The sequence below is a fragment of the Oratosquilla oratoria genome, chromosome 40 (assembly GCF_046742065.1).
Source record: "Oratosquilla oratoria isolate Oo_2021 chromosome 40, ASM4674206v1, whole genome shotgun sequence".
In the NCBI taxonomy this organism is placed as follows: Eukaryota; Metazoa; Arthropoda; class Malacostraca; order Stomatopoda; family Squillidae; genus Oratosquilla; species Oratosquilla oratoria.
This window is the reverse complement of record NC_134816.1, coordinates 43647698-43707697: the sequence shown is the minus strand read 5'-3', so window position 1 is coordinate 43707697 and position 60000 is coordinate 43647698. Positions and strand designations below refer to the sequence as shown.

The window sequence follows — 60000 nt, the reverse complement described above, 5'->3', positions numbered from 1 at the left end:
CATCGTCATCAACAACATCGTCATCAACAACATCGTCATCAACAACAACGTCATCAACAACAACGTCATCAACATCGTCATCAACAACAACATCGTCATCAACAACAACATCGTCATCAACAACATCAGCAACATCGTCATCAGCGACAACATCGTCATCAGCGACAACATCGTCATCAGCGACAACATCGTCATCAGCGACAACATCGTCATCAGCAACAACATCGTCATCAGCAACAACATCGTCATCAACAACAACATCGTCATCAACAACAACATCGTCATCAACAACAACATCGTCATCAACAACAACATCGTCATCAACAACATCGTCATCAACATCATCGTCATCAACAACAACATCGTCATCAACAACAACATCAACAACATCGTCATCAGCAACAACAACATCGTCATCAACAACAACATCGTCATCAACAACATCGTCATCAACAACATCGTCATCAACAACATCGTCATCAACAACAACATCGTCATCAACAACAACATCGTCATCAACAACAACATCGTCATCAACAACAACATCGTCATCAACAACAACATCGTCATCAACAACAACATCGTCATCAACAACAACATCGTCATCAACAACATCGTCATCAGCGACAACATCGTCATCAGCGACAACATCGTCATCAGCAACAACATCGTCATCAACAACAACATCGTCATCAACAACAACATCGTCATCAACAACAACATCGTCATCAACAACAACATCGTCATCAACAACAACATCGTCATCAACAACAACATCGTCATCAACAACAACATCGTCATCAACAACAACATCGTCATCAACAACAACATCGTCATCAACAACAACATCGTCATCAACAACATCATCAACAACAACATCGTCATCAACAACAAATCGTCATCAACAACAAATTGTCATCAACAACAACATCGTCAACAACAATATCGTCATCAACAACAATATTGTCATCAATATCGTCATCAATATCATCAACATCAACAACAACATCGTCATCAACAACATCGTCATCAACAACAACATCGTCATCAACATCATCAACAACATCGTCATCAACGTCATCAACAACAACATCGTCATCAACAACATCGTCATCAACAACAACATCGTCATCAACAACATCGTCATCAACAACAACATCGTCATCAACAACAACATCGTCATCATCAACAACAACATCATCAACAACATCGTCATCAACAACAACAACATCGTCATCAACAACAACATCGTCATCAACAACATCGTCATCAACAACATCGTCATCAACAACATCGTCATCAACAACAACATCGTCATCAACAACATCGTCATCAACAACATCGTCATCAACAACAACATCGTCATCAACATCATCAACAACATCGTCATCAACATCATCAACAACATCGTCATCAACAACAACATCGTCATCAACAACAACATCGTCATCAACAACATCGTCATCAACAACAACATCGTCATCAACAACAACATCGTCATCAACAACAACATCGTCATCAACAACAACATCGTCATCAACAACAACATCGTCATCATCAACAACAACATCGTCATCATCAACAACATCGTCATCAACAACATCGTCATCAACAACATCGTCATCAACATCGTCATCAACAACAACATCATCAACAACATCGTCATCAACAACATCGTCAACAACAACATCGTCATCAACAACATCGTCAACAACAACATCGTCAACAACAACATCGTCATCAACAACAACAACATCGTCATCAACAACAACATCGTCAACAACATCGTCATCAACAACATCGTCATCAACAACAACATCGTCATCAACAACAACAACATCGTCATCAACAACAACATCGTCATCAACAACAACATCGTCATCAACAACAACATCGTCATCAACAACAACATCGTCATCAACAACAACATCGTCATCAACAACAACATCGTCATCAACAACAACATCGTCATCAACAACAACATCGTCATCAACAACAACAACATCGTCATCAACAACAACATCGTCATCAACAACAACAACATCGTCATCAACAACAACAACATCGTCATCAACAACAACAACATCGTCATCAACAACAACAACATCGTCATCAACAACAACAACATCGTCATCAACAACAACAACATCGTCATCAACAACAACATCGTCATCAACAACAACAACATCGTCATCAACAACATCGTCATCAACAACATCGTCATCAACAACATCGTCATCAACAACATCGTCATCAACAACAACAACATCGTCATCAACAACAACAACAACGTCATCAACAACAACAACGTCATCAACAACAACGTCATCAACAACAACAACGTCATCAACAACGTCATCAACAACAACAACGTCATCAACAACAACAACATCGTCATCAACAACAACAACATCGTCATCAACAACAACATCGTCATCAACAACATCGTCATCAACAACAACATCGTCATCAACAACATCGTCATCAACAACAACATCGTCATCAACAACAATATCGTCATCAACAACAACATCGTCATCAACAACAACATCGTCATCAACAACAACATCGTCAACATCAACACCGTCATCATCATCATCATCAACAACAACATTAACATTAAAAACATCAACAACAGGAATGATTAACAATGATACTCCAACGCCAGCTCCCCCCCCCTCCAGCACCAACACCAAAGACGTCGCAATCGCCGTCACCAACGCTAGAGACGACGTCAACGCCAGTAATGACGTTTAGTAACAACAACAACAATAAGGACAAGAAAGCTCCCCAAGTGGATTGCACGTTTGCCGCAAGGAATGGCAATTAATGACTTGGATGCGCAATTATGTGTTTAAGTTTATCCTGGAAACTAACACGCACATACCAACGCGCGCACGCGCGTACACACACACACACACACACACACACACACACACACACACACACACACACACACACACACCATGCACACGCGCGCGCACACACCATGCACACACGCACACACACAACATGCACACACGCGCGCACACATCATGCACGCACGCACACACACACCATGCACACACACACCATGCACACACACACAACATGCACTCACACACAACATGCACTCACACACAACATGCACTCACACACACATGCACACACAACATGCGCGCACACACACACACATACGCACACACACATACATACACATACACAACATGCACACACACACCAGCACACGGCAACACAACCATACGAGCATAACAACAACACGGATGACGTTGCAAAATAATAACTGTCGATGTGACTGAAGGTGGAGGAAGTGGACGATGATTAATGGGAAAAATGTTCAAGATTTAACGTTTCGATCACCAGGGTCTTAATCCTTATTAACACCATCACGATTCACGTCAAATGCTGCGATTTCGTAAACCTGCAGGACGACTTTGCTGAGAGTAGTCCAGACTTCTAAGTCTACAATCAAATAATGTGTCTAATATTCGTATTTTAGATTTAACTTCCCTTAGTTCGTCGTTCAGCTTCTCAACCTATGACGCAAAGTTGATTTGACATTTGGAAAGTCGAAAGATTGAAAAAAAAAAAACTAAACGAAGTCGTGTTTACTCGAATTCGTTGGAGTCGTGATAGTGTGACCGGAGTTTGAGTCGTGATAGTGTGACCGGGGATTAGATTACAATTGAGCTTTGTGATCAATTATCTGTGGGCGGAAAAGTTGAAGCATTAAAATTCTTCAATTAATCTTCGTCTATTTCCTCCCCCTTCTGTCTCATTTGCCATTATATATTTCCTTCAATTGTCGATATATTTTGACACTTGTATTGCCAATACCTCAATTATTGACTGTCATAACGTCTCTTAGGCTTTCAATATCAAGTAATAATTGCCTGGACGTCACAGGGCAGGACTCGCAGTAATGGATTTAAATTGGTCAAATTTAGATTTAAGAAGGAAATGGGCAAGAAATAGTTTACTATTAGGGTGGTCAACGAATGGAATAGACTTAGTAACCATGTAGTGAGCGCTGAAACTATCGGTTGTTTTGATAAAAGGTTAGATAACTTTATGGATGGGGATAACAGGTGGTAATGGACATGGAACTACCTAGTGTAGGCCTTATGGTCTCTTGCAATCTCATTCTTATGTTCTTATGGTCTCCGAGCTTCATCAGAAGCGGTTAATACAGATGAAATTACTTTAACGTTGTTCATGATTGTTTACGTTTGTGTCTGATTGTCCTGAGTCATCTCGAGGTCGTTTGGTGGGAATGTTTCCGGAGGTGAAGGTACAGTCACACCAAACTTACGGCCTGTTTCAGACCACCGGCGGCGATCAGGCTGATGCGTGCAGCTGTTCCTCTGTTTATTGTAAAGAGAACTCAAGACAAAGCAATTGGACTGAATCTCCACGTCATGAAGATGGACAGGAAATAGACACTTGGCGCTAACCATGAGGAAAACAAAAGTGCCACCCTTCAAGGTGATGCTCGGAAACAGGCTCGTAAGCTTGGTGTGACTCGGGATTAAATGCTGCTGCAGCAGCTGCACCAGAGGTAGCAGCAGCAGCTCCGGCAGCTGCGTCAGGTGACTAGAGGGCAAGCTAGGTCGATGGCCTTGTGGCGCAAAGCGAGACGGGAGAGATTCTTGTCGAGTATCGGTGTCGCTCGTAAGACCAGGCTTTGAATACATTAAAACACGTACACATATACACATACACACACACATACACACACGCACATACACACACGCACATACACACACACACGTATATACACACACGTATATACACACACGTACACACACGTACACACACACGTACACACACACACGTACATAGACACACAAACTCATACACATAACATACATAACATATACATTACATACCCATAACATGCACATATACAAACACATACACATTACATAACATACACGGACATAAACACACACACATGCACATATATATATATATAATATAATATATATAATATATATATATATATATATACACGTACATTCATGGCGACGATAGTGTGCATTGATGTCACTGATACGAACAGGAGTAGCACACTACACACGCGCGCGCGCGCACACACACACACGACGAAACTTTTTTTTTTTTTTTATACGAAAAAACTTGGTATATACTTGTATTATCAGAAAAAAGAAAGACTTCTACGTTTTTACTGAGTTGGACAAGCAATATTTCATGTCGACGATAAAGTCTCCCTTCTTCTTTTGTTTGAAGATGCACCACAGGTCGTAAAATGTTCCCAAGGAAGAAGAAGAAAAAAAAAAAAACGCGCTACTAACGTGCATACCATGTGAATACTCTGTGCTCTAACTTGAGTTTATATTATTTGTTTATTCATTTATTCATTCGTTTAATTGTTTATCTATTTACCCGAAGTGTCTTTCCCCTTCGAAGTAACCGGGAATTCCTAAGAAGTTGACCAAGAAGGATCACAAATCAAAATTGCTAAACGCGTTTGATTGTTATAAATTTTCAACACCTTTCTAGGTTTCGTATCCTGAATGAACATTGTTCATGTTCAAGCAGATCTGTAAGGTTGATTTATTTTTGCCTTTCGAAGCCTTCTGATCCAGGAACCTGAAGAATTTTTTTCTGAGTTTTGCTCCTGTGGGGGAATTCAACGAACTGGGGGGGGACCTACAGAACACTTCCAGAGGATTGTGGGGACCTACAGAACACTTCCAGAGGATTGGGGGAGGGTCTTACAGAACACTTCCAGAGGATTGGAGGAGGGTCTTACAAAACACTTTTGAGGGGTTGGGTGGGTCCTACAGAACACTTCCTGGGGTTTGTGGGTGGGGAGACGTCCAACAAAACACTTCTGGTGGTTGGGGGACCTATAAAACATTTCTGGGGACTTGTGGAGGATTACAGAATGCTTCTTGGGGTTGGGGGAACTACAGAACAATTCTGGGGGAATGTGGTGAACCTACAGAACACTGGGAAGATGTGGGGTGATTCTACAGAACGCTTTTGTGAGAATCTACAGAACACATCGGGGGGGGGGTTATGGGAAGAACCAACAGAACACTTTGGGAGGTTATGGGGAAGAATTTACAGAACATTTGGGGATGGGAGGGGGGGGGCATACAAAACACTTTAGTCAGGTTGTGAGGAACCCACAGAACACATGCGTGAGATGTTGCGAAAAAAGACCTTACAGAAACGTTCCCGTGAGGCGTTCTGGAAGAAGACCTCCGGATGGGACGGACGAGGAACTTACCTCCACTGACGACGGTGGCAGCTGCAAGAATGACTCTGGGTACGGGCAAGCCCGTCTTAGTGTCGGGCCGGCGTGTCAGCGGGACTGGCCGGGCCAACCCACCTGCCCGACGGGTCCCAACGGCGAGCCCTGAGGCACTCCAATAGTCGGAAGCTGAGGTACCTGGGCGGAAGGGTAGGAAGGGGGAGAACGAGTAGAGGGATGTTGTCAGGGGAACAGGGGGTGGGTGTGAGGGAGGGGGAGATCAAGTAGGAGGATGTGGGAGGAAAGTGGGGGGGAGATCAAGTAGGATAATGGGGGTGGAACGGAGCGGTGACGGAGATCGAGTAGGAGGGTACTGTCAGGGGAACAAGGGGTGGGGGGATATCGAGTAGGAGGATGTGGGGGGACCATGGGGGTGGGGGGGGGAGATGGGGTAGGACGTTGCTAGGGCACGTAGGGGGGAGGGGGAAGGTGTGTGTTTCCTCAAGAATTCCCTAAACTCGTCAGATCCTGGAAACTGACCACTTCTTCTTCTTCTTGTACTTAAGGATAAAACTATATTTTCCTCAATAATTCTCTAGAATCCATACGTAAGTCCTTGAAAATATGACCTCTGTTGTTATTGTTGTTGTAGTTGCTGCTGCTGTGGTCGCTTTCTAGATGATCTTAACGGTATCTAGAATCTCCTTAACCAGTCCCACTTACCCCTAATCTAGGTTTGGTCCTCTGGACTCGCTGTAGGTGTGTCGTTCTTAGAAAGCACCTCGCAGGTGTTCCAGGTTGCAAATAAGAAATGGCAGGTGGTCAAACCTTGTTTCGGTATAGATCATTATTGTTATTATTACTGAAACTCGTAATTATTTTTCACCATAAGATTTGCCTTTCATCATGAACGTGCCATATCAGTCATATTACTGAAACTCGTAATTATTTTTCACCATAAGATTCGCCTATCACCATGAACGTGCCATATCAGTCATACTTCATGAACGTGCCGTATCTGCCATTCTTAATGGACGTGCCATGATATCTGCCGTTCTTAATGAACGTGCCATATCTGCTGTTGTTCACGAATGTGCCATGAAATTATCTGCCGTACTTCATGAATGTGCTATATATGCCGTTTTTCATGAAAGTGCCATATATGCAGTTTTATATGAACGTGCCATATCTGCCGTTCTTCATTAACATGCCATGATATCTGCCGTTCTTCATGAACGTGCCATATATGCCGTTCACCATGAACAAGCCATATCTGCCGTTCTTCATGACTGTGCCATACGTGCCGTTCTTAACATGCCATACGTGCCGTTCTTAATGAACGTGCCATATCTGCCGTTCTTAATGAACGTGCCATATCTGCCGTTCTTAATGAACGTGCCATATCTGCCGTTCTTAATGAACGTGCCATATCTGCCGTTCTTAATGAACGTGCCATATCTGCCGTTCTTAATGAACGTGCTATATGTGCCGTTCTTAATGAACGTGCCATATCTGCCGTCCTTCATGAACGTGCCATGATATCTGCCGTCCTTCATGAACGTGCCATGATATCTGCCGTCCTTCATGAACGTGCCATGATATCTGCCGTTCTTCATGAACGTGCCATGATATCTGCCGTTCTTTATGAACGTGCCATGATATCTGCCGTTCTTTATGAACATGCCATGATATTTGCCGTTCTTCATGAACATGCCATATATGCCGTTCTCCATGAACAAGCCATATCTGCCATTCTTCATGAACGAGCCATATCTGCCGTTCTTCATGACCGTGCCATATCTGCCGTTCTTCATGACCGTGCCATACGTGCCGTTCTTCATGACCGTGCCATACGTGCCGTTCTTAATGAACGTGCCATACGTGCCGTTCTTAATTAACGTGCCATACGTGCCGTTCTTAACGTGCCATACGTGCCGTTCTTAACGTGCCATACGTGCCGTTCTTAATGAATGTGCCGTTCTTAACGAACGTGCCATATCTGCCATTCTTCATGAACGTGCCATATCTGCCGTTCTTCATGAACGTGCTATATCTGCCGTTCTTCATGAATGTGCCATATCTACCATTCTTCATAAACTTGCCATATCATTCTTCATGAACGTGGCATATCTACCATTCATGAACGTGCCATATCTACCATTCTTCATGAACGTGCCATAACAACCATTCTTCATGAACATGCCATATGTGCCGTTCGTAATGAACGTGCCATATGTGCCGTTCGTAATGAACGTGCCATATGTGCCGTTCGTAATGAACGTGCCATATGTGCCGTTCTTAATGAACGTGCCATATGTGCCGTTCTTAATGAACGTGCCATATGTGCCGTTCTTAATGAACGTGCCATATCTGTCATCCTTAATGAACGTGCCATATCTGCCGTTTTTAATGAACGTGCCGTATGTGCCGTTCTTAATGAACGTGCCGTATGTGCCGGCCTTCATTAACGTGTCATAATATATGCCGTTCTTCATTAACGTGCCATGATATCTGCCGTTCTTCATGAACGTGCCATGATATCTGCCGTTCTTCATGAACGTGGCATATCTGCCTTTCTTAATGAACGTGCCATGTGTGCAGTTCTTAATGAACGTACCATATCTGCCGTTCTTCATGAACGTGCCATATCTACCATTCTTCATGAACGTACCATATCTGCCATTCTTAATGGACGTGCTGTTTTTCATAAACGTGCCATATCTGTCGTTCTTAATGAATATGCCATATGTGCCGTTCTTCTTGAACGTGTCATATATATAGTTTTTCATGAACGTGCCATGATATGCCGTTCTTCATGAACGTGCCATATATATCGTTCTTCATGAACATGCCATATCTGCCGTTCTTGAACATGCCATGATATATACCGTTCTTCATGAACGTGCCATGAAGTCTGTCGCTCATCATGAACGTGCCACAAGATCTGTTGTTCATGATGAACGCGCCACAAGGTCCTCATGAACGTGCCATGATATCTGCCGTTCATACTGAACGTGCCTCAGTCATGAACGTTCCATGATACTTGCCGTTCACCATGAATGTGCCACAATGTCATCATGAACGTGCCATGATATCTGCCATTCACCATGAACATGCCACGAGATGTGCCGTTCATCAAGAACGTGTCATAAAACTTGCTGTTCATCAAGAACGTGCCATGATACTTGGTGTTCATCATCAACGTGCTATAGTATTTGCAGTTCATCAAGAAAGTGCCATGATATTTGCCGTTCTTCAAGAACGTGCCATGATATTTGCCATTCTTCAAGAACGTACAATCCTGCCGTTCAACAAGAACGTATCACGAGATCTGCCGTTCTTCATGAACGTGCCAGGAGGCCACGATTAGCTGGTAGCTGCATTGTAACATGTTATAAATTATCTTCCACTATATCCCGATTATCATTAAATTAAGTTAAATATTCCATTTATTTTTTCATTCATCGATTCGTTTATTTATTCATTTGTTTATACATTTCTTTGTTTATTTATTAAGTTATTTATTTATTCATTTGTTTGTTTTTATATTTTGGTCAGTGAAATTAGTGACCCTCTGCAGATTCAAAATACTTTAAGCTGTCCAAATTTCTAAAATTACTTCTGTTTAATAATTTCCCAAAATATACGTGTAATTATCTATTTCCCCTCTAATAGCGTTGTTGTACAACAGAAACATGACATCTCCACCGTAACAACATTTCTGAAATGTTGAAAAAATACGAGTAATAATGATATATAATCATAGCTCACCATTAGTACTGTATTCAAAAATTGCGCGAAATGGTGCTGCCATCTGTTAGCAATTTTATAATCAAGGTATGCTTTCCATCTCGACGTTTCGCTTGAAAAAACCGTTTGGAAGCTGTTAGAATTAGAAGTTTAAGATAAAAATACATTAGAATTATTAATCTAGTTTCCTTTGAGAGGTTATGACGTTTATTTAATGCCACAGTATTAGAAATAATGCATAAATGTTGAAACACTCGAAAAGTAGTTTTCTATGAAGCAAGTTCAAGATAGAAAATTTAATTTGTAAAGGAAGAGAAGAAGCGAGCATTCACAGATTGGTTACAAAAGAGGACGGGGGAGTCATATGAGACGTACAAAGAAAAGAAAAGAGAAGTAAAGCAAAAGGTAAAGGAGGCAAAGAGGAGAGCAGATGTGAAATGGGGTAGGAGTATGACAGAAAATTTTGAAAGTAATAAAAAGATGTTTTGGAAAGAAATAAAGAGAGGAAGAGGAGGCGAATCAAGTAGAGAAGAAAAGGTGAAAGGTACAGATGGAGAGATGATAATGGAAGAGATGGCAGTAAGGGGAAGATGGGCAGAATATTTTAGGGAGTTGCTAAATGTGAAGGAGGATAGGGAGGGAAAGATAGCTGCAGTGGGAAATGCGAAGAAAATGAGAGTGATGAGTGAGGAGAATGGAGGAGAAATAAGGAAGGATGAGGTGAAGGCAGTTGTAAAGATGATGAAAGCAGGTAAGGCACCTGGTCTGGATGGATGCCATGCAGAATGTCTGAAAAAGGGAGGTTCAGTGATGGTGGACTGGTTGGTGAGGTTATTTAATGTTTGCTGGAGAGAGGGTAGAGTACCGGAGGACTGGAGAAGTGCCTGTATAGTTCCTCTTTACAAGGGAAAAGGGGACAAGTGTGAATGTAGTAGTTTCAGAGGGATTAGCCTGTTAAGTGTAGTAGGGAAGGCTTATGGGAGGATCTTAATTGAGAGGATTAGGAGAGGAACAGAAGGAGTAATTGGTGAGGAACAGTGTGGATTTAGGACAGGTAGAGGTTGTGTAGATCAGATCTTTGTGGTAAGACAGATATGTGAGAAAGCTATAGGAAAGGGGAAGGATGTTTTTTGGGCTTTTATGGATCTGGAAAAGGCTTATGATAGGGTAGACAGAAAGGCACTGTGGGAGGTTATGCAGATTTATGGGATAGGAGGTAAGCTTCTGGGAGCTGTCAAGAGTTTTTATGAGAGTAGTAGAGCTTGTGTCAGGATTAGAAATGGAGAGAGTGAGTGGTTTGAAGTAAAGGTGGGACTTCGTCAAGGATGCGTTATGTCGCCCTGGCTGTTCAACTTATACATGGATGGGGTGGTGCGAGAGGTGAATGCTAGGGTAGCGGGTCAGGGATTGGAGATGGTTAAAGAAAATGGAGAAAAGTGGGAGGTGAGCCAGCTGTTGTTTGCGGACGACACTGCGCTTGTGGCAGGGTCAGAGGAGGGATTGAGGAAGCTGGTGGCAGAGTTTGGGAGAGTATGTGATAGAAGAAAGCTAAAGATAAATGTAGGTAAAAGTAAGGTGATGAGATGTACAAGGGGTGAAAGTGGCAGTAGACTGGAAGTGAACATTAAGGGAGAGCGACTGGAGGAAGTGGATAGTTTTAGATACTTGGGTGCAAATGTAGCAGGAAAAGGTGGAGTAAAGGTGGAGGTAGATTGTAGATTGAGAGAAGCGAGTAAATGCCTTGGTGGATTAAAGAGTGTAATGAGGAATAGACATTTGGGAATGGATGCGAAGAGGAGACTGTATGAAGGAGTGATTGTGCCAACAGCACTGTATGGGGCAGAAACGTGGAACATAAGAGAAGAAGAGAGAAGTAGTTTGAATGTGTTTGAGATGAGGTGTCTGAGAAGTATGGTGGGGGTTACTAGGCTGGATAGAGTGAGAAATGAGGAGGTGAGGAGGAGAACGGGTGAAAAAGGATTTGGGAGATAGGGTTGATGAAAGAATATTAGGATGGTTTGGACACATGGAAAGAATGAGTGAAGAAAGACTAGTAAAAGAGGTATGGAAGGCAGATGTGGAGGGAGTGAACATGAGGGGACGTCCTAGGATGAGGTGGATGGATGGGGTGAAGGGGGCTTTGGGGAAGAGGGGAATGTCTGTTGAGGAAGGAAGGGAGAGGACGGAAGACAGAGGTGAGTGGAGAATGGTTGTATATGGATGATGTTGTGATTGCATGAGGAGGAATGGGCAGGGGGGTGGGGGGTAGGGTAGTATGTGTGAGTAAATTTTGACGCAGCCCGAAGGGATTTCTCCCCGTCCTCTCCTTATATGCAAGGGGGGACGGAGAGGGGGGGTCGCCAATTAAATGAAGCGGCCTTGCTGTGGATGTGCTGTGTCTTGCGACACTGCTTCTGACCCAGGGCGGTGGGCAGGGTGCAGGGATGACCCGTCATCCAGGAGGTGCTCAGATGAGAGGGAGGGTGGGAGGGGTGTGGAGTGTATGTAGGGATGAAATGGGTGGGAGTGTTTTTATGCCTTTCCCTTTTTGGCTACCTCCCTTGTAAGGGGGAAAAAGCCTTGGTATATGTATGTATGTATGTATGTATGACTTTAAAATATTAAACCTGTCTCCTTTCATTTCTATTTACTGTGCTGATTTGCTATATAGTAGTTGTCCTTTCAATCTTTCATCTTCCTTTTTCTTTGTCTTCCTCGTCCCCCTCTCCTTCCTCTTCCCCCTCTCCTTCCTCTTCCCCCTCTCCTTCCTCTTCCCCCTCTCCTTCCTCTTCCCCCTCTCCTTCCTCTTCCCCCTCTCCTTCCTCTTCCCCCTCTCCTTCCTCTTCCCCCTCTCCTTCCTCTTCCCCCTCTCCTTCCTCTTCCCCCTCCTCCCCCTCTTCCCCCTCTTCCCCCCTCTTCCCCCTCTTCCCCCTCTCCTTCCTCTTCCCCCTCCTCCCCCTCTTCCTCCCCTCCTCCCCCCTTCCTCCTCTCCCCCTCTTCCCCCTCTTCCCCCCTCCTTCCTCTTCCCCCTCCTCCCCCCTCTCCCCCCTCTTCCCCCTCTCCTTCCTCTTCCCCACCCTCCACCTCTTCCCCCTCCTCCCCCCTCTTCCCCCTCTCCTTCCTCTTCCCCTCCTCCCCCCTCTTCCCCTCCTCCCCCTCCTCCCCCTCTCCCTCTCCTCCCCCTCTCCCTCTCCTCCCCCTCTCCCTCTCCTCCCCCTCTCCCTCTCCTCCCCCTCTCCCTCTCCTCCCCCTCTCCTCCCCCTCTCCCTCTCCTCCCCCTCTCCCTCTCCTCCCCTCTCCCTCTCCTCCCCCTCTCCCTCTCCTCCCCTCTCCCTCTCCTCCCCCTCTCCCTCTCCTCCCCCTCTCCCTCTCCTCCCCCTCTCCCTCTCCCTCTCCTCTCCCCCTCCCCCCCTCTCCTCCCCCTCTCCCTCTCCCTCTCCCCCCCCTCTCCCTCTCCTCCCCCTCTCCCTCTCCTCCCCCTCTCCCTCTCCTCCCCCTCTCCCTCTCCTCCCACTCTCCCTCTCCTCCCCCTCCCCCTCTCCTCTCCCTCTCCTCCCCCTCTCCCTCTCCTCCTCCTCTCCCTCTCCTCCCCTCTCCCTCTTCCTCTCCTCCCCCTCCCCTCTCCTCCTCTCTCCCTCTTCCTCTCCTCCCCCTCCCCTCTCCTCCTCCTCTCCCTCTCCTCCCCTCTCCCTCTCCTCCCCTCTCCCTCTTCCTCTTCCTCTCCTCCCCTCCCGCTCTTACCCCTCCTCTTCCTCCTCCCCTCCTCTACCATTACTGCTACTACTCTTTCTCCTACTCCTACTCTTACACCACTTCCTCTTCTTCCTCCTCTTCCTACACCTCCTCCTCCTCTTCCTACACCTCCTCCTATACCTTATTCCACCGCCTTCTACACCCTCCTCCTCCGCCTCCGCCTCCTACACCTTCCTCCTCCTCCTCCTCCTACTCCTACTCCTCCACCTCCTCTTCCTCCTACTACTCATCTCCCTCCTCCTACCACTACCACTACTACTACAACTCTTTCGTCACCTCCTCCCCCTCCTTCTTCTCCTCTTCCCCTCCTTCTTCTCCTCTTCCCCTCCTCCTTCTCCTCTTCCCCTCCTCCTTCTCTTCTTCCCCTCCTCCTTCTCCTCTTCCCCTCCTCCTTCTCTTCTTCCCCTCCTCCTTCTCCTCTTCCCCTCCTCCTTCTCCTCTTCCCCTCCTCCTTCTCCTCTTCCCCTCCTCCTTCACCTCCTCTTTCTCTTTTCATCCTCCTCTCTTTTCCTCCTCTTCTTCCCCTCCTCCCCTCCTCCTCCTTTTCCCCTCCTCCCCTCCTCCTCGTTTTCCCCTCCTCCCCTCCTCGTTTTCCCCTCCTCCGCTCCTCCTCCTTTTCCCCTCCTCCTCCACTTCCCCTCCTCCTTCACCTCCTCCTCCTCCTCCTCCTTTTCCCTTCCTCCTCCTCCACCTCCTCCTCCTCCTCCTTTCCTCCTCCTTTACCTCCTCCTTCGCCTCCTCTTCCCCTCCTCCTCCTTTACCTCCTTTTCCCCTTCTCTTCCCCTTCTCTTCCCCTCCTCCTTCACCTCCTCATTCTCCTTCTCCTTTTCTTCTCCTCTCTCCCTCCTCCTCTTCCTCCTCACCCTCCTCTCCTCCTTACCCCTCCTTCTCCTCCCACTCTTCCTCCTCCCCTCCCCTCCTCTTCCTCCAGGAAACTGGAAGCAGAGTGAAGCGGAAGGGCTTCAACGCGGCTTCTCGTTTCCAGACAGTCGGTGTGTCTGCGTCTGTGTCTGTCTGTTTCCGATTGTCTGCGTCTGTGTCCGTCTGTGTTTCCGATTGTCTGCGTCTGTGTTTCCGATTGTCTGCGTCTGTGTCCGTCTGTGTTTCTGATTTTGTCCGTCTGTGTTTCCGATTGTCTGTGTCTATGTCTCAGTGTTTTAGAATGTCTGCGTCTGTGTCCGTCTGTGTTTCCGATTGTTTGTGTCTGTGTTTCCGATTGTGTCTCTGTCCGTCTGTTTCCGATCATCTGTGCCTGTCCGTCTGTGTTTCCGATCGTCTGCGTTTGTGTCCGTCTGTGTTTCCGATTGTCTGTGTCTGTCTCTCTCTGTTTTAGAATGTCTGTGTGTCAGTCTGTGTTTCCGATTATCTGTCTGTTTTAGAATGTCTGCGTCTGTGTCCGTCTGTATTTCCGATTGTCTGTGTCCCTCTGTGTTTCTGATTGTCTGTGTCCGTCTGTGTTTCCGATCGTCTGTGTCTGTGTCCGTCTGTGTTTCCGATTGTCTGTGTCTGTATCTCTGTGTTTTAGTGTCTGTGTTTCCGATTGCCTGTGTCTGTGTCTGTGTTTTAGAATGTCTGCGTCTGTGTCTGTTTCCGATTGTCTGTGTCCGTCTGTGTTTCCGATTGTCTGTGTCTGTCTGTGTTCCCAGCCACTGTGTTGGAGTTTCGGGTTTTTCCATTAGATAGCACTAGAAGAGGTTGGGGGGGGGGGAGTTTGAGACCTGGATGCTGTTCTGTGACTTCGATACGATATACCAGGAACTCGAGGACATTCTCTCTCTCTCTCTCTCTCTCTCTCTCTCTCTCTCTCTCTCTCTCTCTCTCTCTCTCTCTCTCTCTCTCTCTCTCCTTTTATTTATTTATTTATTTATTTATTTTTTCTTCTTTACCTTCCTCTTTTTCTTCTTTTCCTTCCTATTTTTCTTCTTTTACTTCCTCTTTTTCTTTTCTTTCCACTTTTTCTTCTCTTTCCTCTTTTAATTTTCTTTCCTCTTTTTCTTCTTTTCCTTCCTCTTTTTTCTTTCCCTTCCTCTTTTTTCTTTTTCTTCGTTTCCTTCCTCTTTTTCTTCTTTTCCGTCCTCTTTTTCTTCCTCTTTTTCTTCGCATTTTTCTCCTTTTTCTTCTCTTAATCTTCCTTCTTATTCCTCCTCCTTATTCCTCCTCTTCTTATTCCTCCTCCTCCTACTCCTACTTCTTCCTCCTCCGCTTCCTCCTCCTCTTCCTCCTCCTCGTAGGAGGACCGCCTACCGCCGGAGGCGCCGAGACGAGGGTCGGGAACAAGGCTGGTGTCCGGTCTTAGGGGTCGGCAGACTCTCCCGCAGGCGCCGAAGGAGGACCTAACCATCCGGCCGAAGAACTTCTTCCAGAGCCTTCCTTCCTTCGTTCGACTCTTGAAGGCTCTTCCTGTCTGGAACGCAGAACCCCCCGGGCGGAGTCCGGTCTTGGGGGTCGGCAGACTCTCCCGCAGGCGCCGAAGGAGGACCTAACCATCCGGCCGAAGAACTTCTTCGAGAGCCTTCCTTCCTTCGTTCGACTCTTGAAGGCTCTTCCTGTCTGGGACGCAGAACCCCCCGGGCGGAGTTCTCCAAGTCCCGTTCCTGTTATTGATCTTGTTCTTCTTGTTCTTCTTTGGTCGTGTTCTTGATCTGTTCTTCTTGTTCTTTGGTCGTGATCTTGTTCTGTTATTATTCTTGATCTTTTTGTTCTTGTTTTTGGTCGTGTTCTTGACCTGTTATTGTTCTTTTTCTTGTTTTTGGTCGTGTTCTTGTTCCGTTATTGTTCTTCTTGTTCTTGTTTTTGGTCGTGTTCTTGTTTTATTGTTCTTGATTTTGGTAGTGTTCTTGTTCCGTTATTGTTATTGTTCTTGTTCTTGTTCTTGTAGAGACATCGCGATGTAAACAATCTAGGAACTTTGTTGAATTCCCTACGGACCAGAGCCACCCATTTTTTCTGTTATGATTAGAGACTAACGCCTTCGGCGCGATATTCCCCCCCAAGGATAGAAACGTTGTGGGTTCGAATCCCGCACTCCTCATCTATACGTCTTAGAAGGTGAGGAGCCTACGCCAGGAGACGCTGAGTAGTTGCTGCGGCCGAAGCCGTCAACTTTGCCCTTATCAAGGTAAAACGAATACTATAAAGTACGTTGCGCACCCCCCCTCCCCGCGCACCTCCACCGTGACGTCATAGGAAATCCAAAAGGGGGAGAGAGTGAGAGGTGAAAGAAAATGTGAACTTTAAAGTAAACTTTAAAATTACACTGATGTTCACATAATACTGAAATTACTCAGTATCACTTTCTTATCCTCAAATTAACAGTATCTGAGATATGACCGCCAGAAAAGTTATAAAAAAAAATTCCATGCTTTCACATAAGGTGGATTATATTAATATGACGAGTTATTAGATGGGATGACATGTCAGTTTATATGTTGATCAGGTAGATGAGGAAGATATTATACTGTTGATACACACCAACTAGCTGAATATTCGATCATATGGTTTTTATTGTATTACATTTTGGATTTGCGTGGGTTTTCATATCTCCTCAAGCGTGGAGTTTTAACCGGATTCTTTAGTCTGTTTATTTGCAATTGAATAAAAAATTCAGGAAATGTTGCTAATAGATAGTTACTTTCAAAATGACGGGTGCATACATATCCGGATGACCGAGTATTGTGTGTGCCACATAATTCAATCCATTTCTTTCTAAGTTCTTTATGTTTGGGTAGTGAAAAGAAATGTATATTTTTATCACCTTTCAGTCTAACGGCATTGCACTTCTGCACTACACAAACTGTTGGCATTTTTATAGGTTATTTGTCTACCTTGGCTACCCCTTTAATCAGAAGATGGAGCTTCGCTCCACACACTGGTGTGTGAATGACTGACAGCTCTCGACCCGCGGAACCCTGGTCTCGATATTTCCGTTGACGTCATCATCTACCTACGCAGTGGAGAGGTTTTCTGGCTCTCCCTCACCCCCCCCCCTGCTAACTTGGTCCCCATTATGTGTTTTAGGGTACCGCTGGGATAGGAACCGTCCCTGCTGGGAATCGGAGAGGAGTGCGGGATTCGAACCCACGACTAAGCGAATGCGAGACCAGCAAGCTTCCGATGACTCCCCCTTCCCTCTCACCTCCCCCCTCACCTCCCCCTCCCCCCTCACCTCCCCCTCACCTTTCACCTCCCCCCTCACCTCTCACCTCCCCCTCCCTCTCACCTCCCCCTCCCTCTCACCTCCCCCTCCCCCCTCACCTCCCCCATCCCCCTCACCTCCCCCATCCCCCTCACTTCCCTCCCCCTCACCTCCCCCATCCCCCTCACTTCCCTCCCCCTCACCTCCCCCTCCCCCACCTCCCCCTCCCCCCTCACCTCCCCTACCCCCTCACCTTACCCGTCCTCACTCACCTCCCCCTTCGTCCCTCACCTCCCCCTTCCTCCCTCACCTCCCCCTTCCTCCCTCACCTCCCCCTCACCCCTCCCCATCACCTCCCCCTCCCCATCACCTCCCCATCCCCATCACCTCCCCCTCACCTCCCCATCACCTTCTCCCCCTCACCTCCCCCTCCCCCCTCACATCCCCCTCCCCCCTCACATCCCCCTCCCCCCTCACCTCCCCCCTCCCCCCTCCCCCTCCCCCTCCCCTCCCCTCCCCCTCCCCTCCCCCTCCCACCTCACCTCCCCTACATCACCTCCCTCTCCCCCTCACCTCCCCCCTCCCCCCTCCCTCACCTCCTCCTCTCCCTCACATCCCCCTTCCCCTCACCTCCCCCTCTCCCTCACATCCCCCTCTCCCTCACCTCCCCCTCCCCCTCACCTCCCCTTCCCTCCTCACCTCCCCTTCCCCCCCTCATCTCCCCTTCCCCCCTCATCTCCCCTTCCCCCCTCATCTCCCCTTCCCCCCTCATCTCCCCTTCCCTCCTCACCTTCCCCTTCCCTCCTCACCTTCCCCTTCCCCCCTCCCCCCTTACCTCCCCCCTTACCTCCCCCCTCCCCTTCACTTCCCCCTACTCTCTCCCCCCTTCCTCCCTGACCTCCCTGACCTCCCCCAACCACTTCCCCACCCCTACCCTCCCTTTCAATCCCTCTCCTCCCCACCCCTCCCCTCCCCCTCACCTCCATCTCCCCTTCACCTCTTTGATTGTATCCTTATTTTCTATAGTGTCAACCTTCATTTTTCTATTCATTATTTTCATTCTTTAAATTCTATATTTTGCATAATATGATACTATAGTTTTCTATATTATTATTTTTTATTTTGATTATAATATGAGGTATTAAGTTACTTTAAACCTTTTTACTGTAGAGTTGCTTGTGTTTAAAGTATATAAATAGTTTATATAATTATTTAACAAACTGCTATATATATATATATATATATATATATATATATGTTTAAGTATCGCCCCGGTAACCGTGTATTTGATGAGCTTGTTTAGCAAGATCAAATGTCACGTTAATGTGGCGTGACGTCAGGAATTGAGGGTGTGACGTCGTGACGTCTGGTCGATGGGAGGGTGTGACGTCGTGACGTCTGGTCGATGGGAGAGTGTGATGTCATGACGTCTGGTCGATGGGAGGGTGTGACGTCGTGACGTCAGGTCGGTGGGAGGGCGACGTCGTGACAGGTCGATGTGAGGGTGTGACGTCGTGACAGGTCGATGTGAGGGTGTGACGTGACGTCAGGTCGATGCGAGGATGTGACGTGATGTCACATCGATGCGAAGGTGTGACGTGACGTCAGGTCGATGCGATGGTGTGACTTCGTGACGTCATGTGAGGGTGTGACGTCGTGACGTCATGTGAGGGTGTGACGTCGTGACATCATGTGAGGGTGTGACGTCGTGACGTCATGTGAGGGTGTGACGTCATCACACGTGCTTGCGTTGCAATGCCGGATTCAAACAGGGAAACCTTTTAACCTTGACTGCAATTGCCTTCTCCGGGAATTCTTGCTTCGTCTTTTAATTTGTTTGTTTAGTGTTTTGTGTTTGTTCCTATTATATTAATTTTATATTTAATATTAATCTTATATTTCATCTATTTTTTTCCATTTTTGTCTTGTTTTCCAATTGTTGCCTTTTTGTTGCTGCGTTATTTATTTTCTTTGCGTGTACTACGCATCTCAGCGTGTATGTACGTGTGTGTACACATTGATGTGTGTACGTACATGTGCGTTTGCACTTGCGACCCGAGTCTCGCTGTCATGATGGTAATTTTGTTTGTGTGTGTGTGTACGAAGGGCAGAGAGGAGAGAGAGAGAATGGCAGAGAGAGAGAGACAGAGAGGAAAGAGAGGGGGGCAGAGAGGAGAGAGAGGGGGGGCCGAGAGGAGAGAGAGGGGGCCGAGAGGAGAGAGAGGGGGCCGAGAGGAGAGAGAGGGGGCAGAGAGGAGAGAGAGGGGACAGAGAGGAGAGAGAGGGGGCAGAGAGGAGCAGAGAGGAGAGAGAGGGGGCAGAGAGGAGCAGAGAGGAGAGAGGAAATAGAAGGGGCAAAGAGGAGAGAGAGAGAGGGGGGGCAGAGAGGAGAGAAGAGAGAGAGGGGGGCAGAGAGGAGAGAAGAGAGAGAGAGAGAGGGGGGCAGAGAGGAGAGAGAGGGTGGGCAGAGAGGAGAGAGGGAGGGTGGGCAGAGAGGAGAGAGAGAGGGTGGGCAGAGAGGAGAGAGAGGGGGTAGAGAGGAGAGAGAGGGAGAGGAGCAGAGAGAGAGTGGGGGAGGCAGAGAGGAGAGAGGGAGGGTGGGCAGAGAGGAGAGAGGGAGGGTGGGCAGAGAGGAGAGAGGGAGGGTGGGCAGAGAGGAGAGAGAGAGGGTGGGCAGAGAGGAGAGAGAGGGGTTAGAGAGGAGAGAGAGAGAGGGAGAGGGAGAGGAGCAGAGAGAGAGGGAGAGGGAGAGGAGCAGAGAGAGAGTGGGGGAGGCAGAGAGGAGAGAGAGAGGGGGCAGAGAGGAGAGAGAGACAGACATAGAGGAGAGAAAGAATGAGAGAGGTTGATCACTCGGTACTGGATAGACAGGAGGTCCTGCATTGAACTAACATAACCACGTCACAGTTTGTGAGTATTGGAACGGACATGTAACTACCTAGTGTAGGCCTTGTGGTCTCTTGCAGTCTCCCCCATTTTTATGTTTTTATGGTCTTAGGGACACAAGGTGCACTCGCCTCTCCTCCTCCTCATCCTCCTCCTCCTCCTCCTCCCTCTCACCCTCCTCCTCCTCCCTCTCACCCTCCTCCTCCTCCCTCTCACCCTCCTCCAACCCCACCCCCTCACCCTCCTCCACCCCCACCCCCTCACCCACCTTGGCCGAGGAAACGTTTTAATGCATCTTAATATGATTTTTTTTTTAATCTCTAAAGTTGCCCAAATATTTCTGCCTATTTCTCTGCTATATTGTTTTACTCGTAGTTCTTTCGTGGAGCTTATGGTGCCATTTTTGTATTTTTCCTGTTTTTGTGAAATCACAAATATATTTTTTTGTCTCAATGCCCTACGTGTTGCGAACATTTTAGTAGTATTAGCAAATCTATAATAATGTTTGTGTGTCGTATATGTACTGATTGGTATTACTAGTGACTGTCTCTGGTCCCATTAACCCCTACGTATGTTGTCTGTATAACTTAGTGTAGAAAATCAGTCAAACGAGGACCACAATGGAAATAAGCTTACATGCTTTATAGTGTTATCCTCGGCATTTGTAATTGTTATTTCGGACAATCAATAGTTTCACCCAACCAACGATTTTGATATTTGGCTTATGTGTTTCTTGTGGTGAAATGTTGTGATATGAACGATGGTGTACATCATTTCCGTCGCAAATGCGCTAGCCGACCACACTCAGGACCTTAAAGATGATTTTTTTTTTTTTTTTTTTTCATTTTAGACCTGTTTTGCAACGCGCATTACTCGATTTATTAGTGCTCCCAACCCAAAAACCCCGATTTCCCACAAGTCCCCCCCCCCGAGATCGTTGTGGCGATGTACGCATAAGTGCATAACTTCAATAATTAATTACTTGAAAAGTACGCATTTGCGACGGAAATGATGTACACCATCATTCATATCACAACATTTCTCACCAGAAACACATAAGCCACATATCAAAATCGTTGAATGAGTGAGACTATAAATTGACCGTTATTTCTGTTATTTTCATTATCTGCACTTCATGTATAATGGTTCAGTGCCAAATAAAATTAGTAGTAGTAGTAGCAGTAGTAGTAGTAGTAGTAGTACTAGTAGTAGTTGTATCATTATTATAATTATTATTACTATAAGAAAATTAGTAATACCCGCTAACAACCAAGGAATGTTTGAATTTTTTTATCCAAGTTCGTAAGATTGTGTGGAATTATAATCCACATGAACATTTTAGTTTAGAAATGAAACTCCTAGTAATATAATTTGCCTTTATTTTCAAACAACACACCTCGAAAATAAATGAAAATGGCCGATGAATTTAAAAAAAATGAATGAAAATTATCGTGCATCCATTTCCCAAAATGGTGTCATGGAAATGGCATGAATCCATGCCACAAGTGAACAAGAAGAGAACTGGAAGGAATGGTATGGGATGCTGAATTATACGAACACCAAACATTACCCAGAAATGCATAACAAACACGTCAATAAACACCTATCCACATCATGTAATATTATATAGTCGTCCCTTACTCTTTTGTTTTCTTTGACGGTGGTGTCTTTTAACGTTTTCTTCTTTTGAGTCCCGTCGTGTTTTGAGAGGGAACGTGGTGAAATCACGCTACTTGTCATGATTGGTTTTTATTCCTTTATACGTTTTCTTCGCGTTTTTTCTTTGCTCGGAATAGACCCCAAGACAGATGTCCTTCCTCACATCGACGGAGCTGTGTGGGACAATAAAATATTAAGAAAATAATTACATTTATGGGCAAAAGAGAGGAATGTCTGTAGAGGAAGGACGGGAGAGGACAGAATATAGGGGTGAATGGAGAAGGGTTGTGTATAGATGAGGCTGTGATGCATGAGGGGGAGTGGGTGGGGGATGGGGGATGAGGAAGTATGTATGAGGAAAAATTTGACGCAGCCCGAAGGGATTTCTCCCCGTCTTCTCCTTTCCTGCATGAGGGGACGGAGAGGTGGGATCGCCAAATATATGAAGCGGCCTTGCTGTGGATGTGCTGTGTCTTGCGACACTGCTTCAGACCCAGGGCAGTGGACAGGATGCAGGGATGTCCCGTCATTCAGGAGGTGCCAAGATAGGAGGGAGGGAGGAGGGTGGAGGGGAGTGGAATATATGGGAAATGAAATGGGTGGGAGTGATTTCTATGCCTTTTTCTTTTTGGCTACACCCTGTGTAAGGGGGAAAAAGCCTTTGGTATATATATGTATGTATGGGCAATTTAGTAAGGTGAATGAAAAATTATGGCGATAATAAAATAATAACATTAAGAGATGAAGAACAAACGAAAAGATAAACCAATCGATCGATCAATTTTGGCTTTGGGAAAATGAAATTGAAATTTGAATTAATGTTAGCAAGTAAAATTGTTATCAAGTTAATAAGATCTATAAATAAAATTGATTTGCTGCGAGGTAAAGCATGCATAGAGAGATTTGATCTTATAGCTATTGCTGAACCCTGGATCAATATGGCTGATAGACATTTCCTTCCGGAAATCGAGGTAGAAGGATACAGTTTTTTTTTCCTCTCGATGATAGGGTTACCAGGAATTGGGGAGTAGGACTTTTCATTAAAAAGATACAATAAATTGTATTTCCAACAATTCGATTAAGGAAGAGGATAAAAGATAGTATGGAATCTATTTGGGTGGAGATTATAGGTAACAATAAGAAACTTGTTACTGGCGTCCTATATAGACCACCTAACCTCAGCATTGAGCAGACTGATTCCCTGATTCATAAAATTCGCAGGACGTCCCGGTACAAAAATGTAATCATGGGAGATTTTAATTGTAGAAACATTGACTGGGAATCTTTAGTTGATCGGGAAGCGCAGATTTTCTTGGATGTGGAGCAGGATAATTTCCTAAAACATATGATTACCGATCTTACGAGCGGAGAGAAAACTCTGGACTTACTTTATCTAATAATAAGCACCTAACGAGAAATATAAAAGTGGGAGATAACCTAGGCTCTAGCGGTCGTCAAGAAATGATTTAATATTTGGAAAGAATTAAATAGTACGAACAATGTTCTAATACCGGACTTAAGGAGAACCAATATTGATAAGATGAGAAAGTATTTAAGACGTTTGGTCACTTACGAGACCGACCCAGGATGTTGTGACGGGGTCAAATACAAGGTCAGCCGGGACGTCATTAGCGCAGTCGGGTGTCGGGTCACGGAGGGTAAGACGTGTACCTTAGGTCAGGTCATGTACAAGCGTGAGGTCAACAGCCCGGTCAGCGATTTGGATGAAATGTACAGTAACCTAACAGCTTTAACTCCAAATGCACAAAATATATTCCCCTCAAGTTTAATACGGAAGACTAGTAATATTCCCAAATGGATGACGTATAGGCTGAAATGTGAGATCGGAATGAAAAGAGGACTTTACGTAAGACTTAAAAACGAGGAACACCTTAGATCCAAATATAACGATATGGCAAGACTGGTTAAAAAGACACGCACAACGAAACGTAACTATGAAATTAAGGTTGCCAGACAAGCGATATCCAACCCAAACGGCTTCTTTCATCTCTACAAAACAAAAAAATAGGGACCCCCTACTGGAACCAGGACAAGAATATGGAGGGTCCATAGCCATTTGTTAAAACGACACATTTCTGTACAAGGTGAGTGGTCCCAAAAATAGAAAGTCTCGCATCGCATTGTCCCGGCAGAAGATAAGATAATTATGATTGTGACCTAGCAAAGCGTTTCTCAGCATTTTCTTATTGATTTAGTTCTTGTTGATGGGAGTGGAACGTGGGTACGTGTTTTTTTTTATTTTGTTACCTATTTTAGAAGGGGATCTTCATGGTGTGTGTGTGTATGTATGTGTATATACATATATATATATATATATATAGATATATAAGTTGCGCCCAACTTGTATCTCTCTTCATGGCACAGTCGGTTAAGTCACTATCACTTGTCACGTGCTAGCGCAGGTTCGAGTCCTTGGCTGTACCACGTTTCAATTTCTGCATATATATATATATATATATATATATATATAATATGTAGAGACATTGACATCGACCCAAAGTAACACTCCCCTGAAGAAGCTATTGTAAGCGAAACCGGTCAGGAATAAACTCAATATTCAGATAAAGACCCGTGTTTCCCCCTCCACCTTTCCCCTATTATATGTATATATATATATATATATAATATATATATATATATATATATATATATATATATATAATTAAAAAGATTCTGGGGAAAATGATGAGCCTCACGATTCTCCAAAATTCGTGAAAAGTGGTGGACGGGAAGGGTGACTGGGGTGAGAAATGTCGAGAACGACTATCCTCGAGGTGTCCCGCTTGCGATTTTTTTTTTTTTTTCACGAGACTTGCGGATCCCAATATGAACTCATTTGCATACAGCCAATCAGAACGCACCTGACTCTCATACGTCAGGCATCATACTGCGGGGTCTGGTTGGGTGATGAATAGGGGGAAGAGGGGAAGCGGTCATAGCAGAAATTTAAAACGATTTTTCATGTGCAGAATTATCATATCATTCCCTTTTAGTACTAACTACCTACGTAATTATGGATAAATGGTTTTTAGTCACTTGGAGAGCGTCCTTTGGATTGTTTATATAGTAGCGTCACCTTGTTACCATGCTCGGGCGTGAAAGTTTGGGTTGTACACGTACGTGTACAAACGAAATAAATGGAGCGCTGGTTTTTCGACCGTAGCAGACGCTGTGGTTAGAAGATTTCAAATCTTTTTGTACCAAAATTCATCATTCATCAGGCGCTAAATTTTGTATATTCTGAATTTTCTGAAAAAGAACCAACAAAAAAATCCCCTTCAGTAATTCCAGTTAACTTCTATGCATTACGTCAATACATTACGCCAGGTACGTCGTGCATGACGTAATGTATTAGCGCAGTACATTTAGATCAACTGGAATTACTGAAGGAAATTTCTTATTGATTTCTTTACGGGAAAGTCAGAATATACAAAACTTAGCGCCTGATGAATGATGAATTTTGGTACAAAAAGATTTGAAATCGTCTAACCATAGCGTCTGCTACAGTCGCAAAACCAGCGCTCTATTTATTACGGCACAGCCTTTAGGCCTAGCTTGTCCTACACAGCCTTTAGGCCTAGCTAGGACTACACAGCCTTTAGGCCTAGCTAGGACTACACAGCCTTTAGGCCTAGACAGGCCTACACAGCCTTTAGGCCTAGACAGGCCTACACAGCCTTTAGGCCTAGCTTGTCCTACACAGCCTTTAGGCCTAGACAGGCCTACACAGCCTTTAGGCCTAGACAGGCCTACACAGCCTTTAGGCCTAGCTTGTCCTACACAGCCTTTAGGCCTAGACAGGTCTACACAGCCTTTAGGCCTAGACAGCCTTTAGGCCTAGATAGGCCTACACAGCCTTTAGGCCTAGCTTGGCCTACACAGCCTTTAGGCCTAGCTTGGCCTACACAGCCTTTAGGCCTAGTTTGGCCTACACAGCCTTTAGGCCTAGCTTGGCCTACACAGCCTTTAGGCCTAGCTTGGCCTACACAGCCTTTAGGCCTAGTTTGGCCTACACAGCCTTTAGGCCTAGCTTGGCCTACACAGCCTTTAGGCCTAGTTTGGCCTACACAGCCTTTAGGCCTAGTTTGGCCTACACAGCCTTTAGGCCTAGTTTGGCCTACACAGCCTTTAGGCCTAGTTTGGCCTACACAGCCTTTAGGCCTAGTTTGGCCTACACAGCCTTTAGGCCTAGTTTGGCCTACACAGCCTTTAGGCCTAGCTAGGCCTACACAGCCTTTAGGCCTAGCTAGGCCTACACAGCCTTTAGGCCTAGCTAGGCCTACACAGCCTTTAGGCCTAGCTAGGCCTACACAGCCTTTAGGCCTAGCTAGGCCTACACAGCCTTTAGGCCTAGCTAGGCCTACACAGCCTTTAGGCCTAGCTAGGCCTACACAGCCTTTAGGCCTAGCTAGGCCTACACAGCCTTTAGGCCTAGCTAGGCCTACACAGCCTTTAGGCCTAGCTAGGCCTACCCAGCTAGACAGACAGTAGGCCTACGTTGTATGGGCACAGTTGAGTTAGGTATACATACATGTAGCCCTTTAGTATACCTTTTGACTTGCACAATGCAGTAGCTACAGAGTAGCCCTAAACCCAACCATGTCACATATGGTACACATGTGCACGACACAATGTCGAAAGACAACGTCGAAACGACAGAATGTCGAAATTTCAGGTATCGACGTGATTGTGTACATAAAATCACCGAAAAATGCAAGCCTGTGTTCATGCTCAACAACAATAACTGATATATCCACCAAAAACTTAGTGCTATACCTAATTAACTTTCTTAACTGTACATAAAGTGAATATTCTAATTTCAAAATCAATTTTTGAACTGTATTCATTCGAATACAAAAAGGAGGAAAAAACTAAAGTGAATATTATAATTTCAAAATAATTTCTTGAAGTACATTCATTCGAATACAATACAAAGAAAACATGGCAGAATTCTTCGTTGCTAAAAAGGAGGAAAAAAAAAACTTTCATACGAATGTGTTAAGGAAAAAACATACTGGCGCTGCGAGGACCATGCCTGTTCAGGAAAAGCTGTAAATGTTGATGTGATAGTAATCACAAAAGCTCACAATATACATGGACTAAACCCTGCATGGGTTAAGGTCCAGCAATCGATGTCCAAGATTAAGCGCATCGCCAAAGAAACTTTGGAAGGGACGACGTCGCGAATGATATGCCAAGAACTCTCCAGCCTCCATCTTCCAGAAGAGGTTCGTGGATATCTTCCGGAGGATTCGAGCATCAAAAGGATGATTCAGAGGCAGCGTCGTAAAAACCAGCCGGGCTTACATCGTAGTGCTACAGACCTTACCCTACCTGACCCTGACACCAACACAAAACAAGGGGGGGGGGGCACCCTTGGATTATGGCTGATATCAGTTTTGGCAACAATGATCGGATCATTGTGCTTTGTTCAAACAACCTGAGAAATTGATCAAATTCTTCGGTATGGTACGGTGATGGCACTTTTGACGTCTCCCCGGGATTGTTTGATCAACTCTACACCCTGCATGCACCAATGATGGGGCAAATGCTGCCTCTCCTTTTCGTGTTGACAACCAGGAAAACCAAAGACGCTTATTGTCGTATCTTCTCAGCAATCCAAGAAGCTGCATCACAACGCGGTCTGGATCTCGGAGTCAACGTTTACAGAAGTGACTTTGAACGTGCTGCGATGGAAGCTGCAAAGGATATCCTGTTTGTGCAGAAGGTCGAAGCCTGTTTCTTCTTTCACTTTGCTCAAGCGCACTGGAGAAAGGTAGTGTGGATATGGGTTTGCGTGAAATGTACGTGAACGACAGCGGTTTTGCACAGAGACTTAACAGGAGCTCACAGCTTTGGCTGTGGTCCCCCCCCCCCTTCATCCGACATCTCAAGAGCCTTCCATGATGGGTCGAGTAATTTGGGAAATATCGGTCTTTATTGCCGAGTAAGATTTTCTTTAAAACAATATCCAACTTCAAACAACCTCTTTTAGTCATGATTAGTCAAGTGCCACTAATATAAAAGGCACACATCACCGAATAATCAGTGAAATGCATATTTCGACATTATGTCGCATTCGACCATACGTCGTGTCGACATTTTGACCATTCGGCATTCTGTCTTTCGACGATTTTTTTTTTTCTTTCAAGATTTGTCCAGTTCTTTCCAGTTTCTGGTCAAAATGTTGTTCAGAACCAGTAACAGGGCGATAAGAATGCGAACACAATCGAAAGTTGTTATGCACCGCCATTTTCAAAGTTTTGAATCAAGTCGAGTGAACTTGCGAAGTCAGGTGCGTTCTGATTGGCTGTATGCAAATGAGTTCATAGGGGGGTTCGCAAGTCTCACGATATATCACGCTATTTAGACATTTCTATGTGTTTTACACACTATATTCAGTATGTTGCTTTTGATGCATAGTTAGAAATGGATCTATGCATACATACAAAACGTAGGTAAGTAGAGAAGAGGACGTTTTGTACGTATCGCAAGACAGGCGTGATTCACTAAGAGTGAAGGTGTGAGAGCGTAAAATGTAGAAATATGTTTGGCACGAGCAGCCAACGTGAGTACGAAACGTCCCGAACTTACGTACGTGTACAACCCAAACGTTCACGCCCTAGCAAGCATGGCAACAAGGTGACGCTACTATATAAACAATCCAAAGGACGCTCTCTAAGTGACTAAAAACCATTTATCCATAATTACGTAGGTAGTTGGTCCTAAAGGGGAATTATATGATAATTCTGCACATATTTTTTTTTTCTGCTATGACCGCTTCCCCTCTTCCCCCTATTCATCACCCAACCAGACCCCGCAGTATGATGCCTGACGTATGAGAGTCAGGTGCGTTCTGATTGGCTGTATGCAAATGAGTTCATATTGGGGTCCGCAAGTCTCGTGGGAATAAAAAATTCGCGTCCCGCTTACCTGCGCGTTCCAACTGTTGACCAAATGATTGAAGTCTTGCTCAGAGAACTCTTGGACGAAGGCCGCCCTCGTCGGGAGGAAATACTTAAGGTCCTCCTTGTGGGTCAAGACGAACTGGTCCGTCCGGTCCTCGGCCTCGATGTCCTCGTAGCCCGTCTCCTCCAGCAGGGTCCTCGTGTCTTCCAAGGTCTTCAAGTAGTATCCTGTAGAAGGAAGAGGTGGTGAAACTACTGACGAAGGTTTTCCGAGTTCCAGTTGGTTTTTTTTTTTTTTTTTTTTTTTTTTTTTTTACCTAAATACTAATCGATTTATTTGTTTGTATTTGTTAACTTGGACTTGTTTATTTACTTATTTCATTGCCATTTATCTTTTTATTCTATTAGACTAATTATTCACCCGCCTAAATATTTGTTTATCTATGTTTATTAATTTGTTTATTTGTATATTATTTTTTTACTTCTATGATTGTCGATCAGATTATTCAACTATCTAGTCATTTTCTTGTTTATTTAATAATTTTTATTTATTTTATTTCATTTATATTTATTTGTTGATTTTTTTTATTTTATTCATTTATTTTTATTTTTTATTTATATTTAGTTATTTATTTATTTATTTTTATTCTATTTTTTCATTTATTTATTTATTTTATTTTCTTATTTATTTCATTTATTTATATATATATATATATATATATATATATATATATATATATATATATATATATATATTTTATACGTTGAATTCGACCTTTGTTACACAAATCATTCGATGTAGCCCAGTCACGCCATCTTCTTATCTCTTATCGCTCCCCCCCCACCTCCCCCGTCCCGGGTTCCCCACTGATAAGCAGCTGACGTGGCCCCCCCCCCGTGTCTAGCCACCTCCCACAGGGGTACCACGGGGATTAATAAAATCGCCTGACGCCAGCCAGAATAAAAAGAGGAAATGGGACCAGAGAAGGAAGTGTTGGGGGGGGGATGATGACGTGGGAATGGGATGTGAATAAAATCACCTGGCGCCGGAGGGGGAAAGGATCACTGGGTACGGAAGGGCTAGGCGAGTGAACGGCGTCATAGTAGATTATAGTGATTGAGTAATCGTATTGTTACTGTAATTATTGTTATTGTTGGTTATTTTTATTGTTATTGCTGTTTATATTGTTATTTTCACCGTTTTTATTGTTATCGTTACTATCATTATTATTATTGTAATTTGTTTTGTCTTTATATTTTTATTTATTTTTTAAATTGCTTATTTACGTGTATTTTTAATTATATGCTAAATTGTCTCAAAATAATTTACATATCTCAATGTTTGCTTATTTTTGTTTAAATATAATATTTTATATGTTTATTGTGTTCTTTTTTAATTCATCTATTTGTCTTGTTTTAGATTATTTCTCTATTTCATGTAGATTTGTGAATTCTTATTCTTGTTATTTGTTTTTTGTTCGTTTATTTTGATTTATCTGTTTTCAATTACCTGCTGTTTTTATATTGATGTGTATATACTCGTTTTATTTCATTATCATTATTATTATCATTATTATTATCATCATTATTATTATTATTATTTTTATTATGTGCATATATTTTTGTGCATGTATATTTTATTATTATAATTATTATTATTATTATTATTATGTGCATATATATTTTTTCATTATGTGCATATATATTTTTTCATGTGCATATATATTTTTTCATTGTGCATATATATTTTTTCATTATGTGCATATATATTTTTTCATTATGTGCATATATATTTTTTCATTATGTGCATATATATTTTATTATCATTTTATGCATTCTTAACCTATGATTCGTCCTGTTACTGACCTCTGTCTTTGACGTAGCGAAGGAAGTCTGTCGATGGGGTTTTGTCAGTGGAGCAATAGTCTGAGATGAGGAGCGTTCCGCCAGGTTTGAGCCAACGCTGTCAACAAGACCAGAAGTCTGTACATTTAACAGCCAATTCAACTTGCCAGAGAATAATAATAAATAGACAAATATCTATCAGAATAAAAGAAGGTGAATATGTGTGTGTGTGAGAGAGATTAACCATGGTCTTGGATCACGTGTTGGACTTGTGATCGACAGCTATTTCCCTCTCGGAAGAGAGCTTAGAACTTGCATATGACCGATCTGTGGGTAATGCTGTGACAAACGCACACACATACAAACCCAACTCCCTGCCCACGAGAGTTGGAGTGACGACCCGCAGAGCAGCGATACTGAATTTTTCAGCCCGGGGCGGGATTCGAACCCGGACTGCCGTAGTGGCGGCTGTGATAGCTACCACTGTGTGTGTGTATGTGTGTGTGTGTAATGTATTGTTTATTGGGTATAGCAGTGTGTGTGTGTGTGTAATAATGATATATGGTTGGATATAGGAGCCTGTGTGTGTTTGTGTGCCTGTGTGTGTGTGTGTGTGTGTGCGCGTGTCTGTATGTATGTGTGTATGTGCGCGTGTCTGTGTGTGTGTCTGGGCAACTTACTGAGGCATCTCCCTGACCTTGCCAAAGTCATTTTCTAAAACGGGCGTTGTACTTACGTAGACTTTCTCAAGAAGTTTCTTCTTATCTTTGATATGGAGGATAGTGTCTCGACTGTAGATGACGTCGTAGCTCTCGACCTCGTACTCGACCTGACTGATGTCCGAAATCTCGAACTGGATCTGGAAAGGAGATCAAGTTAATCGAGACGATCTGGGAAGGAGATTAAGTTAATCAGGATTTGTTGTTGGGTTTAGACAATTCGTGTGGAGTTCTCCATCTCGTTGGTGGACCTCCGCTCCACTTCCGAAGACTGGATCTCCACTTCTTCCACTCTTCGTTCCTTCCTTCCCTCTTTCCCTCCTTCCTCTCTTCGTTCTTCCTCCCTTCCTCTCCTCGCCCTTCTCCCTTCCTCTCTTCGTCCTTCCTTCCTTCCTCTCCTCGTCCTTCTCCTTTCCTCTCCTCGTCCTTCCCTCCTTCCTCTCCTCGTCCTTCCCTCCTTCCTCTCGTCCTTCCTTCTTCTCCTTCCTCTCCTCGTTGTAAGAGGCTGGTAGACAAGTGGGTAGAAAGAGGTAGATGACGAGTGTTATATTTTTATAGTTTATGTATTTACATAATACCCGAAGGCTAGAAGGCGAGGAATTGCACAAGCTCGCTCTCCGTTTAATGTTCACAAACAGTCGCCGGGGACCCGATTTCATTGCTGTATAATGTTCATTTTCGTGCTGATATAACAATATGTAAACTATGTCAGTGTGCAGTGAATTCGAGAGCCTCTCTTTACCCTTCCTTCTCCTCTTCCTTCCTATCTCCTCGTCCTTTTTCCTCCCTCTCTCCTCGTCCCTCCCTCCTTGTTCTTCCTTCTTCCTCGTCCCTTCTCTCTTCGTCCTTCCTCTCCTCGTACCTCTTTCCTCTCCTTGTCCTTCCTTCCTCTCCTTGTCCTTCCTTCCTCTCCTTGTCCTTCCTTCCTCTCCTTGTCCTTCCTTCCTCTCCTTGTCCTTCCTTCCTCTCCTTGTCCTTCCTTCCTCTCCTTGTCCTTCCTTCCTCTCCTTGTCCTTCCTTCCTCTCCTTGTCCTTCCTTCTTCTCCTTGTCTTTCCTTCCTTTCTCCTCGTCCTTCCTTCCTCTCTCCTCGTCCTTCCTTCCTTTCTCCTCGTCCTTCCTTCCTTTCTCCTCGTCCTTCCTTCCTTTCTCCTCGTCCTTCCTTCCTTTCTCCTCGTCCTTCCTTCCTTCCTTTCTCCTCGTCTTTCCTTCCTTCCTTTCTCCTCGTCCTTCCTTCCTTTCTCCTCGTCCTTCCTTCCTTTCTCCTCGTCCTTCCTTCCTTTCTCCTCGTCCTTCCTTCCTTTCTCCTCGTCCTTCCTTCCTTTCTCCTCGTCCTTCCTTCCTTTCTCCTCGTCCTTCCTTTCTCCTCGTCTTTCCTTCCTCTCTCCTCGTCCCTCCTTGACCTTTGACCTTCTTTGACCTACCTTGCTCTTGGAGGCCGGCTCCAGCTTGCCCTGACGCTCGATGCAGATTTGGATCATGTTGGTGGAGAGGTCGACCCCGTGGACGTGGACCCCGTAGTGGCGCGCCATGTAGAAGGCGGACCCGCCCGTTCCGCAGCCCACGTCCAGCACCCGCTGCCCCGGCGTCAGCCCCAACGTTGTCAGGAACTCCTGCAGGAGGAAGCCAGTAAAAAAAAAAAAAAAAAAAAATTCTCTCTCTCTCTCTCTCTCTCTCTCTCTCTCTCTCTCTCTCTCTCTCTCTCTCTCTCTCTCTCTCTCTCTCTCTATCTCTCTCTCTCTCTCTCTCTCTATCTCTCTCTCTCTCCCCCCCCCCGACTCTTGGAGCAGATCCCGAAGCTCTCGGGAAGGAATCTGATGTGCTGGATGAAAATCATTTTCCTCCAGCAGATTAAATGACGTCCCCCCAAGTCCTCACTCACCCCCTAGGTACTCACTCACCCCCTAGGTACTCACTCACCCCCTAGGTACTCACTCACCCCCTAGGTACACACTCACCCCCTAGGTACTCACTCACCCCCTCGGTACTCACTCACCCCCTAGGTAGTCACTCACGCCCTTGGTACTCACTCACCCGCTATGTACTCACTCACCCCCTAGGTACTCACTCACTCCCTAGGTACTCACTCACTCACCCCCTAGGTACTCACTCACCCCCTAGGTACTCACTCACCCCCTAGGTACTCCTCACTCACCCCCTAGGTACTCACTCACCCCCTAGGTACTCACTCACCCCCTAGGTACTCACTCACCCCCTAGGTACTCACTCACCCCCTAGGTACTCACTCACTCACCCCCTAGGTACTCACTCACCCCCTAGGTACTCACTCACCCCCTAGGTACACACTCACCCCCTAGGTACTCACTCACCCCCTAGGTACTCACTCACCCCCTAGGTACTCACTCACCCCCTAGGTACTCACTCACTCCCCAGGTCCCCAATCACCCCCCAGGTCCTCACTCACCCCACAGGTCCTCACTCACCCCCAGTCCTCACTCACCCCCAGTCCTCACTCACCCCCAGTCCTCACTCACCCCCAGTCCTCACTCACCCCCAGTCCTCACTCACCCCCAGTCCTCACTCACCCCCAGTCCTCACTCACCCCCAGTCCTCACTCACCCAGATCCTCCCCCTCCAGGTCCTCCTCCTCTGCCCCCCCCCACAAGGTCCTTCTACCCCAGTTATTCACTCACCCAGGTCCTCCCCCAGGTCGTCCCCAAGTCCTCCCCCAGGTCGTCCCCAAGTCCTCCCCCAGGTCGTCCCCAAGTCCTCCCCCAGGTCATCTTCCCCCAGGCCCTCACTCAGGTCGTCCTCCCCCAGGTCCTCCTTCAAGTCATCCTCCCCCAGGTCGTCTTCCCCCAGGCCCTCACTCACCCTGGTGGTCCTCTCCCCGCCGGTGGATATCCAGGTGTGTCCGTAGATCTTCTCGTACCGGAAGATGGACCGGAACGTGAATTGTTCCGCGTCCAGGAACCTGGCTAACCCGGAACCGCCGTCCGGACGTTCCTGACACTGGTCTCCGTCATGGACGATCGTCTTCTCGGCCAAGAAGCACATCTGGTTCGGGTTCCCGTGGTACTGGAAAAAGAAGAAGAAGAAGAGAGAGAGGTGAGAGAGAGAGAGAGCGGTGAGAGAGAGAGAGCGGTGAGAGAGAGAGAGAGAGAGAGGGAGGGAGAGAGAGAGAGAGAGAGAGAGAGAGGGAGGTGAGGTAAGGAACGGTGGCTTAGTCCTGAAGAGTGTGGACGAAGGAAGAGGTGAGGAGAAGAGAGGGAGATGAGGAACATATAGATAGGTATAGATATAGATAGATGTATAGTTAGAGATATAGATGGATATAGCTATAGATAGATGTGATATATATATATATATATATATATATATATATATATATATATAATAACCATTTAAATTTGCGAAATCTGGAGGAGGAGGTCAAAGAGGATGAGGAGGTGGTGGTGGTCAAGGATGAGGAAGAGGAGGTGGTCAAGGATGAGGAAGAGGAGGTGGTCAAGGATGAGGAGGAGGTGTACAAGGATGAAGAAGAGGTCAAGGGTGAGATGGTGGTGGTCAAGGAGGAGGTCGAGGATGAGGATGTGGAGGAGGTCGAGGATGAGGTCGAGGAGGAAGAGGATGAGGATGTGGAGGAGGTCAAGGATGAGGATGTGGAGGAGGTCAAGGATGAGGAGGAGGATGTGGAGGAGGTCGAGGATGATGTGGAGGAGGTCGAGGATGATGTGGAGGAGGTCGAGGATGATGTGGAGGAGGTCGAGGATGATGTGGAGGAGGTCGAGGATGATGTGGAGGAGGTCGAGGATGATGTGGAGGAGGTCGAGGAGGAAGAGGAGGTCAAGGATGAGAAGGAGGAGGGGTGACGAGAATAAATCGCACCAACGTTTATGTAAGCCAGGATGCTCTTTCCCCGAAGAAGGTTGAAGGTTGACCTTGTGCCATTGTCAACCTTAACCCCTTCCTCACGTACGGCCTGGAGCATCGTCAGGTACTCGATGGGCGTCCGGTAGAAGGTCGGGTTGGAGCCCTTCTTGATGTTACCTGAAGGAGAAGGAGGAGGAACGTGTGTATTACCTGAAGGAGGAGGAGGAACATGTGTATTATCTGGAGGAGGAGGAGGAAGAACGTGTGTATTACCTGAAGGAGGAGGAAGAACGTGTGTATTACCTGAAGGAGGAGGAGGAACATGTGTATTACCTGAAGGAGGAGGAGGAGGAACATGTGTATTACCTGAAGAAGGAGGAACGTGTGTGTTACCTGAAGGAGGAGGAGAAGGAACGTGTATATTATCTGAAGGAGGAGGAACGTGTATTATCTGAAGGAGAAAGAGGAGGAAGAACGTGTGTATTACCTGAAGGAGGAACATGTGTATTACCTGAAGGAGGAGGAACGTGTGTATTACCTAAAGGAAGAGGAGGAGGAACGTGTGTATTACCTGAAGAAGGAGGAGGAGGAACATATTTATTACCTGAAGGAGGAGGAGGAGGAACATGTGTATTATCTGAAGGAGGAGGAGGAGGAAGAACGTGTGTATTACTTGAAGGAGGAGGAACATGTGTATTACCTGAAGGAGGAGGAGGAGGAGGAACATGTGTATTACCTGAAGGAGGAGGAGGAGGAACATGTGTATTACCTGAAGAAGGAGGAACGTGTGTGTTACCTGAAGGAGGAGGAGGAGGAACGTATTACCTGAAGGAGAAGGAGGAGGAACGTATTACCTGAAGGAGGAGAAACGTGTTTATTACCTGGAGGAGGAACATGAGAATTACCTGAAGGAGGAACGTGTATTACCTGAAGGAGGAGGAGGAGGAACGTGTGTATTACCAGAAGGAGGAACATGTGTACTATCTGAAGGAGGAGGAGGAACGTGTGTTACCTGAAGGGGGAGGAACGTGTATGAAGAATGTAGGACAGGGATTTCGGGGGGTGCAAGGAACTGCTGAGGGGCTGGAGGGAGTGGATGGTGGTGGATGTGGTGGGTTTGGGTTGAGCTGAGCTGGATTGGATTGTGAGGACAATACACTAAAGAATGGAACAGATGATGATGAAGATGACGAAGATGATGATGATAGTATAAGCGTATCCTCTTCAGGAGAGTCCGAATGCTTCCAAGCACCTCCTCCAAGGACCCACCTGAAGGGTGGTAGCAGGACTCTCTGATGAAGAGCTTCCCGGAAGGGGAGAGCCACTGAAGAACGCGAGACAGAAGCTTCTGGACCTCTGAGTCGCTTAGATACATGAGGAGCCAGTTGCTGAAGACCAGGTCGAAGGATCCTGCTGGGAGGTCCAGCCTTTGGGAGGAGGAGGGAGAAAAGGAGAAGTCGTTAGAAAATATTAAAAGTCGTTAAAAACCGTTAAAAGTCGTTAGAAACTGTTAAAGTAGTTGGAAACAGTTAAAAGTAGTTGGAAATCGTTAAAAGTAGTTGGAAACCGCTAAAGTCGTTAGAAACCCTAATTAGTTAGAAACCGTTAAAGTAGTTGGTAACCGTTAAAGTAGAAACTGTTAAATGTCGTTAGAAACAGTTAAAAGTCGTTAGAAACAGTTACAAATAGTTAAAAGTAGCAAGTCGTTATAAATCGTTAAAAATCGTTAGAAGAGTTAAAAAGCGTTGAAAATATTTAGGAATCGTTACAAGTCGTCAGTCGTCTGTAAAGGGAGTCTTCCAAGTCTAGGATCTCTTTTGGAGAGTCTGAGAAAAATATACGACCCCGTTTATGGCAATACTTGGGTTTGTTTATGTTAGACTTGCTTTACGGTAACAACGCAAATTGATGTCATATGGAGATTCTTTAATTAGACCCATTGAAACTAGTGGATAAGAAGGTTCTAAGTACTAGATCTTCCTTGTAGGTTCTTCTAGTGCGGCAGAGGAAAAAGACGATCAAAGATAAAAAAAAAAAAAAAAAACTGGCAACTCTTGGACCCATTTTTGCTCTCCTTGCAGAATCCAGTGTCAGCAACAAGATCTTACTATCAGAAGATTAAAAAGAGATTATAATATTTCCTAGACTACATTAACACAAGGATCCCATTGATTATAAAGATGATAGGGTTCAAGGTTGATCCATCTTATCAGATATGACGCAATGTCTGTGTCCCGCCGTCTGAACACGATCGATGAGTCTGTGATCGATGAGAAATATTAACCATTGTGTCACCGACGAGGGAAAGAAAAACTCGCCAACCACGCAATTATATATTATATATATATATATATATATATATATATATATATATATATATATATATATATATATATATATATATATACACACACTTGCTGATAACAACAAAGAAAACTGGAAAAGCAACTAAAATTCCCAAGCGCTTTCGTGATATTTCACATCATCAGGGGAATATCACGAAAGCGCTTGGGAATTTTAGGTTCTTTCCCGGTTTCCTTTGTGATTATCATCAATTTATTGGATCACGTGGTTTTGTGATCTTTTTTCTCATATACACACTTTAAACCCACTATCGGAGAAATAATATCAGAAGTACAGGAAATCTGTATATTTCGACTACTATCTGTAGTCCTCTTTAGCAGAATGGTTACAAGAAGATAGAGTACAGGTATAGACGAGGTAGTGAGGAGTACAGAAATGGGGACAGGGAAAAGTGGGGTGGGGGGAGGAATCGGGTTACATGCCCTTAATGTGGTTGGGTCAAGGATGGACAATTAGTGGTATTTTGTCCGACCGCTCTTGACATTAATTTATTGACTGCTATCCTCGTAATGCCATCTGGGGGCCACTGACCTTTTAGGTATTGAAGTTAGGAAAATGTTTGATTAAGGAAGATTCCACAATTTTCCGACGAAAGCTACATTGGGATTTGAATATGATGGCGGCATTATCCCAATCCATTCTGTGATCTTCTTGGCTGGTATGAAGGAACACGGCGGAGTTGATTTGTCCATATTTAATGGAGTTTTTGTGTTCCTTTATTCTTGTGGACAAATCCCTACCAGTTTGGCCCCAATAGACGCCATCACAGTCTTTGCGAGGCAATTTATACACCCCAATAAAGGAGGTATGATAGTAATTCTTAACCAGAAAGACGATAAAACCAAAGCCCTAGATATGTTAACAGATAAGGAAACTTATGGAATTCTTACTACAATTCCCCTCAAGAACGCAGCAGTTTAATAAGAAAGCTTCAACAATAGTAGGAGATGAATTATTTGATGATTTAAGTTATTAACCCTCAGTTACCCAACTTCTATGGTCTTCCTAAGTTACATAAAGAGGGCACCTTCTCAGGCCAATCATCTCCAACAGGAATTCAGGCACCAGCAAGGTATCAAAATGGCTCGCAGGGATTTTGTCACCTTTTGTGGCAAGTTTCTCAAACTCTCGTATTAAACACTCGGAAGATTTTTCTGAGCAAAATTAAGGCATGTTATACCTACAAACAGCAAACTACTAAGTCTCGATATAGTTTCCTTATTTACAAATGTTAACACAGAAGGTATCCTAAGATTTTTGGAAACCAAACTGCACCAATATCAATAGAGACTCCAACTTTCAGTTTCAAGAATTACTATTAACTTGACCCGCTTATGTATAAATATTAATGTCTTTTGTGTGTGACCATTGTGACGAATGTGTTTAGGAGGTAAAGGGAACACGGGCTGAGGGAAATACTTTTATTCCTGACTAGTTTCGCCTGAGTGACTTCTGAAGAAGTCACTCAGGCGAAACTAGTCAAGAATAAAAGTATTTCCCTCAGCCCGTGTTCCCTTTACCTCCTACACACTAATGTCTTGACTTTCAATAATTCTTATTTTAGACAAAGATAGGATTGCAGCATGGGTTCTAACCTTTCAACAGTGTTAGCTAATCTATATATGGAATACTTTGTACTTTATTACCCGAGATTAAGCCACCTGACACGTTTTGGTATAGGTAAGTTGATGATATTTTCACACTATGGGATAAGTGGGGCTCTTTTGATGAATTCTTTGTGAAATTAAACAATTTAACAAGGAGTATTGATTTTAAAGAGGAATGGAAAGAAAGAGGCAGGATCCCATTTCTGGATATTTTGGTAGTAAGAGACCCAGACTAATTGTCCTTTTCTGTGTATAGAAAGCCTACCCACACAGGAAATTACCTACATTTTTTTAGCCACCATCCAGATAACATCAAATATAGTGTTGCATCGGGCCTATATCTAAGAGCCCTTAGGATTTATAGTCCACATTTTTTTGGAAAATTAATTTGAATTAATTAGCAAACAACTCTCAAACGTAGGTTATCCGGAATGGTTTTTGAAGGAAGCCCTGCACAAAGCTAAATGTAATTATCCCAACTCAAACAACTCCAGCGAAGAGATCAAATGGACTAACAGTAATATCATATGACCATATAATGAATCTATTAATTCTGTCTCAAAACTACTACCTAACAATCAAATTAGAATTATTTACAATTACCCAAATAGTATTTTCAGAAAGGTAGTAAAAGTACATCGGAGGAATAATGTGGACCAAAACTCCGGGCTATATAAATTGCCTTGCAAAGACTGTGATGATTTGTCCACAAGAATAAAGGAACACAAAAACTCCATTAAATATGGACAAATCAACTCCGCCGTATTCCTTCATGCCAGCCAAAAAGATCACAGAATAGATTGGGATAATGCCGCCATTATATTCAAATCCCAATGTAGCTTTCGTAGAAAAATTACAAAGGATTACAAAGGCGGAGCATGCCGACAGGAGATCTTTTGGTCCATATCTAGGTCGGATGCGAAAAATCATAATAAATGAATAAATAACAAATATAATAATGTAAATAACAAATAAAATACATAAATAAATGCATAGCTATAGTTAAATAATAAACAAACAGGTAAATAGTAAATAATAATAAATTGACATATAACTAATTATAAATGAGAATCAAACAGACAAATGATAACAAAACAAAAACAAACGATATAAAATAAATTATAATCATTACAGCATCTTGCTTAGGTGTTTGTCTAAATGAATCTTCCTTAATCAAACATTTTCCTAACTTCAATACCTCAAAAGGTCAGTGGCACCAGATGGCATTACGAGGATAGCAGTCAATAAATTAATGTCAAGAGCGGTCGGACAAAATACCACTAATTGTCCATCCTTGACCCAACCACATTAAGGGCATGTAACCTCAGTCCCCCCCCCACCCCACTTTTCCCCGTCACCTTTTCTGTACTCACCACCTCGTTTATACCTGTACTCTATCTTCTTGTAACCATTCTGCTGAAGAGGACCACAGATAGTAGTCGAAATATACGGATTTCTTGTACTTCTGATATTATTTCTCTGGCAGTGGGTTTTAATTGCATATTTGCAAATGTACATTAGTTTCCCATATATATATATATATATTTATATAGATATATATGTATATATATGTATATATATATATATATATATATATATAATGTGTGTGTGTATATATATATATATATATATGTGTGTGTGTATATATATATATAATTGTGTGTGTAATTTTCTATGTAATCTTTTTTTATATCTTTGGTTATTTGTTTAGTTTTTATTACATATTTATCTACTTGTTTATTTGCTTGTTTGTTATTTTCTTTGTTCTTTTTGTTATATTCTTTGTTCTTTATAACAACCTGACGATATACATAGAAATAACTAAGCTAGCAAGTTTAGACCAATATTACTCGTTCCATAACCAATCAGCATCGCCAGATTTGTTGCCCCTTTGATGACGTAAACCCGGTATGAAAAGTTTAGACCAATCAGCATCGCCAAATTTGTTACCCCATTGATGACGTAAACCCGGGGAAAATATTAGACCAATCATCATCGCCAGATTTCTTAACCCCGCCCCCTATGTTACGTCACCTTAAGCAGCTTGCTCATCCACGCAACCAGTTGCATGAAACCGATCGCAATGGATGCTAACACTCTCTGAAAGTAGTATTTCAAGTACGTTTGCCCACTAGCAGTCAGGTACCTGCATTTGTGAAATAACAAGTAAAATTATACCGTTGCGACCGGTTTCATGCAACTGGTTGCGTCGACGTGAGAGATGCCTTATTAGGGTTCTAGCTTACATAAGAATGCAGGGGACTGCAAGAGACTATAAGGCCTACACTAGGTAGTTCCATGTCCATTACCACCTACCATTTCCATCCATAAAGTTACCTAACATTCTCTTAACCAAAACATAAGAACGAAGGAGACTGTCGGAGACCATAAGGCCTACACTAGGCAGTTCCATGTCCATTCCCACCCATAAAGTTACCTAACATTCTCTTAACCAAAACATAAGAACGAAGGAGACTGTCGGAGACCATAAGGCCTACACTAGGCAGTTCCATGTCCATTACTTACGCAGTGACATCGGCACAGAGATATTTGATGTTGTCGAAGCGGGCATTGATCTTCTTGTTTTCGTCAATGTAAGACTCCATGAAATCGACAGCGGTCACGTGACTAGCCAGCTGGGCCAGATGGGTCGTGTAGCGCCTGTTTTTGGGTAGAAATGATGACGTCATAAATATGTGACGTCATAGATGTATGACGACATCGATATATGACGTCATCTATGTGTCGTCGTAGATATTTGGCGTCATAAATATGTGACGTCATGGATCTGTGACGTCATAGATATGTGACGTCAGGAAATGTAGGAAGCTTGAGGCCTTATCACGTGCAATATATACATAAACATATACACACAAATATATCAAACGGAGGTGTGTGTGTGTGTGTGTGTACGCGCGCGCGCATTTGGTGCCATGGTGGCCTTCGACCTCACGGTGGGCCTCGAGGTAGTCCTCGACATGGACCTCGAACTCAATGGGCCCCGAGGTGGCCCTTGACCTCACAGTGGGCCTCGAGGTGGCCCTTGACCTCACAGTGGGCCTCGAGGTGGCCCTTGACCTCACAGTGGGCCTCGAGGTCGAGCTCGAGATGGCCTTCGACTTACCCGATGCCTGCACCAAGTTCGAGAACTCTCTTGCCCTTGAAATCTGGCAAGTAGGAGAGGATCTCGTTGTGCTCGTTCTGGTCGAGGACCTGGGGGTGGCTCGAGAGCATCATGGCCTCGAGCGAGGGCTGGTACACGGACCAGTACTTCTTCATCCGGCTCCTCACGTCGTCCTCGACCTCGCTGGTCCCGTTCGTCAGCGACTTCGGGGACTTCTCCTTCGGGGCCACCACCATCTCCTCCTTCAGGTGAGTCTTCGACTCCTCCTTGACGTGCGTGAGGACTGCTGTGGTGGCTGAAGAGAGGGAGAGAGGAGAAGGTTTGAGTCCTGAAACTGGGAGGAACTGCTCGTCAGGGCAGTTCTGAGACTTTCTCTGAAAGGTTTCGAATATTTATTATTGCGTGTGTGTACATGTAAGTGTATGCGTGTGTGTGTGTGTGCGTGCGTGCGTGCGTGCGCGCGCGCGCGTGTACATGTAAATGTGCGGGTGTACGTGTCTGTGTGCATGTGTGTGTGTGTCTGTACGTGTGAGTGTGTGTGTGTGTCTGTACGTGTGTGCGCATATATGTATGTACGTGTGCATATGCACTGTGTGTGTGTGTCTGTACGCGCAACTGTGTGTGTGTGTGTACGCGTAACTGTGTGTGTGTGTGTGCGCGCGCGCACGCGGCCCCGTACGACCTTCCATATGCATGAGTCTTTATGGGTATGTCCGTGTGTGTGTGTGTGTATGTGTGTGTGTGTGTGTGTGTGTGTGTGTGTGTGTGTGTGTGTGTATGTGTGTGTGTGTGTGTATGTGCGCGCGTACGTGCGTACGTTTTAGTATTCGTATACTTGTACGCATACGAGGCGACAGTGACAACACTATTTGGAGGCTTCCATCGTATAGGCGTTATCATACTGGGCTATTTTTCCTCCGACTTTTGTTGGAGCAGATCTCCAGCCCACAGCTTTGGGAAAGGAATCTGATATGCTGGAGGAAAATGAATTTTCCTCCAGCATATCAAATCGGATGTTGAAGGAAAAATAGCCCAGTGTGATAGCCTCGGACCTTGTACATGATTGTGTACATTGGAAGTGGTTGCCATGACAATGCACAAAAGGGAAATGTCCATTCTAGGCTGAGCGGGTATTGGGGGGAGCGTGGGTCGGGGAGAGGGGGAAAGGGGGGTTAAGGGAGGTTAGGGGGGAGAGGTTAGAGGGTGCAAGGAAAACTGGGTTTCACCGGATAACACCGGACAAAATCGGTGTGTATGTTAGGGAGGTACAACATCGTTGTTGTTGTTGTTGTTGTTATTTATATTCTTAGTTGTTGATTTTTTGTTTGTTTTATGTGTGTTTGTTCTGTGTGTGTGCGTGTTAGGTTTGTAATGTGTTTGTGGGTTTGTGTTTTATGTATGTTTTGTTTGTTACGTGGGTGTCTGTGAATGTATGCGTGTTTTTTGTGTGTGTGTACACGTGGGTGTTTGTGTATGCGCGCGGGCGTGTGTGTGTGTGTGTATTTACCTAGTTGTATTTTACGGGAAGGGGAGCTATGCTCGTGGGGTCCCGTCTTCATATCTCATTTTATCTAAACTATTTTTAAATTCATGTATTGTTTTTGCACACACCACTTTCTCATCTAACTTGTTCCAACTGTCTATTACTCTGTGTGTGTGTGTGTGTGTGTGTGTGTGTGTGTGTGTGTGTGTGTGTGTGTACACGTGGGTGTTTGTATATGCGTGTGTACGTGTTTGTGTGTACGTGTTTGTGTGTGTGTGTGTATGCGTGTGTGTGTGTGTTATTCACCGTGGCCTTAGCTCACGTGCTGGGCTTGTGATCACCAGGGAATGTCTTCCGGAATGAGAGTCGTAGAATAAGATTTACATAAGAACACAAGTATGAAGGAGACTGCAAGAGACCATAAGGCCTGCACTAGGTAGTTCCATGTCCCTTACCACCTGTCATCCCTATCCATTGTTATCTAGTCTTCTCATAAAACAGCCAATTGATTCAGCGTTCACTAACTACATGGTTACTAAGTCTATTCCATTCATTAACCACCCTATTAGTAAACCATTTCTTGCCTATTTCCTTCTTAAACATAAATTCATCCAATTTAAACCCATTACTACGAGTCCTGACCTGTTGTCTTAATATGATGACCTTGCCAGCATCACCCTTGTTAAAGACCTTGACCCAATTGAATACCTCTATTAGGTCACCCCATACTCTTAGTTGCTTTCAGAGCCTAATTATCGCATCCTAGACCCAAATTAACCCAACTTCCCTTATGGCTACGCACACACACACGCACACACACACACACACACACACACACACACACACACACACACACACACACACACACACACACACACACACACACACACACACACACACACACACACACACACACACACACACACACACACACACAGTGGTGGATACCTGGAATAAGTTAGATAAGGCAACAGTGTGTGCAGACACTATTCAAGAATTTAAGAACAAACTTGATGCTGAAAGATATAAAGACGGGTCACCACGAGCATAGCTTTCTTTCTATATAATACAACTAGGTAAACACACACACACACACACACACACACACACACACACCGAAGCTCCACTGTGGATATATACAGTATATATATATATATATATATATATATATATATATATATATATAATCTTTTTTTCTAACACTAGAATGGTGATGCTTCTCGTTAGTGTAGTCCATCTATGTACCAAAAGGTCCCTTATAAAGGAGATAGCCAGGGCGTGCATCCACCCACCCATCCATCACTCATCCATTACTCGTTCGTTTTCTCTTTTAATCTTAGCTCCTCCTGGATGAAGGGTCATTCCTGTCTCCCCACCTCTTCCCTCGGGTCAGAAGCAATGCAGCGAGACACAGCAGGGACCCCCGCCTCGTAAGAGCTGAAGCTGGTTTAACCCCACCGATTCATTACATTCGTTTATTATTAAAAAAGCGGTCACACAGAAGATGTCAAACATTTTCTAAACACTTTTGTTCTTTTAAAAACACTTGAAACACTCAAAAATAATAATAATAATATAATAATAATAATTAATAATAATTAATAATAAATAATAATACAAAACAATGAATAATATAATAAAAATGATAATAAAAATAATAAACAATGATAACAAGTGAATAGAAAATTCAGTCAATTTTGAATGACCACACAGAAAACTCAAACCAGCCAGAAACTAGAGGGTTTATCACACTGGGTAATTTTTCCTTCAACCTCCGATTCATCGGCGGAACCTACGGCCCACCTCCAACACTTTTTCCGCCGTCAAATCACTGTGGCAAACTATATTGTTTTCGCAACGATGAATGTCGTTTGATATGCTGGAGGAAAAATATTTTCCTTCAGCATATATCAGATTCCTTCCCGAAAGCTGAGGGATGCAAATTTGCTCCAACAGTCGGATGTATAATAGCCCAGTGTGATAACGCGATTATGGTATTGGTTGAAGTGGTATGGTTTCACATCGAATCTCTTGTTTACAAAAAAAAGAATTGTGACTTGTAGTGTCGTGTGCTTGAGAGAGGGAGAGGGAAAGAGGAAGGGGAGAGAAAGAGAGAGGGGGAGAAAGGGGAGAGAGCAAGAGAGAGGGAGAAAGGGGAGAGAGGGAGAAAGGGGAGAGAAAGGGAGAGGGGGAGAAAGGGGAGAGAGAGAGAGAGGGAGAAAGGGGAGAGAGAGGGAGAAAGGGGAGAGAGAGAGAGAGATGGGGAGAGGGAGAAAAGGGGGGGAGGGAGAGAGGGAGAAACGGGGAGAGGGAAAGAGGGAGAAATGGGGAGAGGGAGAGAGAGGGGGAAATGGGGAGAGGGAGAGAGAGGGGGAAATGGGGAGAGAGGGAGAAACGTGGAGAGAGAGAGAGAGGGAGGGAGAAATGGGGAGAGAAGGAGAGGTGGAAGAAAAGGAGGAGATGGAAGTGAGGGGGAAAGGGAGGGAGAAGGAGAGAGAGAGAGAGAAAGGGGGGAGGGGGAGAAGGAGAGAGAGAGAGAGATAGAGAGGGGGGAGGGGGAGAAGGAGAGAGAGAGGGGGAGGTGAGGGGTATGGATAGTACTTACCCATGTCCTAGCAGCGTGCCAGACAACGGGCAAATGAAAATACTAAATGTTCAGCTTCCACGCGCTCACCTCCTCCTTTTCCTCCTCCTCCTCCTCCTCCTCCTCCTCCTCCTCCTCCTCCTCCTCCCCCCCTCTCTTCCTCCTCCTCCCCCCCTCTCTTCCTCCTCCTCCCCCCCTCTCTTCCTCCTCCTCCCCCCCTCTCTTCCTCCTCCTCCTCCCCCCTCCTCAATTTCTACCACCTCCAGTGCAATCTAACGGGTTGAATATTAATCTTGTTTATGGTAATCAATTCACACACACACACACACACACGTGAGAGTATATATAAATTTGTGGAATACACATATACACTCGTTCTTATGATTAATTGGTCAAATATGTGGAGATTCATACATATATGGATGTGCCCTTTGGGACCTGAATGATCACTTGATCCTGAAGAGAATTTGTGACATTCCTGAGGTACAACTGAAGATGTAAACAAAAACACATTGATACATTTGTGAGTTTATCTTTTAATGAACTAGTGACACATTGGTAAAAAACAATTTTGTATTCTTTTTTCTTTTTCTTTTTTTCGTTTTCTATTTAATTTGTGTCTTAATCTTTCGCTCAAACTCACTTTTGAAGCAAAAATATTGGCTGGATTTTTTTTTTTTCTTAATAGAATTCATCCTTGTTTGATAATGTTTAAAATACACATACACGTGGTGCGCGCGCACGCACACACACACACACACACACACACACACACACACACACACACACACACACACACACACACACACACACACAAAAGACTCAATGGCGGGGTGGTAGAGTTCCCGGCCGCCACTACGGTAGGGAGAGAGACAGGTAGGGAGAGAGATAGAGAAAGAGAGACAGAGGTAGGGAGAAAGAGAGAAAGAGGTAGGGAAAGAGAGAAATGGAGGCAGGGATAGAGAGGTGTAGAGAGAGAATGTAAGGGTTGTAAGAGAGAGGGGGGTATATAGAGAGAGGGTGGTTAGAGAGAGAGGGGGATGGTAGATAGGTAAAGAGAGATGGGGTAGAGAGGTAGAAAGAGGGGGTAGAGAGGGGGTAAAGAGGTAGAGAGTAGAGAGGGGGGTAGAGGTAGAAAGAGTGGGTAGAGAGGTAGAGAGAGAGAGGGTATTAGAGAGGTAGAGAGGTAGAAAGACAGTGGGTAGAGAGGTAAAGAGAAAGGGGGTAGAGAGGTGGAGAGGGGAGTAGAGAGATAGGTGGTAAAGAAGTTGAAAGATAGAGGGGTAGAGAAGTAAAGAGAAAGAGAGGGGGTAGAGAGGTAGAGAAAGAGGGGGTAGATAGGTAGAGAAAGAGGAGGTAGAGAGAAAGAGGGGGTAGAGAGGTAGAGAGAAAGAGGGGGTAGAGAGGTAGAGAGAAAGAGGGGGTAGAGAGGTAGAGAGAAAGAGGGGGTAGAGAGGTAGAGAGAAAGAGGGGGTAGAGAGGTAGAGAGAAAGAGGGGGTAGATAAGAGAGAAAGAGGGGGTAGAGAGGTAGAAAGAGGAGGTAGAGAGAAAGAGGGGATAGAGAGGTAGAGAGGTAGAGAGAAAGAGGGGGTAGAGAGGTAGAGAGAAAGAGGGGGTAGAGAGAAAGAGGGGGTAGAGAGGTAGAGAGAAAGAGGGGGTAGAGAGGTAGAGAGAAAGAGGGGGTAGAGAGAAAGAGGGGGTAGAGAGGTAGAGAGAAAGAGGGGGTAGAGAGGTAGAGAGAAAGAGGGGTAGAGAGAAAGAGGAGGTAGAGAGAAAGAGGAGGGAGAGAGGGAGAGCGTAAGAGGGAAATAAGAAATTGGTCGTCCCGACCAATTTCTTATTTCCCTCTTACAGGGCTTGCTAATATATTTCTAGAATAAGCTAATCTACCCTTGCGTAATTGGTATCAAGAAATAAGCTACCCTCCAAAATACATCATTCATGCAATAAATTGGGAATAATACATAAACATAATACCTGTAAATGTGAATAACATGCATGTCAATATATAAGGCACTAAAATCGTACATATAAATTAATTAAGCGGTTACATGGTTGATTTGCCTTGACAGAGCCAATCTCCGGAATACAACAAAGGCAATCAGTGCTGCCACTAACACTGAAAGCAAAGGTATGATAAGGATTGGTAGTATATGTAAATCATTTGAGGGAGATCTTGACAATGGTCTTCTCTTAATTTTCAAGGGAGGAGAGTTTTCAGGCAATGTGAAGTTGAAGGTTGAAATGTAGGTGTCATCAGTTAAATGCATTGTATTAAGGGTATTGGAAATGGTGGAAATAGTGTCTGCATGCAATTCGCAGTTATCTTGAATAGAGACAAGACCTTCAACCAAATCCAATTTAGGACTCAACCCGGGACAGTTGATTGAAACCTTTGTCTTGTTAGGGAAAAACAAGTAATGAGATCCTTGTATGTTACAATGAGGGATTTGGTCTACCAAAATTCGTTGGTAATGACAATTGTTCATAACAGACACATTCCTAACCAGAGAATTCATGTGAAGCTTCTCGGAACACAAAAGAGATCATGCTTTCTCTTAGATTGTCTACAGAAAGGATGTAATTGATTAGAACTAACTTTCAATGGTTTATCATCTTCTCAAAGATAATAGCAATTAATTTACCCAACACACTAATCTAGAGTTTGAGTGTCTCTTCTTGTTCAATCTTCATATTTATTTTCAACACACTTCATTTTCAAAGACAGTCTTATTACTTTAAAATTATCACAAAACTCATGTGTGTACGCAGATGTGAGGTCCTTAAGGTTCCAAGTCTGACCACAGCAGATCCTAGGTTTTAGGTTTCCATGTATCTGCTTGACACCAAGTTCCAGTTGTTTAGGTCTCCCATCCCAAATACATACAAATGGTCAATACTATCTGTAAAATATATCAAGATTAATATTCAACTCATCAAGAATACAGTCAAAGTTTTCCATATACTCTTCAGTGTAGTCAACATTGATACAAAGAGTATTACTATAATTATCTTCATAGATCTGCAAGCTAATTTTCCTTATGTCATCTAAATGTCCTATCAATTCTTCTCTTGTTTCTAAATGTTTAAGTCTAAATTTGTTCCCACCTGCAGAATCAATTACCCTATATGGACCAGTGTACCTTGGTGAAAGTTTATTATTGGGTGAAGTTAGTTTGACCATTACTAAATCTCCAATTTTCAATTCTAGTTTATGAGCTATTTTGTGTTGTTGTTCCTTCATCTCTTGTGAATAGACCTGCATATGTTTCCTAACTCTTTGGTAAATACTTTGAAGAGTATTTATCCTATTTGATATATAATCATCCATATTATATATGGGCTTCTGCTCTGCAGTCAACATTTCATATGGCAGAGTTTTGTCCTCCCCAAAAATTATAAAATGAGGTGTATCACCAGTTGCTACATTAATTTGATTGTTCAGGGTACACTTAACACAAGGAATCCAAGTATCCCAAGTTACACTATGAGGACTTATTAGGGTTCTAAGACATATAATTATCTTTTTGTTTAACCTTTCTACTACCCCGTTACCTTTGGGATGATTCACGAGTATATTGACTTTCTTGATGTGGAATACATTACATAGATTTTCCAAGATTATTGTTATTAAATTCAGTCCCATTATCTGAAACTAAGATGTTAGGTGTAGTAAAATTACAGATTATCTGATCATAGATTACGGAAGCAATAGTTTCAGCTTTCTTATTGATTATGGGTTGTAATATACAGAATCTTGAAAAATAATCAATAGCAACAAATAGGTATTTAAAGCCGTTCTCGGACATAGGTAATTCTAATGTATCAATGTGAACTCTTTCCCAAGGTTTCTGTGGAATGGGATAGGTGAGTATAGGAGCAGGTTTTGGTGTATTTCCCTTCACCTTTACACATTTTACACACTTTTCTATATAATCATATATAGATTTCTTCATACCTGGCCAAAAGTATTTAAGTTGTGCTTGTCTATAAGTTTTATCCTTTCCAGGATGTGAACTACAATCACTATCATGAAGTAACTTCAATATCTCATTTACAAGAGTTTGTGGTATAACCAACTGATTTACTTGACCTCTAGAAATATCTTTCCCATTTACAAATGTTTTCCTATACAAAATTCCATTAATCAAATGAAATTCCTCTATCTTATACCCCTTTGGTAGCTTTGGAGGATCTCTTGGGTTCATCAAATGCTTGATTATTGAATCACATGTCTCATCATCTCTCTGTTCTCTTATTAGCATTTCTTCATCTAAAGTTACTAATTCTTCTATACTACAAACAAAATTAATCAACCCAGTCCCAGTCATTGGTTGACTAATGTTTCTAGAAAGTGGATCTGCTACATTCCTTCTACCCGGAATATATTCAAATTGAACTTCATAGCACTGAAGTATCGCAAACCATCTAGCAAGTCTGCCTCTAAGATTCTTATGCTTAAATAAGTTCTGAATAGCTGTGTGATCAGTCCAAACTCTGATGGGATACCCTAGGATCATATCCCTAAAACTTTCTAAAGAATAAATTACTGCTAAAGTTTCTCTTTCTGTTATAGAGTAGTTTCTCTCCGCACTACTACAAAGTCTTGATGTGTAAGCTATGGGTTTCAAAGCTCCATTTCTCTCTTGCATGAGTATGCCTCCTAATCCTATGTCAGACGCATCAGTACAAAGAATGAATTCTTTTTCATAGTCGGGAAAATTTAAAATAGGTGAACTCGTGAGTTTCTCTTTCAACTTGTCAAAAGCTTGCTGTTGTGCAGGTCCCCATATGAACTTTGAGTCCTTTCTTAACAATGAACTTAGTGGATTAGCAATGTCAGCATAACTTTGAATGAATTTTCTATAATATCCTGTTAATCCCAAAAAGCTCCTAACCTTGTCTACATTGGTCGGAACTGGAAAATTCTTGACAGCGTCAACCTTTGAATTTACTGTACTAAGTCCGTGTCTGTCTATCTTATGTCCTAAGTAAATGACACTGTCTTGCAAGAACTTACATTTTTCAAGTTTTACTTTTAACCCTGCTTCTCCTAGTCTTGAAAATATCAAATCTAATTTCTTAAAGTGCTCCACTGCAGTCTGAGAAACTATTAAAATGTCATCTAGAAATACACTGGCAGTGTTTCCTAACAATCCATCTAGAATAGTATTCATTAATCTCATGTAAGTTAATGGACTATTACATAACCCAAATGGCATTCTCTTGAACTCATAATGTCCTGTTGTAGTAGAAAATGCTGTGAACTCTCTTGAATCTTCATGCAATTCTATTTGCCAAAAAGCTGATTTGATATCTATAGTACTAAAATATCTATTCTCAGTTCCCAAACTTCTCAAAATGTCACCGATAATGGGTAATGGTAACCTATCACGAATGGTGTGCTTATTCAATTCCCTGTAATCAATAACTGGGCGCATAGTTCCATCAGACTTTGGTACTAAGATCAACGGAAAATTCCACTCACTTTTACTATGTTCAATAATATCCTGTGATAACATTTCAGTGATGAGTTTATCTACTACAGCTAATTTAGAGTGAGGAACTCTGTAGGCTGGTATGTAGATAGGTTGTGTTCCTGGTTTTAACTTAATGTGATGTTTTAAAACAGTTGTTTTGCCTAAGGCATCCCCCGGCAAAGCAATTGCTTTTTTGTGTTTCACAAGCAAAGCAAATAAAGCTTCATCCAACTCAGGGCAATTAGTTGATTGTAATAATTCTTTATATCTATTTCTTAAGTCTATTCCTTCTTGAACTGAACAAATTGATGAAGTTGGTAATTCCATCTTCTCACTAGTCTCATTTAAAATCTTAATAGGTTTAGTACACACCTGAATACATCCTATTTGTGTACCTTTCTTTAAAACTATCTCTTTATTCATAGTATTAATTACTAATACTTCTACTCTGTTCTTATTTGTCTTATAAATCCCTGAGTCCCACTTCAATCCTTTAAGTTTAACTGATTCTGGGACTGTAATTATTTCAGAGTCTACATTGATTCCTTTCAAACACACTTCAACCTTATTAATTGACATGGGATGTAACAATGTCGACCTTGTTACTCCGCAATCTGCAATTATCAAGGCTTCCGTAGTTGATAATTTAGTAATCTCTGGGATTTCCTGAACTTCTGAGTTGGGTTCACAAATTGTTTTACCTTCTGTAGGGTTGGACCGCTCGGTCACGCTATCTAAGATAGAAATGTTATCTAAGGATTCATTGATTCCTGTCACTGGTCTTAAGTCTGGTTGATTTAAGAATGGGATTAACTGTGACTTCACTAAAATTCCTAAGTCAGCAGGACAAATTACCATTTTTTCTTTCCTCATAGTTGCAAATCCTATCAATAAATCTCCTGGAAAAACAGACTCTTCTGCCACTATCACTGGGATGTACAAATGTTCATTTGTATATAAGGCAACTTCTAATTCCACCTTACCTAATGTTTTTAACTGATTTCCAGTTACACCTTGCAATGAGTAACGGATTGGTTCCAACATTTTCACTCCAGGGTTCAAATGGTGTAAAACTTTACTAGTAATTACATTAACTACAGACCCTGTATCAATAAAAATTTGAATAGGCTTATTGAAAACTTTACCCGCAATGAGAGGTCCTACAGAAGTTTTGCCAACAGTAATTATCAGCTTGTCAGTTTCTTTCATCTCCCTTGCATTCCCATATTTAACACAATACCGCCTATCGGTATATATATGGGGAGGTCTGAAATTGTTTATTCTGTGTCTGGGGGTTTTCCTCTTAGCCCTGGGGGTACCCGAAAATTCCGGCACTCATGAATCCTATGACCTATTCTATTATGATAAATACAGAATGGAGGGTTCCTACATTGATACTCATGGTGTCCTTCGTATTTACAATTTCTGCAAATAATCCCATAAAAACATTCTTGTGCTTTGTGTCCCCATGTATTACAATTAAAACATAGGATTCTGGTATCCCTATCCCTAGATGGACTTCTAGCATGTCGCCTATGTCCTACTTCGGTTTTCTTAAACTCTCTAGAGTTCCTATTTTGGCTTTGTTGATTTATAGGCATTACATATGGGTTTATTGTTCTGGTTTCACTGTATCCTTGAAGAAGATAATCTACTTCTCCTAAACTTATATTTGATTTTAGATCCTTGTACAGCCTTTCTGCTGTTAAGTCATCAGAATTCTTTGCCAATAAGCTAAATGTAATCAATTTGATTACCTGTGAAATTTTCATCTTGTCACTAGATCTTTCTATCCAGTCTGAATCTTTCAAGATAGAGTTCAAGTCTTTTGACCATCTATCTAATCTAGCTAAGTACTCTGTGTCAGTTTCACTTGTCCTAACTTCCTTAATCATTTTTACCAATGACCTAATAGGATCCTGATCACATTTAGACATAAAATGTTTGAGGAAGGCCTTTTTGTAATTCTCATATTGATTTATTTCTTCCATTTGCTGGAAGTTAATGACAAACCTCGCCCTTCCATGCTCTGGATCGATATTCTCCTTGAGAATCTCTATCTTCCGGTTCTCGTCAGTAATGTTTTTACTCACTATAAGAGTGTCTATGAGATTGAGGAATTTATTAACCCCATAGCTATTAGATAATCCAGTAAATTTTGGAATAGAGACATTGGAGGTATGGATTTCATGTCTCAACACATTAGAATTCTGAGAGGTACTCATACTAATTACTAATACCTTGCTTTAGCCTGGCTGCTTGCGATGTCGCTTCGTGATGTCAACTTCTATCTTGACGTCCTTCTACGGCCTTGTCATTCGTCAGCGACGTTGTTCCTCAGCTCCATCACACACACTGCCTTGAAGACCGCCTTGTAGATAATGATCACCTTGAAGAATGCTTGTTCCAGTCGTAGTCTGTAGTTGTTTGTAGTTTGTAGATCCGTAGTCGATCGTCCCGTCACCTCGTCCTGGAACCAACACACTCTTGGTTGTGGTTGCCTTATTCCCGTAGACTTCCTCGCACCAGTTCTTTGTTCACCAGTTTATCTAGCACCACTTCTCTTCGGAGGTGTTTAACACTCAGTTCGTCGCACCGCTGTTCACCACTTTCACCTCCCTTGTAGTCACTGTCACCACCACTGTCAGACCTCTTCCTCTATTCTGTTAGTAGTCACTTAATTTCCCCTCACGTCTTTTCTTATAAGTTTTCCAGTCCTTTTTAAGCAATAGGCCCCATGCCTAGTTTCCTTTAGTCTCACTAGTTTCCAAATTCATTAGGCCCCATGCCTAGTTCTTGTCATGTACTTCAAATCAGTCCTGGGGTAAAGAAATTGGTACTTCTTTCACTGTAATTTCACAGTCTTGGTACACTCAGGATCTCTCTCTCTCGTCTATTCACACCCTCCCTCGAGATCCTCGTATCCTACGCTAAGCTACCTTCGTCTGACGTCACTAATTTTTCTAATCCAATCTCCTCTGACTTCTCAATTAAATGTCACTCCTTATGGGCGTGACTTTGAATTCATGCACCAATAGTTTTTCCTCCTTCTCCACCTTTTCTCCAATCCGGAAAGCCGTTACAATGTCACTAGCAATATCGTTTACCTCAGCATTGTCAAACGAAGAATAACTTGCGCTTACAGTTTTGATTACATCAGCGATTATAAAACAGTCACCACCGTCGGCGTGTTTACATAGACATAACGTCGCCTTCAATGTTATCAAACAGCAGGCGTCGAGTCTGGACTTGTTCCAATACCCTAGTGTTTCCTAACCTTATTAGCATTCGCTACCGGCCTCTTACAGAGAGAGAGAGAGAGGATTAGAGAGGTAGAAAGAGGGGGTAGAGGGGCAGAAAGAGGGGGTAGAGGGGCAGAAAGAGAGGGGTAGAGGCGTAGAAATAGTGAGCAGGCTGCTGCGTACGCTTTCCGCCTTGATAAACAATGGTCGGGTGCGTTGTTGACTTGGCATTCCTTGTAACAAGAGATATGCAGAGACTCGAGGAGAATTAAAGTATAGCAATCTGCTGTAAATGTTTTCAGTTATTTATTGCAATGCGTGCTCCAAAGAAATCCAACAGCACGTATGCAAGATCCTACGTGAGTTTTGCAGTGACGTAGTGTTTTTTGTCATATGACCTTTCTATATTTAAGATTCTCCCCAAAGGCTTTGATCTTACAATCGTGAACCAATTGAAATTTTTCCTCCTCCCTTCCACCAATTAGAATCATTGTTACAAGTCTATATGGCAATATTGTGTACTCCATTTTTTACTTAGGTTAGAAAGGAATGCCGTATCCATTTTTTACTTAGATTACAAAGGAATGCCGTATCCATTTTTTTACTTTGATTACAAAGGAATGCCGTATCAGCTAACCACTCGAGTCTCCGGTTAATATTTACAAATGCCAATTTCTTCACCTATACGAGGCGGAAAGCGGACTTGGGCAACTCGCTCGCTCACTATATTGTTATTTTTTTTTTATATATAAATTTGTTTCATACACCTAACGCATAAAATGTAACACCCGTCTTCTACCTCACTTTCTACCTTCTTTTCTATCAGCCTCTTACAGAGAGAAAAGCATTAAAGCGAAACGTTTTGTAATAGATCCTGGTCACACCATACATAAGAACCGTACTCCCTATGGGCGTAAACACGTTTCGTATATAAAGCTGGGATTAGGACATATCTAACAACTAGTTTCATTGAGACTAGTTTCCTAGTTGAGGTTACTAAAGGATAGTCCAAGAAGGATAGTTCGAAAGGAATGGCATTGTGGAAGACTTTTGTCGAGTGGATAGGTGGATAGGTTCTGGATTCCCTGGAAGAGGATCAAATATTTTCTCTGCCGTTAGGACAAAAAGGTCAGAAGTTACTTGATCATTACAAAGGATTACAAAGGCAAAGCATGCCGACAGGAGACCTTTTGATCCATATCTAGGTCGGATGCAAAAAAAAAAAAAAAAAAAAAAAAAATCATATTAATAATAAATTAAAACTATAACAATGTAACTAACAATTAAAATACATAAAAAAAATGCATTGGTATAGTTGAATAACAAACAAACAGGTAAATAGTAAATGATAATAAATTGACATATAACTAATAATAAATGAAAATCAGACAGACAAATTATAACAAAACAAAAACAAATAATATAACATAAATTATAATAATTACAGCATCTTACTTAGGTATTTATCTAAATGATTCTTAAAGCTTCGAACTGAACTACATTGCACTACCTGTGCAGGAAGTTTATTCCATTCATTAACTACACGGTTGGCAAAGTTGTTTCTACCTACTTCCAAATTGAATCTATTTCCGGACAGTTTGAGACCATTGTTTCTTGTCTGATTCTCATTCAATGTGAAAATTTGGTCACTTTTGATGTTGTCAATTCGCTTTAAAATCTTAAAGACCTGTATCAAGTCACCTCTGAGTCTACGCTTTTTTAGGGAAAACAGATTCATGTGCTTAAGTCGATTTACGTATGATTTATTTTTGATATTTGGAATCAGTTTTGTGGCTCGCCGTTGTACTTTTTCCAGTCTGTCAATGTCTTTAATGAGATTCGGTGACCATACGGAAACAGCATATTCCAAATGTGGACGAACTAACGATTTATATAGCTTGTTAATGAGTGATGGACTTTTGAAATCAAAAGATCGCGCAATCAATCCCAGAATCTTATTTGCTTTCTCAGAGGCTGAAATACACTGCTTGGATGATTTGAGGTCGTTACTGATAATTACGCCGAGATCTTTTTCACTATCCACTTTTGTTAACGAATTTCCAAATAACTTGTAATCGTACTTGCTGTTATTTTTACCTATGTGCATTACCTTGCATTTACTTGTGTTAAATTTCATTAGCCACTTTTCAGACCATTGCTGTAATTTATCTAAATCTTCTTGAATATCTAATTGGTTTGAGTGATCATTTGCCACTCCGCACAGTTTTGTATCATCAGCAAATTTGGAAACAGTAGATTTTAGTCCATGGTCTATATCATTTATATATACTATGAATAGAAGTGGCCCAAGAACGGAACCCTGAGGAACTCCACTTGCAACACTTTTCCATCCAGAAGTTTTTCCATTTAAAACAACTCTCTGTTTTCGACCTTTCAACCAATTACTAGTCCAACCTAATAGGCTACCACTTATTCCATGCAAAGCTAATTTAGTAAGTAGTCTTTCGTGTGGGACGGTATCAAAAGCTTTTGCAAAGTCTAGATATATTAAATCTATATTGTTTCTTTTGTCATAATTCGAGACAACTGTGTTGTAGAATTCGAGTAAGTTAGTCACGCAAGAACGTTTCCGTCTGAAACCATGTTGGCTATCATTTATCAAACGGTTACTTTCTAAATGATATTCGATATCATCTCTGATGATAGTTTCCATTATTTTTCCTACGATCGAAGTCAAACTAATAGGCCTATAGTTATTTGGTTTCTTTTTGTCACCTTTTTTGAATATGGGAGTAACGTTAGCTAGCTTCCATTCTCTTGGGACATCTCCGGATATGATGGATTTCTTGAAAATAATTTCTAATGGAACAACAATCTCATTTTTCATTTCCTTTAAGATTCTTGGATGCCAACCGTCAGGCCCTGGTGTTTTATTAACTTTGAGTTTGTCTATACACCTTTTAATTGTTTCTTTTGTTATATTTACCGTAGTAAGTTTACCCCAGACTTTTCACAGGTTTCAGTTTGGAATTCACTTTGAGGTGTTTCGTTTACGAATACCGAGCTAAAATAATTGTTTAAGAGATTACATATTCCTTCATTTGAATATTCAAGTTGACCGTCAGCAGATAATAGTGGACCAATGTGATTCCTAACAACCTTTTTATCTCTAATGTAACTATAGAATTCTTTGGGATTCTCTTTGGATTTCTCAGCGATGTTCATTTCGTATTGTCGTTTTCTTTTTCTTATTGTCTTTTTTAAATCTCTCTGTATTGATACATAACTTTCGTAGTCATTAGATGCACCCGAGCACTTATATTTCTTATAAGCCTGTCTCTTTTTAGCAATACTTTTTTCAGTTTCTTTGTCGAGCCACTTTGGGCGAGCCTGATTTGGGGGACGTCTGTCCTTCTAGAGAGGACCAGAAGGTCTCCTGTCAGTATGCCCCGCCTTTGTAATCCTTTGAGAGGGGGAGAGGCTAGAGAGAGTAGAAAGAGAGAGGGTAGAGATAGAAAGAGAGAGAGGGTAGAGATAGAAAGGGAGAGAGGGGGTAGAGAGAGAAAGAGAGGATAGAAAAAGAGAGAAAGAGAGGATAGAAAAAGAGAGAGAAAGAGAGGATAGAGAAAGAGAGAGGGCAGAGAAAGAGAGAGAGGGCAGAGAAATAGAGAGGGTAGAGAGAAAGAGAGTGAGAGAGGCGCTGCCTTAATGCCAAAGGAGAAAATAATTGTATATCGCCAGAACCAATTTCCGCGATAAGTAGAGGAATGGGTTACTGTCAGGAACATAAGTTAGAAAAATCGTCCCGTCTCACCTGAAGGCCAGCATTAGACTGTTCTGTAAGCCTGCCCGAACAAAATCGCTGATAATTAGGAATAATGTCGCCAAAACGTGAAAGGACGCCGAAATAACGAATAACTGAACATTCAGTTGTAATCTCAAAGGCCTAGGCACATGGGAAAAACAAAGAAGAATGCTGAAGTTCATGTGAACAATTTGTTAAGATCACCCTACAGAATCTCTGGGTCGTCTCCTGACCTAATTAGGCGTCCTATTTTAGTGTCGTCCGCAAACTCACTAACATCACTATTTATCCCATCGTCTAAGTCGTTTATGTACATAATGAACAACAAGGGACCCAAAACCGAGCCCTGGGGGACCCCACTTGTAACATTGCCCCACCTAGATTTTACTCCATTTATGGTGACCCGCTGTTTTCTGTTACTAATCCAAGCTCTAATCAATTCTAACACTTTTCCTCCTATGCCATGGGCTTTGATTTTATTTAGTAGTCTCTGGTGTGTCACCTTGTGGAACGCTTTGCTAAAGTCAAGGTAAATAACATCGTAATTATCATTGTTATCTGACGCCTTATATACTTTAGTGTAAAAGGATAGAGGATTAGTCGCACGTGACTTACCCT

At 43.2% G+C, this 60000-nt stretch overlaps 2 protein-coding genes across 2 annotated transcripts in view; both read right to left on the bottom strand.

Moving 5' to 3' along the window:
• Window positions 1-6391, bottom strand: part of LOC143020608 (lysozyme C-like) — a 30768-nt gene extending 24377 nt beyond the window's left edge. The window contains exon 1 of the mRNA XM_076177046.1: window positions 6260-6391. The gene's annotated coding sequence lies outside the window, so the exon portion shown is untranslated. The remainder of the gene's footprint in view (window positions 1-6259) is intronic.
• Window positions 6392-22109: 15718 nt separating this feature from the next.
• On the bottom strand, window positions 22110-46959 carry LOC143020833 (uncharacterized). Its single transcript, XM_076177649.1, has 11 exons — window positions 46915-46959; window positions 42827-43121; window positions 42229-42363; window positions 37001-37158; window positions 35751-35908; window positions 34733-34936; window positions 33322-33510; window positions 31917-32039; window positions 31202-31298; window positions 29361-29563; window positions 22110-22579 (listed from the first exon to the last, which is right to left on the bottom strand). The coding sequence occupies exons 1-11, from the start codon at window positions 46916-46918 to the stop codon at window positions 22505-22507; spliced, it is 1641 nt and encodes a 546-aa protein (XP_076033764.1). The 5' UTR covers window positions 46919-46959; the 3' UTR covers window positions 22110-22504.
• Between the last annotated feature and the right edge of the window lie 13041 nt (window positions 46960-60000).

Bases quoted from the DNA above. Each gene is read 5' to 3' on its own strand.
- LOC143020833 (XM_076177649.1), bottom strand. The intron at 35,909-37,000 runs GTGGGTCCTTGG...CTTCTCCTTCAG, and splicing joins GTCCTGCTACCACCCTTCAG to GTAACATCAAGAAGGGCTCC. The intron at 34,937-35,750 runs GTTGGTGCGATT...TTCTTTTTCCAG, and splicing joins GCATCCTGGCTTACATAAAC to TACCACGGGAACCCGAACCA.